At 45.1% G+C, this 54,533-nt stretch overlaps 1 protein-coding gene across 2 annotated transcripts; it reads left to right on the top strand.

Annotated features, from left to right (window-relative positions):
* The first annotated feature begins 15,852 nt into the window (after window positions 1–15,852).
* On the top strand, window positions 15,853–54,313 carry LOC116519011 (E3 ubiquitin-protein ligase ARIH1-like). 2 transcript variants are annotated; one of them, XM_032232619.1, is made up of 15 exons: window positions 15,853–16,577; window positions 28,227–28,294; window positions 31,613–31,757; window positions 34,416–34,508; window positions 35,918–35,973; window positions 38,976–39,042; window positions 41,121–41,227; window positions 41,510–41,552; window positions 42,839–42,910; window positions 44,103–44,171; window positions 45,407–45,537; window positions 46,624–46,681; window positions 47,232–47,492; window positions 48,711–48,823; window positions 50,510–54,313. In XM_032232619.1, exons 1-15 carry the CDS (start codon window positions 16,164–16,166, stop codon window positions 50,592–50,594), a joined length of 1,782 nt encoding a protein of 593 aa, XP_032088510.1. In that variant the 5' UTR covers window positions 15,853–16,163; the 3' UTR covers window positions 50,595–54,313. The 2 variants fall into 2 exon arrangements, with proteins under 2 accessions (XP_032088510.1, XP_032088511.1); XM_032232620.1 differs by lacking the exon at window positions 44,103–44,171.
* The last annotated feature ends 220 nt before the right edge of the window (window positions 54,314–54,533 follow it).

Raw genomic sequence — 54,533 nt, 5'->3', positions numbered from 1 at the left:
AGAGGTGTCAAGGAGCAGACCTCGGTGTGGGAAGCGAGGGAAATCAACCACATCTGTCTTGTTGAGGTAGAACTATATGAAGGAGAAGAGAAGACCCAGTTGACCCAATGCCCAGCGTAAATTTCTCCCAGGGATCTCGCCTTCTCCAATGAGAGAGAAAAAACCAGGCCGTGTGCTTGGAGGATTAAACAAGCTCTTCAAGAATTCAGGTCTAGGGTTTATGAGATTCCACGGGATCTTCCCTGGCCCCGTGTTAAGCCGGAAAGCCCTTTGAAGAACAAATAACAGCTAGCAAAGTGAATTGCAAATGGCAGCTTGAATTATCAAGCTTCAGACTGGGATAGAACGGGAAGGGAGGAGAGAAGGGAGAGGAGAAGAGGGAGAGGAAAGAAGGGAGCCGAGGTGGCGCAGTGGTTAAATGCAGCACTGCAGGCTACTTCAGCTGACTGCAGTTCTGCAGTTTGGCTGTTCAAATCTCACCGGCTCAGGATTGACTCAGCCTTCCATCCTTCCGAGATGGGTAAAATGAGGACCCGGATTGTTGTTGGGGGCGATATGCTGACTCTGTAAACCGCTTAGAGAGGGCTGAAAGCCCTATGAAGCGGTATATAAGTCTAACTGCTACTACTACTACTACTAAAAGGGAGAAGAGAGAAGGGAGAGGAGAGGAGAGGAGAGAGAGGATAGGAGAAAAGGGAGAGGAGAGGGGAGGGAGGAGAGAAAGGAGAAGAGAGGAGAGAAGGGAGGAGAGAAAGGAGAGGAGAGGAGAGGAGGGAGGAGAGAAAGGAGAAGAGAGGAGAGAAGGGAGGAGAGAAAGGAGAGGAGAGGAGAGAAGGGAGAGGAGAGGGTGAGAAGAAGGGAGAGAAGAGATAAAGAAGGGAGAAAAGGGAGAAGAGAGAAGGAGAGGAGAAAAGGGAGAGGAGAGGGGAGGGAGGAATGGAGAGAAGGAGAGGAGAAGAGAGGAGAGATGGAGGAGAGAAGGGAGAGAGAGAAGGGAGAAGAAGGGAGAGAAGAGAGAAAGGAGAGGAGAAAAAGGGAGAAGAGATAAAGGATAAGAGAGGAGAGAAGAGGAGGGAGGAGAGGGGGGGGAGAGGAGAGAAGGGAGAAGAGAGGAGAGGAAGGAGGAGAGGATTCTTTATAAGCTAAGGGGACACACAAGCAATTTCTCTCCAGTGCAGAAGCTCACAGTGTACATATAAGCAAGTAATCAGCCACAGATCATAAATCATAGCATCCTTCATCATTAAGTTACAAATAACAAGCCATCAGTCGTAAGATACCAAGAGCAGAAGAACAGTAAGAAAGATGAGAAGATGAGAAGGATTACAACAATGCAGCCCTACTACATGGGTAAATATCTTTAGAAACCCAAGACCCTGTGGTGGGAATTAGGTGTTCAGCAATAGCAATAGCAGTAGACTTATATACCGCTTCATAGGCCTTTCAGGCCTCTCTAAGCGGTTTACAGAGAGTCAGCATATTGCCCCCAACAATCTGGGTCCTCATTTTACCCACCTCGGAAGGATGGAAGGCTGAGTCAACCCTGAGCCGGTGAGATTTGAACCGCTGACCTGCTGATCTAGCAGTAGCCTGCAGTGCTGCATTTAACCAGTGCGCCACCTTGGCTCAGAGGGATGGTATTGGGGGGGGGGGGGATATCTTTGTGCGTGGCACGACAAAACCGCGCTCAACTAAAGCGCGCCCGATTAAACCACGTCGCTGACGTCATCAACAGGGCGACAACAGCGAGCGTGGAGAAAGAAGGGCGCTTTAAATAGCGCTTTGAAAGCAAGCCGATTCAAGTTAAGGTAAGGGTTAGGTTTAGGGTTAGGTTTAGGGTTAGGTTAAGGGTTAGGGTTAGGGTTAGGGTTAGGGGGGTTAGGTTTAGGGGTTAATTTTAGGTTTAGGGTTTACAGCGTGCTTCTGTCTCCGCGCTGTTGTCGCCCTGTGATGACGTCAGCTACGCGGTTTCGTCGAGCGCGCTTTAGTCGAACGCGGTTTTGTGGTGGAACCATCTTTGTGTCTAGTTGTTTTGGGACACAATGCCCTATAGAGGCGTCCTGAAGGGAGACCTTGAAACACTTTATGTTTGGGGGGGGGTGTCTGTAGATATTTTCTCAGCCCTCTTTCTGGTTTGGCCAGTACACAGGTCCTTCGTGGAAAGCAGGCTGGTTATGACTGTTTTTTCCCCCCCATTTCCAAGTGGAATAGATACATGGACTCATCTGGGTGTGCTTGTGAGTCATTCTTCATTGTTGGCAACAGCCTTGACTAGTCCGTGCAGTTTCCTTGACAACATTTTCAGAAATGCTTCGCTGTTGCCTTTCTCCCCAGGAAGGGTCTGGCGCAAGATCACCCAGCCGGCTTTCGTGCCTAAGGGCAAGACTCGAACTCACCATCTCCTGGTATAATCAGCCCCAGGTCACCCAGCTAGCTTTGTCCCCAAGGTGGGAGTTAGAACTTCCAGTCTCCCAGTGGCTGGCCTGTTGCCTTAACCACTGCACGACAATATCTGTCTATTCTCATAGATCGCATTCAAGGGTGTTTGCTTCAGCAAATTGGGTGAATCTAATTAGTTGGGTCTTATTTAATTGGTGGAACAGTGGCTAAGACGCCGAGCTTGTCGATCAGAAAGGTTGGCAGTTTGGCAGTTTGAATTTATAACACCGTGTAATGGAGTGAGCTCCTGTGACTTGTCCCAGCTTCTGCCAACCTAGCAATTCGAAAGCACGTAAAAAATGCAAGTGGAAAAATAGGAACCACCTTTTGGTGGGAAGGGAACAGCGTTCCATGCGCCTTTGGCGTTTAATCATGCCAGCCACATGACCACGGAGACGTCTTCGGACAGCGCTGGCTCTTCGGCTTTGAAACGGAGATGAGCACCGCCCCCTAGAGTCAGGAACAACTAGCACACATGTGCGAGGGAAACTTTTACCTTTACCTATTTTATCTTGACACGATAGCACTAATCCATGACTTTGGTTCAGTGGTGGGTTCCGGATCCCATTCCAATCGGTACGGTTGGATCCGGCCCAGCGTCGGCCACATGGACGCCCGCAGCACGCGCATGCATCGTACCTACCAGCGACGCCTTTGCAAGCCTCCACAATGCTCCAGCTGCTCGGCAGAGCATTATGCAGGCGCTGTACGCACCATGAGCGTAAGGCTTTAAAGGACAGATAAGGAGCTTGGGTGAGTGGGCCCTCCGGAGCACCGTACTGGGGTTTCACCACAAAACCGCGTTTGACTAAACCGCGCTCGACTAAACCGCGTAGCTGACGTCATCAACAGGGCGACAACAGCGCGGAGACAGAAGCACACTGTAAACGCTAAACCTAAAATTAACCCCTAAACCTAAACCTAACCCCCCTAAACCTAATCCTAATCCTAACCCTAAACCTAACCCTTAACCTAAACCTAACCCTTAACCTAACCCTAAACCTAATCCTAACCCTTAACCTAACCCTTAACCTAACCCTAAACCTAATCCTAACCCTTAACCTAACCCTAACCCTTAACCTAACCCTAACCCTTAACCTAACCCTAAACCTAACCCTTAACCTAACGCTAAACCTAACCCTTAACCTAACCCTAAACCTAACCCTAACCCTAATCCTAACCCTTAACCTAACCCTAAACCTAACCCTAACCCTTAACCTAACCCTAAACCTAACCCTAAACCTAATCCTAACCCTAAACCTAACCCTAACCCTAACCCTTAACCTAATCCTAACCCTTAACCTAACCCTAAACCTAACCCTTACCTTAAGTTGAATCGGCTTGCTTTCAAAGTGCTATTTAAAGCGCCCTTCTTTCTCCGCGCTGGCTGTTGTCGCCCTGTTGATGACGTCAGCGATGCGGTTTAATCGGGCGCGGCTTAGTCGAGCGCGGTTTTGACGGGTCACGCCGTACTGGAATGGAACCCGGTGCTCCGGGCAGGCTCCAGTACGCCCCTACTGGGGTGTACCGCCTGCAACCCACCACTGCTTTGTTTAAACATTGTTTGTTGAGTCGGCCTCACTGCTGGGGTTTGTAACCACTGTTCTGTTGACAAACCACAATTCCTGCTGTTGCTCCACACGTACAGTCACACCCAAACAAAGCAATTAACCACAGACGTTGTACACCCCTCCCGAATATCCCGTACTCACTGTTCCATCTTCGTCCCTCCAGGGAAGCTGGCTGAAGGTCTCCAGTCCTATGGAACAAGGCAGAATCACATCAGTTGGACGAGAAAAAGTCAGAGGACCCAGCCACAAAGACAGCGAGGGAAAACTGTCCCTGCCCCTCGTCTTACCTCTGAGGGCACCCCAGATATTGGTGGCTGTAAGTAGCATCAGATCCACCGAGACACTGAGTTTATCTGGAAGTTCATTTGGGGAACAAAGCAAGCAGTTGAATTAAAAACTTTAAAGCTTAGAAGTTAAAGGTAAAGGTTTCCCTCGCACATGCTAGTCGTTTCCGACTCTAGGGGGCGGTGCTCATCTCCGTTTCAAAGCCAAAGAGCCAGCGCTGTCCGAAGACATCTCCGTGGTCATGTGGTCGGCATGACTAAACACCGAAGACGCACGGAACGCTGTTCCCTTCCCACCAAAGGTGGTTCCTATTTTTCTACTTGCATTTTTTACGTGCTTTCGAACTGCTAGGTTGGCAGAAGCTGGGACAAGTCACGGGGGCTCACTCCGTTAGGGATTCGAACTGCCGAACTTTCTGATCGACAAGCTCTTAGCGTCTTGGCCACTGAGCCACCATGCTTAGAAGTTGGCATTCCTCAACGCAAACGACCGACATCGTCTTTTTATTAGGAGTGAGAATCTATAATGTCAGGGATTGTTTTGGGAATGATGGGCACGCAGAGCCATCACAGACCAAAATTGGGAAGCTCCCCTAAAATCTGGATGGCCATCTGTGGTTGTTTAGGAGAGGTCCAGTTTTGGTCACCACGTTACAAAAAGGACGTGAAGACTCCAGAAAGTTGCCATCACTGAGCTTGTGATCACCAGGGTGATCGCCATCACAGTCTTAAGGGCACCCGGCTGACCATCAGCTCAGTGACGGCAATCCTGCCATCAGCGTTGAATTAGACACCAGTTTCTTTTCTTTTGGAGAATTTTTTTTATTTTTTATTATCTTATATATCATTTTAAGTATATATTCACAGTTGTTATTCTTCTATACATTTCTCATTCTTATACATTTGTTATTTCATTTAATGGGTTATAATATACAATTTGGGTTGCTTTATTTGCATTCCCTATTTTCCTGTTGTAACACCACCTCATTTTCCCTTTCTTTTCTCCCTCCCTCCCTTCTCTACTTCCTTCCTTCTTCCTCTCCTTCCCCTTCCTTCTTCACTTCCCTTCCTTCTACTCCTCCTCTTCCCCTTCCTACCCTCTCTCCTTCTCTTCCTCTCCCTTCCTTCCTCCTCTCCTTCCCTTTCCTTCTTCCCTTCCCTTTCTTCTATTCTTCCTCTTCCCCTTCCCCTTCCTACCCTCCCTTCCTCCTCTCCTTCTCCCTTCCTTCTTCCCTTCCCTTTCTTCTACTCCTACTCTTCCCCTTCGCCTTTCTACCCTCTCTCCTTCTCTTCTTCTCCCTTCCTTCCTCCTCTCCTTCCCCTTCCTTCTTCCCTTCCCTTTCTCCCACTCCTCTTCCTCTTCCCCTTCCTACCCTCTCTCCTTCTCTTCCCCTCCCATCCTCCTCTCCTTGCCTCTTTCTTCTTTCCCCCATCTTCCTTTCACGTTCTCCTCCTTTCTCTCTTTCTTTCCTATTATTGTAGGAGACACCATTTTCTTACAGTTCTCCGGAGATCCAAGGGTAGGATAGCCGCTGCATCCTGCTTCGGTCACGGAGATGAGAAGGTTAGGACACAGATCCTTGCCGTTGCTCCCTGCAATAGACAATTGGAAATAAAGCAAGGGAATCTCTCTCCAAGTAGCAGTTACACGAAGCTTCCTTTATTTAAAATAATAATAATAATGATTGATTTTGGGGTGTTTTTTTTTTCTTTTAACAAAGCACTCTTGAAGCTTAGAATTTTAAAAAACGAAACATGAAAACAAACATCCAAGTTTCTGTGATTCCTATCTATCTTGAACGCCTGACATCTGGTTTAAGCAGGGGGAGGCTGGTTAAGGCAAGAGGGGAAAGCTGTTTTGTAAAGCTTTGCTGGCTGGAAGATTCTGGCAGTTGAAGTCCACGGGACTTCAAGTTGCCAAGGTTGAGAAACACTGGCCTAAAGGCATCTAAAATAGCTTCACACACAGACACACACACATCTTTTCGGTACCAGGAACCAGTTCCACGGAGAAAGATTTTTTCCACAGACCGCAATGTTTGGATGGGGCTTCGCTTGTTTGCACGGCCCAATTTCTGGCATATGTTAGCTCAGTGCTGGTCCATGGATGGGGGACTGGAGACCCCTGCACTAAAGTATCTGCCAGGTAACTGGGAGTTAAGGAGGTGTTCCAACCGAGGCTTCCCGAGAGCACGAAGCAAACTCCTGGTCCCGACAAAAACCCCTTTCATTAATTTGCTGTGAGTTCTGCTCCTTTTAATCCAGCAAAGTCTTTCAAGGGAGGATTTACAGTCACAGATCTTATCTGGCTTGGAGAGCTGCTAGGCCGATCTCTACAAAACTTGGCAAGGAGTCTCGGAGAGTCACGAACCAATTAAGCGAACTAATTGCCTCCTGCAAACTCCACTCCCCTTTCGCTCCTCTTATTTGCTCTGGGAGGGGCCATTCATTGTCCACCTGTGGCCTTACTCCCAAGTCGACCCTTGCGCACACCCTGGGAACAGGCTCCAGCTGTTCCTCTGCCTCACTGATGTCTGATTCTGAAGGTAGCTGATAACCGGCATACGGCTCTGGCCCCCTCTCTGCCTCTGACACAGAGCCCTCATCAGAGCCTTCCCCAGACTCCAGGACTGGCCCATGTTCCTCCCCAACTTCCTCACTGTCCGAATCTGTTGTCAGCTCTGCAGGCCCCCGGCGGGCCACAATAGAAGGGTGAAAGGAAAAACCACGAATATAAACCTAGAGAACTGTGTCTCTGCTTTTGCACTGCAGTGGGCAATTGCGGTTGTGAGAAAGGGTTCCATTCTCATATGAAATCAGTCTCTAGTTCAGCCCAGTAGGATCTGTGGCCCTCAACTTACAACTGGTCCCTTAACAACCATTCAAAGTTACAACAGACACACAAAAGTTACTTACAACCCGTTTCTGATTTTACGACAATCCCCCTTGTGGGTAAAATGATTGCATTTTGTGCAATGACCTTTATGGCCACAGTTGTGTGACTACAATGTGCGATCTTTTTTTTTTTTGCTTCTGATTTCTGGCAAAAAAACGCCCGTTGGGGAAAATGGTTTCGTTTAATGACCATTGCAAAAAATGTTCAAAAATTATATTGGGTGACATGACACCTTGATTTGTGAGAGCAATGACTTACAACTGTAATAATAGGCTCCATTGCCAGCATAAATCAAGGACAGTCTTTACTGGAAAGTCAAGCAGAGAAATTGAAAAAGCTATACTGTATTTTTCAGACTATAAGATGTGCTGGAGTATAAAACACACCAAGATTTCAAAGAGAATAACAAGAAAAAATAATAGTTTTGGCCTCTGCGCATACGGTTTTTGCTTTCTCCAGCCCCCAAAAGCACTCTGCAGGCCTCCCAAACCCCGTGTGGCCTGTATTTTGGAAAAAATGAGTGAAAAATGGGCCCAGTTTTGGTCTCCCAAGCCCTCCAGACGTGTCGTTTTTGCTCTACCGAGCCCCCAGGACAGAGGTGGGTTCCTACCAGTTCGCACCAGTTCAATAGAACTGGTTCAATAGAACTGGTTCAATAGTTCGTCATCGTTTCCAGCATGAGGCTCTTCTCCAGGGAGTCCTTCTTCCTTCTCATTAGGTGGCCAAAGTCTTTGAGTTTCATCTTAAGGAACTGGCCTTCTAAAGAGCAGTCAGGGTTGATCTCCTCTAGGACTGACTAGTTGGATCGCCTTGCGACCCAAAGGGCCTTCAACTCCCAGAATTCCCCAGCCAGCTTTGCTTTCTGAGAGTTGAAGTCCTCCAGGCTTAAAGTTGGAGACCCCTTGCTATAAAGCAACCTGAGAGCAAGATTAGAAGTGATGGATGGAAGCTTGTTCAAGAGAGCGCCAACCAGAGGTGGGTTCCTACCAGTTCGCACCTATTTGGTAGAACCGGTTCATCAAATCTACCAAACCGGTTAGAAGAGGTTCCACCAGTGGACCCGGAAAGCAGGCCACACCTACAGAAGAGGTTCCCAAAATTTTTGAAACCCACCACTGACACACACACACACACACACACACACACACACAGACTCACACAGAGAGAGAAAGAGAAAGAAAGGGAGAAAGAAATAAATAAAAAAAGAAAAAAGAAAGAAAAAGTGAGATGAAAGAAAAATGAAAAAGGGACAGAGAGACAAAAAGAAGGAAGGAGAGAGAGGGCGAGAGAGAGAGAGAGAGAGAGAGAGAGAGAGAGAGAGAGAGAGAGAGAGAGAACACATGGCCGGCAAGCCACTCCCACAAAGGAGGCCGCACCCACAGAGTAGGTTCGGAAAATTTTTGAAACCCACCACTGCCCAGGAGCACCCTGTAGACCTCCCAAACCCTCTGCGCACCCCGTTTTTGCCAAAAACGGACCTGCAGGGGGGGGTTTCAGGAGGCCAAAATTGGCCATATTCGGTGTATAAGATGCACCAACATTTCCACCCTCTTTTATGGAGGGGAAAAGTGTGTCTTATGTTTCAAAAAGTACAGCAAGTGCCTGCAGGTCAAGTTTAGGTGTGAGGTCTGACAGAAAACTCAGATCAACTTTTGAGATTGCACATTCTAGGAGAAAATGCCATAGGTGGTAGAAAATTAGGAAACGAAGGAATGAGGAACTATGATCAGCGGTAATCCCCTTGTGACAGCTCTTTTTTATTACTTCCTCCCTTTTACTATTAGGAAACTCTTTGCTTATGGAACCAGCTAAAGATAGAAATGTTTTGGGTGAGTGCAAAAATTCAGGGTAACTATTATGGGTAGCAAAGAGATCCTAAAAGCTGCCATCTTCTGGTCAGACTTCCATATTTTTCAGAGTATAAGACTTTCCGAAGTATAAGACGCATCTAGCTTTTGGGGAGGAAAACAAGGGGGGGAAAAAATCTCCCTGCCTCCCAGAAATTTGCCTCCTTGCAGCAAACAGTACAGTACGGGCTTTTGAGCACAAATAAGCCCTCCCCAGGGGTGGGTTTCTCGCCCCGTTCCAACCGGTTCGGTTGGAACGGGGCCGGCAACGTCCTCGTGCACGCGTGCAGTGCACACATGCGTACTAGCGCCTGTGCGATGCTCCAGCTGCTCCTGGAGGTTCGCGCAGGCGCTGTATGCGTTCTGCGCATGCGTGGAAGCGCAGAACTAGTCAAAACCGGGTAAGAAACGCGGGCGGGCGGGTGGATCCTTCGGCGTTCCCGGAAGTTACTTACTTCCGGGTTCGCCGACCAACCGGTTCGCGGGGACCGCCGCGAACCGCCCGAAACCCACCCCTGGCCCTCCCCCAAAAATATTGCAACAGAGCAGCAGCCATGAGGTGACCACGCTCGCTGCCTCCTGCACCTCAAAAATAATAAGACCTCCCCGAAAATAAGGCCAAGTGGTTATTTTGGGGGTCAAAAGAAAATCCTGTCTTACTTTTGGGAAAATACAGTATGCAAACCTGTTCACCTAGCCAAAAGGGGCTGAAATATTTAATGTCCAGGGCGAATGTGATAACATATGAAAGCAGCAAAGACAATCACTTCCTTAATTCACAGAAGTATAAGGGGGGGGGAGGTGCAGACCAACCAGGGTTGCAAGTTTCTATTATGAAAAGCTGGGGAAACAATGGTTTTCGCCTTCCTTGTGGATTTGTTTTCTTGATTTATCTGTCGGGACTGACAGCTTCTTCCTGGAGCAAAATGCTCACGTAATTGCGAGAGATACAGAATCTTGCATTTCTTGGGTAACTAATTTCACCATAATTGCAATGGGAATTGCTTCCAAGTCAGCAGTCACAGGACTTCTGGTTTGTTCCAGAGACGCTGCCCTGTTCTTATCCAGTATCTGGCTTATTTTAAAGCCCACCAACTTAGATCAAATGGGTTTTGGGAAAGGAGGCTTGGACAGTTATGTGTCCAGGGGGAAAAGAAGGGAAAGGTTCTGCTGGAGCCATGGTTCGAAGTCCACTTATCCTGTTTGCCTGCCCAAAAACACGTTTTCAACCCAAGCAAAGGATCGCCCAACTCGTTCAGCTGCAGGAGAAGCCCCGAGCGAAGCCCCCCCCCCCACGCCCCCCTTCAAGCGAAATTCCTAGCGAAGCTCCGCAGAGGGAAGCAGATCGTGCGAACGCGGCACCTTTGCTGCCCCGCATTACATCGCGTGCAAAAAAGAGGGGCGCAAAAGCAGGACCCCCTCCTCTCTCCCTCCCTCCCTGCCCCCTCCCCTCCCGTACTTGCTCCCTCCTGGAGCCCGAGCGGGAAAAGCAGCTGCCAGTAACGTCGGAACGCCCCGTCCAGCACATCGCAGCCCGGCTTCACCGCCGAGTCGTTGGCATAGGCGAATCGGAACTGCCGGGAGCTGAGCCGGCAGAGGCTGGAGGGGTCCTGGCGGAGCCACTGCGGCTGAGGCCACACGGCAGCGCTCGAGCCGGCGGCCAGGAGCAGGAGCAGCGCGCCCGCCGTGCTCGCCATCCCTGCAGCAGGACGGAGGCTGCCCGGCGTGGACGACGAACGGCAGGAGGAAGGAGCCTTCGCGGGTCACGTGACGCAGCCGGGTCACGTGAGAGGCGGCGGGCAGCCCCCACCCTGCGCGCGCTCGGGGGGCGCCTCCCCCCCCCCCACGGGAGAAGTTTCGCGGGTGGCCGGAGCTGGGCTGGTTCCCTGCGCTCTTTCTTTCTTTTTCTCTCTTTTCTATCTTTCTCACTCTCTTTTCTTCCTTTTTCTTTCTTTCTCACTCGCTCCTTTTCTCTCTCTCTTTCGTTCTTTCTTTTTTCTTTCTTTTTCTCTTCTTTCTTTCTCACTCTTTTTCTCTCTTTCTTTCTCTTTTCTTTCTCACTCTCAACTTTTCTCTATCTCTTTCGTTCTTTCTTTTTCTCTTTCTTCTCACTCTTTCTCTTTTCTTTCTCCCTTTTTCCCTTCCTTCTTCTCTTTTTTCTTTCTTCTTTTCTCTTTCCTTTTCTTTTTGTTTTCTTTCTTTTTCTCTCTTTTTTCTTTTTTCTCACTTTTTCCTCTCTTCCTTTTTCTCTTTCTTCTTTCTCACTTTTTCTCTTTTTCTTTCTCATTCTTTTTCTCTTCCTTTTTCTTTCTGGCACTCTTTTTCTCTTTCTCTTTCTTCTTTCTCATTCTTTTTATCTTTCTCTTTCTTTCTTTCTCACTCTTTTTCCTTCTTTTTCTTTCTTTCTCACTCGCTCCTTTTCTCTCTCTCTTTCGTTTTCTTTTTTCTTTCTTTTTCTCTTCTTTCTTTCTCACTCTTTTTCTCTCTTTCTTTCTTTTCTTTCTCACTCTTAACTTTTCTCTATCTCTTTCGTTCTTTCTTTTTCTCTTTCTTTCTCACTCTTTCTCTTTTCTTTCTCTCTTTTTCCTTCCTTTCTCTTTTTTCTCTTTCTTTTCTCTTTCCTTCTTTCTTTTTTGTTTTCTTTCTTGTTCTCTCTTTTTTCTTTTTTCTCACTTTTTCCTCTCTTCCTTTTTCTCTTTCTTTCTTCTTTCTCACTTTTTCTCTTTTTCTTTCTCATTCTTTTTCTCTTTCTTTCTGGCACTCTTTTTCTCTTTCTCTTTCTCATTTTTATCTTTCTTTTTCTTTCTTTCTCTTTCTTTCTCTTTCCTTCTTTGTTTTTCTTGTTCCTTTCTTTTCTTCACTCCCTGCCTTCCTTCCCTCTCCTCCCTCTCTCTTCCTTTTTTGTCTTCCTCTCCTTTCTTTTCCCTTTCCCCTCTCCTCTCTTTCTTCCTCTCTCACTTCTTTAATTTATGTGCCACCCCACCTCACCCTATAAAGCAAAGCTTTAAAAGGACACTGGCCCTGCAGATAGAAATCTAGCTCCATCCTGACAGCAAAAAAAACAGCATGGCAGGGCAAATCAAAGGAAGGATCTTTGAGCAACAGGTTAGGCTTGCCAGATACACCCATTGTGTTTTATTAGTAGCAGCCGATGGAAGTGGACGGTTAGACCTTTTTCCAAGTTGCTTTTTTATTACCCCACTCTAGTTTATTACCATTATCTACAAGCTTTTCTTTTGAGGGTAGGGCCACTGTCTAGAGCAGTGTTTCTCAACCTTGGTGACTTTAAGTCCTGTGGACTTCAACTCCCAGAATCCCCCAGCTATGCTGGCTGGGGGATTCTGGGAGTTGAAGTCCACAGGACTTAAAGTCACCAAGGTTGAGAAACACTGGTCTAGAGGAAGTGATACTGTGAGCTTCTTTTTGCTATACTCTGTGTATTCCGACTTTGGCCATCACTCGCTTGCCATTTTTGGATTCTTTCATTGAATTGGGAGTGGGCTTGGTGGCATTAACTAGTCTCTTCTATTCCACATCTTCTCTTATACGAATAAGATTAAGATGCAGTGAAAATGAAGGAATATGTATTAAAACACCAATGTAAAAGAAAATTCAGAAAAATGCTCCGACATTCATAGCTAAGATGCAGAATTTACAAATACAAGAAACCCTGATTCATACATGAGTCTTAAGACACAGGCATTGATGTTGATATCTTACAGGTTTAACATTTCTATTTATACCAGATTCAGTAAATAAACGTTCTATGAAAGTGCCCATTTCAATTTTTTGTACAGTATATATTGATAAATAGAAAACCCATGGAACCAAAAGCTGCGGGCGAGTCCTTTTTAAGTAGGATGAGGGACATTCCGAGTGAAAGTTTCCACTGACCTAGGCTTGGTCAGAAACCGGCCATCATGGTTTGTAATTAAAGCTTCATCCCTGACATTCTCAGCTTAGTTCTTGGCAATGTACAAGTCACCTCACCATTAGGAAATAAAAATGGGGATCCACATGGAAAAAGATCTGTAAAAACATCCAGAGTGCCCCTTAAAAGATTAATAGTTTCTATCCTTGGGCTGTCATAGTCTTAAACACAATCACTCCACAGAGACGTAGAAATGCATTCTAGTTCTTTTCCCTCTAATTACTTGCGTAGGGATTATTCCTTATACTATTTATGTTGTTTGTATTTGTTGACATGGATTGCACCAGTGAGGCTAAAACCAATTTCGTTGTATACATGATGTATAATGACAATAAAGACTATACTGTATGAAAACTGTAAAGCGACTCCAGGCATAAATGCAGCAGCAGCAGTGTGTGTGTGTGTGTGAAGCAAACCAGACTAAGATTTGTCCAGGATGCTTAACCATGGTTTATTTAGCCCCATGTTCTGGGTTCACAAGTAAAAGCCATACAGTTAGCAATAGCAGTTAGACTTATATACCGCTTCATAGGGCTTTCAACCATCTCTAAGCGGTTTACAGAGTCAGCCTCTTGCCCCCAATAACAATCCGGGTCCTCATTTTATCCACCTCGGAAGGATGGAAGGCTGAGTCAACCCTGAGCCGGTGAGATTTGAACAGCCGAACTGCAGTCAGCTGAAGTAGCCTGCAGTGCTGCATTTAACCACTGCGCCACCTCGGCTCATCTGTTGCCCAAGACTACTCCGTAACCCAGTTTGATCAGCTTGCAAGGCAGAATTAAGTCCCAAAGGTGCTTTTTCAGGAGGCAACTGGAGTTTCTTGCTTTTCCTTTTGAAAACCTTTCGCTTCGCATAGGATAGGATCCCCGCTATCCTGTCAGAGCTTGTTTTTTTCTTTCTTTGAAGAAATTTCGCTTCTCATCCAAGAAGCTTTTTCAGTTCTGCCAGATCTTCTCACCCAAGAAGCGAAACGTCTTCCGAAAGAAAGAAAACCAGAAAGTCCAGTTGCCTCCTGAAAAAAAGCACCTTTGGGACAACCATGAGCTTGAGGGACTGAGGATCTCTTGACCTTAAGGCAGAATTAAGGTCAGAAAGGCAGAGCTGAATCTGCAATATCTGCAATAACAGAAATGTTATATATAACATAACATATAAGAACATAACATATAAGGCAAAAGGGAAGCAGTATGTTCCCTCCCATATTTGGGATATAGATAGATGCATAGATAGATAGATAGATGGATGGATGGATGGATGGATGGATGGATGGATGGAGGCATAGATAGATAAATAGATAGATAGATGCATAGATAGATAGATAGAGATAGATAGATACATACATAGATAGATGGATGGATGGATGGATGGATGGAGGCATAGATAGATAAATAGATAGATAGATGCATAGATAGATAGAGATAGATACATACATAGATAGATAGATGGATGGATGGATGGATGGATGGAGGCATAGATAGATAAATAGATAGATAGATGCATAGATAGATAGATAGAGATAGATAGATACATACATACATAGATAGATGGATGGATGGATGGTTGGATGGATGGAGGCATAGATAGATAAATAGATAGATGCATAGATAGATAGATAGATAGATAGATAGATAGATAGATAGATAGATAGATAGATAGATAGAGATAGATAGATAGATGGATGGATGGATGGATGGAGGCATAGATAGATAAATAGATAGATAGATGCATAGATAGATAGATAGATAGATAGATAGATAGATAAATAGATAGATAGATAGGATGGATGGATGGATAGATAGATGCATAGATAGATAGATGCATAGATAGATAGATAGATAGATAGATAGATAGATAGATAGATAGATAGATAGATAGATAAATAGATAGATAGGATGGATGGATGGATAGATAGATAAATAGATAGATAGATATAGATAGATGCATAGATAGATAGATAGATAGATAGATAGATAGATAGATAGATAGATAGATAGATGGATGGATGGATGGAGGCATAGATAGATAAATAGATAGATAGATGCATAGATAGATATAGATAGATAGATAAGATAGATAGATAGATAAGATAGATAAGATAGATAGATGCATACATACATACATAATTTTTCCCCCAGTGTAAGCATTCCTATTTTATGGACATGGACAGTACATTGACTGGGTCAAATCTTTTTTTAGCCACTTAAACAATAGTAATATGTATGTGTGTATGTTTATGTATGCATGTTTGTGTGTGTGTGTGTGTATATATACACATACATTCAAACATACATACAAACATACATACATACATACATACACACACACATACAAATGGACAAACACAAACATATCACTATTGTTTAAGTAGCTAAAAAAAGACCTGACCCAGTCAATGTACTGTCCATGTCCATAAAATAGGAATGTTTACACTGGGGGAAACATTATTTTTTTAAAAAAAGAATCTGCCATGCCAAGCTGGCTCAGCATTTTAAGCTGCGGGCCTCGTGAGGAAACCAAACCGCCCTCCACACAAACATACACCCCCGCCTCCTCACACAAGCAGCGTTAGACACACCCAAGATGGCGACCGTCATCCCTCCCTTCCCCCCCCCCCCGCTTCCTTGTGGCGAGCAAAGGCAGGCGGGCGTGGGAACGTGCGCGCGCGCCCCCTCCCGAGATGGCTCCCGCGTGACGAAACCCCCTCCCCCAAGCCACGCTCAAGATGGACGCGGGAGCCCGCCCACTCGCCCAAGGCCTAGCGAGAGAGAAAGAGGGAGGAGGAGGAGGAAGGATGGAAAAAAAAGAAGGCGGGGGCGCGGCGTTGCCCCGCCCTCCGCCGCCGCGGCGCTCGTCGCGGCGCGTCCCGCCGTGTGCGTGCGTGCGTCGTTGCGTGCGTGCGTGCGTGGTGGCGTGCGTCGAGGTGACGGAGCGGGCCGGACGCGTCCCTTTGTTGGCTCAGCGGCGCCTGTGAGGAGCGGCGGCGGCGGCGGACGGGCGGGCGGGCTTGGTGTGGCGATCGCTCCGCCGACACGAAAGGAGGCGTGCAAGGCCCGAAGCCTTCGGATCCCGGTGGGGGGGGCAGGAGGAGGGCGCCGCCCCGCTCGCGGGCCCTTCTCCGCCCGCCTCGCGTGCTCCGGCTGCCGCCGCCCCCCCCCTCACACCCCGCGCGCGCGCCCGCCCGCCCCTCCCGCCGCCATGGACTCGGACGAAGGCTACAACTATGAGTTCGACGAGGACGAGGAGTGCAGCGAGGACAGCGGCGCCGAGGAGGAGGACGACGACGAGCCCGACGACGACGACGAGCCCGACGACGACAACCTCGACCTGGGCGAAGTGGAGCTGGTGGAGCCCGGGCTGGGCGTGGGCGGCGAGCGCGACGGGCTGCTGGGCGGCGAGACGGGCGGCCTCGGGCCCGGCGGTGGTGGTGGTGGTGGAGGAGGAGGCCTCGGCGGCAGCGGGCTAGGCGGGCCGGGCCCTGGTGGAGGCGGAGGAGGTGGAGGCGGCCTGGGCCACGAGCAGGAGGAGGATTACCGCTACGAGGTGCTGACGGCCGAGCAGATCCTGCAGCACATGGTGGAGTGCATCCGAGAGGTCAACGAGGTCATCCAGGTGCGCGTGCCCGCCGCGCGCCGCCGCCGCCGATGGAGGCAAAGGAGATAGAGAGAAAGAAGGCCGGGCGGGCTGGAGCAGAAGAAGCAGGCCCGGCGGGAGGGAAAGGAGAGGAGAGGAGGAGGAGGGGACGCTGCGAGAAGCAGCGGGAGCTGAGCCGGCCAGCCACGCCTTCAAGGGGCGATGCTGCTGGATGGAGCCGGAGCTCACTTCTCTTCTCCCCCGCCCCCCCTCCCCGCAGGAAAGGGCGAGGGGAGGCAACAGAGCCAGGCTGAGATCAGCCCCTCTCACCCCTCCACTGGCTGGAGAGATCTCCGGCCTTGCAGTCCCTGCCTGGAAAGAGAGGGGGGCGCTCTATAGAGATGGCCAGGAAAGGCTTAAGGTGCCGTTTTCCCCCTTTGTGGTCACTGAAGTCCCCCACCCCCCACTTCAGAGGAGTGAATTGGGTTCATTAGTAGAGGAGAAAGGATAACCTCCCCCCCCCCCTTGCTCTGTGGATACTTCAGAGGGGAGGGGGGAAATCTGAGTGACCACAAAGCAATTGGGGGGGAGGAGCATGGCTATCCTTTCTCTCAGCTAAGAAGGACCTCAATTCACCCCTCTGAACCATGCTTTGTGGGCACTGTGCCGCCCACCTTCAGAGGGGTTAATTAGGGTCCTTAGCAGAGAAGAAAGGATAATCATGCCCCTCCCCCAGTTGCTTTATGGGCACTAAAGTGCCGCCCACCTTCAGAGGAGTCAATCGGGGTCCTTAGGGAGGAAAGGATAACCATGCCCCCCCCAGTTGCTTTGTGGACACTGTGATTCCCCCCTTCAGAGGGGTGAATTGGGGTCCTTAGAGAAGAAAGGATAACCCTACAGCTGAATTGCACAAGAAATGCAGGAAGGAGAAGAGCTTGGGGGGGGGGGGTCGGTGGCACTACATGGTACATGCCAGGTGAGCAGTGACTGGTTGCCCCGCCAACCCGGATGGGAACATGGTAAAGGCAAGAGTCATCGCCCTCCTATTGGCATCACCCAGAGGGGAACCCCAGGCTTCGTAGGATCTGACTTCATATTCTTGGGAGGGTTTGTGTGGTAGGAAGGCTCAGCAGTCCCAGTCCTGCAGCTGAGTGATACTGGCATGAGCCCTTTTTGGGTGGCCCCCGGGCAGCTGCTCAGGATGGCAACATGACAACAGGGGTAGGGCCCAGGAATGTCTACCTATGTCTTGGCATTTTTGAGAGGCAGGACTGTGTGTACACAGTTGTTAAAAGGGATTGACTCAGGTTGGGCACAAGTGAAGTCCAATACGGAGTGGCGTTTCCATTGGTACCAAAAATATTCTAGAAATGTGATAAGAGAGACAGTGTTTCTTATTTCCTGGAACTTTTAACAAACCCTTATTGTGGGCAAGTGTATTTTGCATAGGATTGGCTGCCTATTGATTTTGCATCGCTTCCTGCTGATGTCATTGATATAAACGGGGACCAAAGCTTTTTTTTAACCTTTGTAAATACTATTTCACATTAGGGTTATAGTTACAATTACACGGTTACAGTTCACACATCCAAACGTCACATTGCTGGCTCTGAAAACAAATCTAGGAAAATCCCAGATTAAGGCTTGAGTTATTCGTAATCTGGGCATTTTATACCTCCCAGCTGAAATTGGCATCCAGAGTTGCACAAGTTATGAACAATAAAATGGTTATTAGCACAGGTGTGTAATTGCATTTCCTGTTGCTAAGTAAGCAAAGGTGTTAATTCGGCTGAAGAAGAGTCTGCTCTAAAGATCAGTCTTGCTCCTGCAATGGGTTGGAATGGTCAGGTTGACTTGTAAGGATCAAAGGTGCTCTTAGCCTTCAAGACAATTCAAATTAGATGAACGCGGTGGGGAACTGGACTGTAATTACTAAGTTTTAAGCTGCACAAAAGTTTTGCCTCTAATTTTCATGGCTAATGACAATTGCTGAGTGCTAATGACGGATAGGCTTGGTTGAATTGATTTCCTGGTTTTGTTTGAAAACCTCTGGTTTAGCATAATGGCTATTTTGAGACAGAGGTCCATATAGAAACACTGACACATTTTCCTTGTTTTAGCAGCAGAAGCTGTTCAAGAAACTGAGGTTAGAATAGGATGGGGAAGGGGGGGGGGAAATAGGTGTCCAAATCTTCCAGGAATAAATAACCATTTCCTGTGAAGAAGAAGGATGGTAATCTGTAATCCTTCCATTCCACAAATATGTCCAATTCAGGTAAGTGATCTATGCTCAGCGGATGAGGAAGCTATATTTCTGCTTCCAAGAGCTATTCAGGTAACTATTCTCAAGAATACCTGAGCAGCTAGAGTTCCTGGTCTTCTCTTGAGTGAGCATTCAAACAGCCCACAAGGGGCTCCTATCCTTGTCTATGTAAACATTGCATGGTGTACCTGTAACATTGCATACCTAAGACCTTGTTGAAGTGCTGTTGACGTGGCTTGCAATAAACCCCCCCTTTTTCTATCCCAAGTTTCTTCAGGATTGGCTTGATGGCCCCAGACATTGACGCTCATGTCCCTGAAACTCTACAAATATAGTATTTTTTTTAAAACTTCCAAGGGTCATTCGTGATGTGTTAGGCGAGAATGCCTGAGGTGGTGAACTTTAGCCTGTATTGTAAAGAACTCTCCTATGACATGAGTTCTTCCTTGTGTCTTCCTCTGTGGTTAATGGCACTCACAGCCTTGAGCTGGAGATTTGCTCTGACTTTAGGAAGGTGGAAAACAACTGAACTAAACACACAGCGGTGATTTACTTTTGCAATTGGGAACTCACAAACAAGGCGACGTTAATCCTCTAAAGATTTGCTAAAGGAAAGGGAAGAACAGCTTGACCCTCATGCCAAGAACTTCGAGTGGTAGTTAAAGCTGGGTGAGTAATCGTGGGTGTGGATGGGCCGTATTCCTTCCGCTTCCCAATTCTAATTGAACCAGGCCCAAATCCAGAGCTTACCTTGCTCTTAATCTTCGATACAGAGGCGCAATGTAAAGATTGCCAGTGAAGGATGTTTTTGTGTCTGGCAGGTTCAAGGTCAGATTTAAGAAGGCGTTATTTGTTAAGACTTATCTTGGAATCACACTGTTTCTTTATATGAACGGGTCTCTCAACTTTTGACCCTTGCTGCGGATTGCTAGGTAGTCAAATTTTATTCACGAAATAAACATTAGAATTAACGCGTCTCTCAACTCTTGACCCTAGGTTCAGATTGCTAGGTAATCAATTTTTTTTTTTCACGAAATAAACATTAGAATTAAGGCCCTTTCATGGTTTGTCTCTTTGTTTCTTTTGTTAATTTTGGGATTGAGAGAGGAGCAAGTTGCCACTCTAGTCAAGTGAGGTGGCATGTCAGAAGGACTTCAGGGTGGCATTTAGGTAAACTTGTCCTTAAATTGTAAATGTTATATATATTGCTTGAGAAGGATTCAAATATTGCCAGGAAACCCTGCAAAAAGAATATTGTCAGGTGGCTTTATCTCCTCATATGTGAATACAGGTGCGTTCCTTTTAAATAGCTGGCATTTAATGGCTTCCAGAGTACCTAATACAAAGATGCTAAGCCTCTGTTTTTGGCCCTTCTGAAATGAAATGTGGGCCAGATTGCTCTTTGCAGTCCAAAACATGTTTTAATATTTTGGAAACACGAAGCCTCTGAACATTTCATTTGCCTTAATATTATTTTTTTTAAAGGCTGCGGAGAAGGAGAAGAAAATTGAATATGAAGTGTGTTGGTTTGGGATGTACATACCATTACGACCTGGTGTCCAGCAGTGGGATTCAAAAATTATTTTACTACCGGTTCTGTGGGCGTGGCTTGGTGGGCTACTGGTTCTCCAGAATACTACCTCTGCTGGTGTCCGATTCAAACCATTGCCACGTTCTTGGCTTGTATGGTAAACTTCAAGCTTGCTCCACTGTACGTAAGAAATTCCGTTGCTTACCAAAGGATTGTACTTTTTTGGACAGTAAAAAGCACCCACCTTGTGTATTTTTCTTTGCTTTGTATGTATGAAAGCAAACCACATGCTGGCTACAGAGGGTTAATTCACAATGGCATTACAGGTACTCCTCGGCTTACAACTACAATTTCAGCCCCAGATTTTTGTTGCTAAGTGAAAACATTTCAGCGAATTTTTGCCCTGTTTTACGAACTCTCTTGCCATGGTTGTTAAGTGAATCACTGCAACAGTTAAATTAGCAACACTGTTGTTAAGTGAATCTGGCTCTTGTCATACATGGCCCCAGGGCATTGCAACCATCATAAATGTGAATCAGTTGCGAAGTATCTGAATTTTCATCTCATGACAGTTGTTAAGTGTGAAAAACGCTCACAAGTCACTTTTCTCAATGCCGTTGTAACTTTGAACTGTCACTAGATGAACCGTCGTAAGTTGAGGGCGACCCGATTTGTTGTGCATAGACTCCGTAAGTGACTTGAGGTAGGTTTTGACATTTGGAATTCTTCCAATTTTTTAAAAAAATAGTACCCAGTAACACTTAAAACTATTACTGGGAGGCTGATATGAAGCCATTTGTTGTCACTTGGGTGTTTTTAATCTACTGGAGATTTTATTTTGCAATTTTTCCCCTATCGAGCAATAAGCGTTTCTCTGCCATTCTCCTTGGAGTTGCTGGGAATTCGAGAGAGACCCAGATTCGAATTCTGCCGTAGGCAAGGAAGCCGGCTGACTCTCAGCCCTAGATTGCGAAGTTGAAAAACATCTGTCTGGACCAGGGAGGTTGGTTGTGGTCCAAAACCCTCCGTGGAAGACTATTCCATCCAGCTGTGAACTAATTCACAATGTGCGTGTGGGCCAATCTACTGTATCTAGTACAGTGTTTCTCAACCTTGGTGACTAAGTCCTGTGGACTTCAAGTCCCAGAATCCTCCAGCCAGCACAGCTGGCTGGGGGATTCTGGGAGTTGAAGTCCACAGGACTTAAAGTCACCAAGGTTGAGAAACACTGATCTAGTAGATTGTATCTATTTCTGCTCAAAGATCTGGAGGAAACCTCTCCCATGTTTTAGGAACTTTGATTTTAACCAAGTTTGTTACTCTGCCCAAATATTATCCCAAATGGGAAAATATTGATGATTTAAAAAAAACGGTTATGATTTCCATTATTGCTACGATATCCTCAGAAATCGATAATCCTGATTATTTAGGTTGAATATTTGGAAGGATTTCCTGGTCCTGCAAATTGCAACACTGAAGTTTGCCCAAATTGCAACACTGTGGCCATCTCTCTTTCAGCCTGCATTCAACTTATTTACCTTTTATATAGCTGGATTTTTTCCCCCCCTTACAGTGGAAGTGGACTAACGCTTCTCTCCTCTGATAGCATTGGCTGTGAGAATGATTAAATTTATATTTTGTAGCGAATCGGAAAAGCAATACGTTTGATGCTGGGGAATGGTGGTTTGGTTGTTGGCCTTGAACTGCAAGGCTTCTCGTTAAGCTATGATGTGAAAAAGGGGGGGGGCTTTGAGTCATCTAGCCTTTCACATATTTTGAGATTAAAGTGAACAGCTGATGTTCCTTGGGAGAGGAAGCAATGTTAGAACAGTGGAGAGAACTCTGTAGCGAAGTTGGAAAGCCACTATCTCTATGGAGATTCTCAGTTGCCCCAAAGGTGCTATTTTTCAAGGGGCAACTAGAGTTTCTGGGTTTTTCTTTGAAAATATTTTGCTTCTCATCCAAGAAGCTTCTTCAGCTCACACAGAGCTTTCCTTAGTGTCTGTGGCTGTAAAATAGAACCGGAACTAATTGTGACAGCCGTCCCAGAAATTAATACCATTACTGAAGCTATCGCTTGTAATGTTGAAATGGCCTTAAAGATCCTGGATATATTTTTAACTTCAGAAGGGCTGTCTGCAGGGGCTGGACAGCTGATCTCTCTCTCTCTCTCTCTTTTAATCACTCACAGTCTTAGAGCAACAGAGTACATAGATTATCATGCTAGCACAGATCTAACTAGAAAAGAAGTGTTATGTAACATGTTGCCTTAGAATAAAATGACTGAACTTGGATGTTGTTGTTTTTTAGGCTGCAAATATTTTCTAAATAGGTAGGACTTTGGGTTAACGATTAGAGTTAACAGATCTTTTAGCTGTATTTAGTGAAGGCCTGTGACATTTGTCCTGAATTCTGGAGATAATTTTTTAAAGGGAGGGGGGGGAATATTTATTAAAAAATGCTTCGGTTGGTAGCATCAAATGAAATTGTTTCAACATCCAATTTTATCTTTTCATGTAAACTTGATGGAAGATTGTCTGGTCAATTCATTGTTTTGAGAAGTAATAAACAAAATTCCCAAAGAAGGCATTGGCAAAACATTTCTGTATATTTGCCAAGAAAACTGAATGTGGATATGTCCACTTGTTCCCCAGAGCTGATTTTACAGACATATTTGTCTTACATATCCTAAAAATAGACTCGAATTATATTTAAATCAGACTGCATTCTATTCCTGTTCCTTTTGCATTCTCTGATGATCAAATACAGTGGCATCCTTACCCATCACATGGATGTTACATTTAATTACTTTTACATACTTACATCTCTGAATAAAGTCAAAAATTGCAGAGGTTAAACCCTTCCAAGTTGGGAAGGCTTTTTGTTATTGTATGAACAATAAATCCTTGAAAAATACTTTTTTTTTTTCTGAATAAAGGGCAATAACCCTGCTCCGGCCCTTTGGAACGAACTCCCCGCAGAGATTCGGACCCTCACCTCTCTCCAGGCTTTCCGCAAAGCTGTTAAAACCTGGCTGTGCCGGCAGGCCTGGGGTTGACGAGTTCCCTTCCCCCCTCGAATTGTGTGACTGTTGACTGTCTTTTAAATTCTCTTGGTACCTGTTTGTTGTACTCCCTTCTTGTTTACCCCCCCCCCTTGGGTTTGTTAGCCGCCCTGAGTCCCTCGGGGAATAGGGCGGCATATAAATACAATAAACCTTAAACCTTAAAACCTTAAACCATTCATCAAATACATGCAAACGAAACCCTTCCTCCCCCTGGTGGGATCTGTAGCCTTATTTGCTTGGATTCCATTTCTAGGGTTTTAGGCAGGAGTCTTCGCCAGCTCTGTTTGCAAATGTGGGTTGAACCTGGGATTTTCTCCATGGGAAGCACGCATAGCAGAGCCACAATTCCATTTTCAAGGAACATCTGTGAATGTAGTTTTAAAAAAAAAAAAGTCTGAACTCTTGAAGGAGAAAATTCACTTTTGCTTCAGAACTGCTAATTATTGTGGCCCGCCAGCAGCCAATGGAACTGGCAGCAGAGTCAGACAGCGAAGAGGTTGGGGAGGAATGTGGGCCAGTCTTGGGGGTTGAAGAAAGCTCAGATGAGGGCTCTGCGTCAGAAGCCGAGCGGGAGCTAGACAGCAGTGAGGCAGAGGAACAGCTGGAGCCTGTTCCCAGTGTGCACATGCGCAGAGCTGCCAGGAGACAAGAACAACTAAGAAAGCAGAGCCGACTTGGGAGTAAAGCCACACCTTGGAGGTGATTGGTCCCTCCCATAGGAAACAAAAGAGGAGCGAATGGGGAGGGGGCTTTTGCAGGAAACAATTCATTCCTTCAGTCGTTTCAAGAATGGAAAGTTCTGTTTGTGACTATAAGAGACTCTGTGTCAAGTGCTGCCTTGCCCTGTGTTTGGAAACTAATTATCTGGCAGCTCTCCAAACGAGATAAGGTTTGTGTGGACAAACATTCCTCTGAAAGACTGTTTGCCAAGCCTGGCTGACTGTGAATTTACAGTCGTGTAAATAAAAGGGGTTTTGCCAGGACCAAGACTTTGCTTCATGCTTGTTAAGGGAGCTTAGGTCAGAACACTAATAGACTTCCTCGGTGGAGATCATTTGATCCATCATGAGTTTTTTTCTAAGCCATTTCTGCTCATTCCCCCCCCCCCCTTCTTCCTAGCTGTAATAATGATACTGGCTTTAATGAACGGTACAAAGAGGTAAACATTAGCACTAAAATAATACAGACAGGAACCTGACCCTTCTTTGCATACAGCATATGAGACAGAATTGGAAAGAATATATGAGGCGTTCATGGAAATACTGCCAGATAATGTGTGCGTGGGATTGACAGCCAAATAAAATTTGATTTATCAGCAGTCTCACCAGTGAATAAATAGGTTATGGTGTTCTACATTTAGCAGGGACAGTATAGCCTGGATGGGGAATAAAACTTTTAGTAGTTCTTTAATAGTTTAGTAGTATATTCCATTCAAAGTTTCTTTTACATCTGACAGCAAAGGCTGCACAGTCGTGCCTTAAAAATTAATAAATTTTATCTCCTTTGTCAAATACAGGCAGTCCTCGACTTACGAGGCCAAATTTTCAGTTGCTAAGCGAGACATTGGTTAACTCACTTTTGCCCCATTTTCTTGCCATTGTTGTTAAGTGAATCACTCCAGTTGTTAACCTAGTCATGTGGCTTTTAAGTGGATCTGCCTTCCCCGCTGATCACACGACCCCCCCGGGGACACTGCAACCGTCATAAATATGAGTCGGTTGCCAAGCGCCTGATTTTTAATCATGTCACCTTGGGGGCTGCTGCAATGTTCGTAACTGTGAAAAAGATTCATAAGTCAGTTTTTTTCTGTGTCGTAACTTGGAATGGTCACTAAATGAAGTGTTGTAAGTCAAGAACTTTTGTTGTTGTTAGTTGCGAAGTTGTGTCATTGGGACCCCATAGACAATGTTCCTCCAGGCCTTACTGTCCTCTACCATCCTCTGGAGTCCATTGAAGCTCATGCCAACTGCTTCGGTGACTCCATCCAGCCACCTCCTTCTCTGACGTCCCCTTCTTCTTTTGCCCTCAATCTTTCCCAGAATCCGGCTCTTCTCCGGTGAGTCCTTCCTTTTCCTTAGGTGGCCAAAGCCTTTGAGTTTCCTCTTCAGGATTTGACCTTCTAAAGAGCAGTCAGGACTACCTGTACTCATATTGTAAATGCTACTTAATGTGAAATAAAGCCAAATATCAGAAAAACCAAAGCCACACTGTTTATATCTCAATGCAATAGCAGAGTTGGGAGGGACCTTGGAGGTCTTCTAATCCAACCTCCTGCCTAGGCAGGAAACCCTATACCATTTCAGACAAATGGCTATCCAACATCTTCTTAAAGACTTCCAGTGTTGGGGCATTCACAACTTCTGGAGGCAAGCTGTTCCACTGATTAATTGCTCTCACTGTCAGGAAGTTTCTCCTTAGTTCTAAGTTGCTTCTCTCCTTGATTAGTTTCCACCCCTTGCTTCTTGTTCTGCCCTCAGGTGCCTTGGATAATAGCTAGACTCCCTCTTCTTTGTGGCAACCCCTGAGATACTGGAAGGCTGCTATCATGTCTCCCCTCGTCCTTCTTTTCATTAAACTACACATCCCCAGTTCCTGCAACTGTTCCTCATATGTTTTAGCCTCCAGTCCCCTAATCATCTTTGTTGCTCTTCTCTGCACAAACCTCAATCTTCTAAATATTGAGCCTTCTTTGCAAGTCATGATAGGGTGGAATCTCCCAAAAATTCTGGTTTTCTGGTGCGTCCTCCTTTGATCCGTTTGGTTTCTTCTGCCAGAGATTACCATGGTGGATAGGTAAACTAGAGAAGGCATTTCTGGTTAGTTCTGCAGCTCCCTCCTCCAGGAGGAGCGAAGTGGGAGCTACCTTACTGCATGCAGGAGCTTGCTTTGCTTGCATTAAGCCTTGATTTCCCAGATATTTTGTTTATGATGAGATGTGAATGTTCCTGGTATGTGTCAGCTGGGCTGAGCTATTTGTTGTGCCTGGAGAATGGTCCTTCACTTATGCAACAGCAAGTCAAGTTGCACAATGAAACATTAAACTGACATTTAATAGCTAAGAGGATTATACTTATATGTCTTACCTGCCTTTCTATTTGTGGAAATCTGTACTAGTAATCCTTTTTCGTTTCATTGGGATCTGTGGAGTATGTAAATAGCATGGAACATTCAGAATAACTTAAAATCTGGATTTTTTTTTTAAGGCTGTTTCCCCAGACCTCCTCGGATAAGAAGCCCAATCGGGCTTTTGAGCACTTGCTCTAAAATAAGCCCTCCCCAAAAATATTGCAAAGCAGCAGCAGCTATGAGGTGACCACACTCGCCACCTCCTGCACCTCAAAAATAATAAGACTCCCCGAAAATAAGGCCAAGTGCTTATTTCCGGGGGGGGGGTGTCAAAAGAAAATAAGACCCTTATTATGTAATCTCCTGTTGGGAGAGCGAGTATGTTTAGAGAAGCGTTGTGAAAGTTGTGTTGGAGAACACACAAACCAGCATACAGAGACACTGCATTTTAAATAGGCTTTTACTTTCGTGGAAATAGAGGTATCCGAGTCCATCAAACAGTCCAAGTCATACACGGATAAGACAGTCAGTCATCAACGTCTTTCAGTTAAGGGATAATCCAAATAACATAGTCCAGTAATCATATAATCAGTCTGGTACACAAAGTTTGCTACCAATTGCAAAACCTACAATAGCTCACGGCACTTTCTAACAGGCAGCTTCCAAAAACACTCAGATCAGATCAGCCCAGCATCTAACAAACAGAGAGCTAACAGTCATTCTGGCTCCTTCTTATGGCCGATTGAGTAAAACAGCAACCATTTACATTTTACAGTATGATTTAAAGAAACAGCTGTAGCATTGTTTCGTGATTTATATATTGCCAACCCAACTGTTAGATTATATTCCTAACAACCCTGTCTTATTTTCGGGGAAACACAGTAGTCGGACTCTTGAGTTAGCCTGTTGGGAGTCTGGTCTTAACATTGCCTGAATGTATTAAGAAAGAAAATGAATTAAAGCCAAGCATTCTAGATCTAGTGTACATTATTGTACAGGCTCCATGTTCTCATCTAACGTACCAATAAAGGAGAATTATTTGTAGCTCAGGGTTGAAACGAGGGGTCCTTGGTGCTCTCTGAGCTGGGTGGTTTTCCTGCAGACTGTTTCATTAGCACTGATAATGTTACCTGGTCTGAATGATGAAACATCTGCAAGAATAAAAACCAAGCTACCCCACAACCCTCCTTCTCCACAGACCCCCCCCCACTCCCTTCTAGCCCTAGTTTGGGAAATGAAACATCTGCAAGGCAACACCCAGGAACACCACGGACCCCACAATCCTCCTCCCCCCCATCCCCCTTCTAACACTGATGATATTACCTAGTTGGTAATCTGCAAGGAAAACAAGCTCAGAGAGCACCAAGGACCCCACAGCAGTCCTCTTCCTCCACCCTGCAAATCCCACTTCCTTTTGACACTGATGATGTTACCTAGTTGGGTCATGAAACATCTGGAGGAAAACAACCAAGTTCAGAAAGCCCACCAGTATCCTTAGTCTCTGGTGTGTTTTAGCGGACTGGGGACTTCTGTGAGACGTATTCCACAGCCAAAAGTGCCATAAGGAAAAATTTAGGTTCCACAATTTTAGATTTCGCTCATTATTGACCAGGCAAGTGGTTTCAACTTGGATTTTTGCCTTTGAAATAATTATGCCGGTTATATCAGATATAATTGGGAGAGGTGGGGATAAAGTTTTGGGAGAAAGGGCAGAGCTGCTGCTCCCATTTCTTAAAATGACTTTCCTTCTTCCTCTTCTAGAATCCGGCCACCATCACCAGGATACTCCTCAGCCATTTCAACTGGGATAAAGAAAAACTGATGGAGAGGTAAGTGTGTGTGTGGGGGGGGGGGGGTTTCTCTGTGTGTACACGGACCGGAAGTTGGTCTTGGTCAAGGGATCTCCAAACTCTTTGAAGACCTGTGGACTTCAACTCCCGGGATTATTGTATTTTTCAGACTATAAGACGCACCGGAATATAAGACGCACCATGATTTTGAAGAGATACATTTTTTAAAAAGGTTTTTGCACTCTTCAGGCCTCCCAAACCCTCTGCACACCTTGTTTTTTGCATAAAAAGGGGGTGTGTGATGCAGAGCTTTGGGAGGCTTGTAGAGTGCTCCTGCATGCTGGGGGGCAGAAGAGGCCCGTTTTATTGCTCGATTTTGCCCTCCCCAGCCCCCAGGAGCACTTTGCAAGCCTCCCAAACCTTCTGCACATCCATTTTTGCAGAGCAGGCAGGGTTTCAGGGGGCCAAAAATGCTATATTCAGTGTATAAGACGCACCCTCTTTTTTAAATTTTTTTAGGGGGGGAGGTGCATCTCCAAAAAATACGTTACTCAACCAGCATAGCTGGCAGAGGAATTCTGGGAATTGAAGTCCATAGGTCTTAAAGTTGCCAAGTTTTGCAGTCCTGTAGTCGATGACTGGATGGGTGGAAATGGCAAGAGGTTGGCTAGGAGAAGTTCGTTGTTCTCAAGTGATTATATGTAAGGGGTTTATTTATTTTCCTCCTTCGGAGGCAGCCATCAAGAAAGCTTCACAATAAATATTGAAACGTTTGCATTATTGATTAGAAACGTATTCCTAAAATTGGTTCTCCATCCTGCAACAGTGAGGCAATGGCTCAACTGACTAATGATATAGTTAAAGAAACTCAATCAGAAAAAAAAACAACTCTCTGATAATTACTTGGTTTTTCTCCTGGGTAGACAGAATAGCAAGAACTCAACTCTTGTGATTCTTACATTCTTTAAACAAATAAGGAGTAGAAAATGGGTTATGTTTGTGAGCCAGGCCCTTGACATTTGAGGCTACTTAGAAATCAAAGACGCCCATTGAGGTCCCTTGGGAGGAGAGGAGGAAAAATGTGTCTTGGGCCAGTTATTGGAAAATTAATGGTTTGGTTCTTTTGAAAAATTCCTTACCCAATTCATAAATTCAGCCTGGGTGGTATAATTCCATATCTCTCACCACATACTTTAAAAAATGTGTGGCGCCATTATGCCGCCCATCCTTAACCAAAGATGCTAACAGTTTGGAATTTGTTGTGGAATAAAGTTAAGGTATTTGTAACATGAGATAAAAGGGATTTTTTTAAAAAAAATTAATAGAAACAATTGGCATAGAGACATAAGCTGCGTCAGTGCTAGCTGCCCTGGTATCGGAACTAGCTTAGTAAAATTTATGTCACGAGATATAATGTGGCTTTGGCCTTATCTGTTGGGCCAAAATATGGTTGTTTAGTTAACAGACTGCTGAGTGTGATAAAGAAATCCAAACTTGGAAAGGTGCCCAAAATGGCCTTACGAGTTAAAATGCTTAACTCACAACTATAGTCAGGAGCCTTATCAGTATAATTAACTGACTGGCTTTATCTAGTTGCAAAAGGGACGTAGTGGCTCAGTGGGTAAGACGCTGAGCTTGTCGATGAGAAAGGTCGGCAGTTTGGAGGTTTGAATCCCTGGCGCCGCGTAACGGAGTGAGCTCCCGTGACTTGTCCCAGCTTCTGTCAACCTAGCAGTTCGAAAGCATGTAAAAATTGCAAGTAGAAAAATAGGAACCACCTTTAATGGGAAGGTAACAGTGTTCCGTGCACCTTTGGCGTTGAGTCATGCTGGCCACATGACCACGGAGATGTCTTCGGACAGCGCTGGCTCTTCAGCTTTGAAACTGAGATGAGCACCGCCCCCTAGAGTCAGGAACAACTAGCACATATGTGCGAGGAGAACCTTTACCTTATCTAGTTGCAATTAATCATACTGGCATTTTCCACAACCTTCCCTAGAAATTTTGGAGTTGCACCCAGCCTTGATAGTATGGCCTGTTCAGCATCTCTTGAAATCTTAGGGCTTTGCAGGCATTTGGAATATTTTTCGTGTTGGAGAGTTTATCTACAAGCATTAATCTGTGGAAGCAATGATTTTTCACTCTTAGTTTTTGATATCTAATTTCAAATCACTTTTAAGGCAACCTGGTAGGCTAGAAAATGTTTCTTCATCACTAGGGAGAATGCATCCAGTATGAAATTTTTTTTCTAGAAGCATAACTTGAGCTCCTGAACCAACAGAAGGAAGGAAAATGTTGTGTTGTCTATTAACAGTTCTAATTTAATGTTTAATTGCTGAAGACAACGTTATTTTGAAAGCTTTTGTACACGGGGCTGCATTCCTGTGGCTGAATATTTTTTAATGTGTTTATTGATTGGTGGTGGGTCATCAAATTGATGTTGAGTCTTTGTGATGATAAAGATGACATTGAAGTTGACTCTCTGCGATCCTCTTTCTCCAGGACGGTCTGTTCCTACCCTGACCCTTCAGTTTTCCCCACTGGCATAGATTGTATCAAGAGTTGCGTTTGGCGAGATGGAAGGCAACTCTTTAGTTACAGCTTGTATTTATTTGTAAATTTAATGTGATTGTATATGTGTGTGTGAGAGAGAGAGAAAGTGAGGGAGAGATAGACAAAGCAAGAGAGACAGACACACAGACGGAGAGAGACAAAAAGAGACACAAACACACACAGAGAAAGACAGAGAGAGACATAGAGAGAGAGAGAAAGACAGACAGAGAGAAAGACACATAGAGAAAGAGAGACAGAGAGAGAGAAAGACAGAGAGGGAGAGACACACAGAGAGAAAGACAGAGAGAGAAAGACAGAGAAAGACACAGAGAAAGACAGAGATAGACAAGAGAGAGAAAAACAGACAGAGAGAGAGAAAGACAGACAGAGAGAAACAGAGAGAGAGAGAAAGACAGAGAGAGACAGAGAAAGACACAGAGAGAGAGAGAAAGAGAGAGAAAATATATCCATAAACCCATTAGATGCTTACACAGCAACAGGGATTTGTGCCCTGAAGTGACCCTTTGTAGCAGGGTGGCCTACCACTATTTTCACAGTGCATTTTGTCGTTTTAAAAACAGAAACACGAGCAATAGTTTTGTGGATTTAGATAAGCAAGCCCATCTGCCTCTTCTAGCTAACAGATGAATTAAAACACAGAAAACTTTGAGTTTGTATACAGGCCCCAGAGCTCCTGCATTGCCGGCTGGAATTGTTTTCAGCATTATTATTTTTTAAGGTGGATTTTTCAGAGGGATTTTTTTTATTATCATTATTCATTAAGCTTCATTCTTCTTTGGGTAGGTACTTTGACGGCAACCTGGAGAAGCTCTTTGCGGAATGTCACGTCATTAATCCTAGTAAAAAGTCTCGAACACGTCAGATGAACACCAGATCATCTGCCCAGGACATGCCGTGTCAGATCTGCTATCTCAACTATCCGAATTCGGTGAGTGCCTTCCAAATTGTGCAACCTATAACTTGAATATATACATACATACATACATACATACATACATACATACATACATACATACATACACATACATATATATATACATATATATATATACATATACATATATACATACACACACACACACACATATATATATATATCCTTAACTACCATATTTTTCAGAGTATAAGACGCACCAAGATTTTGAAGAGGCAATTTTTTAAAAAAAGTTTTAGCACTCTGCAGATTTCCCAAAAGCGGCCCATTTTTTTGCCCAAAAAATAGAGGCTGCATAGCCTTTAGGAGGCTTTCAGAGTGCTCTTGGGGGCGGGGCGGGGGGGCAAAATTGAGCGAGAAACGGGCTGTTTTTCGCTCATTTCTGCCCTCCCCAGCCCCCAGGAACACTCTGAAAGCCTCCTAAAGACTATGCACGGCCATTTTGGTGAAGGGGGCGGGGTTTCAGGAGGCCAAAAAATGCTGCATTCAGTGTATAAGCCGCACCCAGATTTTCAGCCTCTTTTTTTGAGGGGAAAAGGTGCGTCTTATACTTTGAAAAATACGATATCTGTGTGTAATTTGCAGGCCTGCTTATAGGTAAAAGGTAAGACCTAAGATTGCACAAATAGACCAATAAATGCCAGATAAATAATCTCTAAAATCTTGGGAGAAAGAAGAAATATTCAAACACCTTTTTCTTCTGCAGCAGAAGAGACCTGATTACATACCAATGATTCTGGTTTCTCCCCCCACTCCTCGTTAAATACCTCCCTAATTTAATTTCCCTTTCCTATCTCTCTCTGCTTATCATGCCTGTCTTGTGATCCGATTTCTGCTTCTTAAAGACCTTTGGATATGCTCCACCTACGGGGCTTTAGAGACACATGTAGATCTGCACGCGTAAGATGGTTGAAATTTGCCATCCTCAAAATGATTGCACAGCTTCTGGAGCAGCAGAGTCGGAAAGTATCATGCTGGTTTTACCATTAAAGCGGGAGAATTGTAAACATTCGGAATCGGTGTCTCCCAGAGTTACGTATTTTGATCGCAAAAATATTTAAAGGGATCTTTGTGAATCAGATCTAGGTTCCTCTGTACAGGTAGTCCTCACCTAATGACTAGTCGTTTTACAAGTATTCAAAGTTACAATGGCCACGGAATCAGTGCTTTATATCCTGGGATATTACTTACTTGTTTCTTAATGACTGTGAAAAAACGCAGAAAATTACTTCTGGTCACATGTGTGCCTCAACTTACGACTGCAAAAACTTGCAGCTGTAATGCTGGGCTCAATTGCAGTCGTAAGTCGAGGACAACCTATCCTTGTACCCCCAGAATATTAGAGGTGCTTGATTGCCCAATAGGTTTGGCAGATGCTGTAGATAGGGATAAAGTATCCTGGAATCCTAGTGGGCAACTATTTAAATAGGAGCCAGCTGTGCGGAGCAGCTGCCCAAAAAGCCAACACAGTTCTAGGCTGCATAAACAGGGATTGAATCAAGATCACATGAAGTGTTAATACCACTTTATAAGGAGTTGGTAAGGCCACACTTGGAATATGGCATCCGGTTTTGGTCACCACAATGTAAAAAAAAATGTGGAGAGTCTAGAAAGAGTGCAGAGAAGAGCAACAAAGAGGATTGTGGTACTGGAGGCTAAAACGGATGAAGAACGGTTGCAGGAACTGGGTATGTCTAGTTTAATGAAAAGAAGGACGAGGGGAGACATGATATCAGTCTTCCAATATCTCAGGGTCTGCCCCAAAGAAGAGGGAGTCAAGCTATTCCCCAAAGCACCTGAAGGCAGGAGAAGAAGCAATGGGTGGCAACTAATCAAGGAGAGAAGCAACTTAGAACTATGGAGACATTTCCTGACAGTTAGAACAATTAATCAGCCTCCAGAAGTTGTGAATGCTCGAACACTGGAAGTTTTAAAGAAGAGATTAGACAACCATTGGTCTGAAGCGGTGTAGGGTTTCTTGCCTAAGTAGGGAGTTGGACTAGAAGACCTCCAAGGTCCCTTCCAACTCTTGTTATTCTATTCTAAGTATACAAAGCCGGGCTTAAAAATTCCAACATCTGGACATGTTCTAAATATGTTGCCTTAATGGGAGATTTTGGCAAATACGCCAGCTTGTTCATTAGCCATCTTAAATTACATTGTTTGAGTGCGAAAAGCTCAGGAAGGGTGGCAGCCTTGATTGGGATACTGGGGGGGGGGGGGTGCCAGGGATTCTGCGTGCATTTCCTGGTCAGTGGCTGCTGAGATGAATGTTTGGGGCAGACCCTTGGCAATAGCAATAGCAATAGCAGTAGACTTATATACCGCTTCATAGGCCTTCCAGGCCTCTCTAAGCGGTTTACAGAGAGTCAGCATATTGCCCCCAACAATCTGGGTCCTCATTTTACCCACCTCGGAAGGATGGAAGGCTGAGTCAACCCTGAGCCGGTGAGATTTGAACCGCTGACCTGCTGATCTAGCAGTAGCCTGCAGTGCTGCATTTAACCACTGCGCCACCTTGGCTCTAGACCTCCCCCGAAGCCCACGAGGTTCAATGGTTGTGCTGTGTTATTCTGGACCTGAGAAAGATGCTACCGTTACAGTTTCAGAGCTGTGAAAACGAATAACGCTAACCACGATTTGTCTTTGCAGTATTTCACTGGCTTGGAGTGTGGACATAAGTTTTGCATGCAGTGCTGGAGTGAATATTTAACTACCAAAATAATGGAGGAGGGCATGGGACAGGTAAAAGTCTCCCATCTTGTCTTTATACGGAAATGAAGATTTTTAAAGGAAGGGCGGCATCATGCTCCCAACTGTTCCTTTGATGAAACACACACCCCCAAATAAAAAAATATTGGGAAGCAGCTGAGAATTTGTATTGTTGGCACTTTTCAGAACCACCAGCAGTAGAAACCGAGAAGTTGCTGAGAAAAACCGGGTGGGGTCTTGCTGTCTTGGGCCTTTCCTTTTAAGATCTATGGGGAGAAGGGAAGCATGGAACCGAAGCCCACCTCAGATAGCCTCTGGAAGCCGGGTGAAGGAAAGACAGTTTAGACTAGTGGTTAAATCTCTATAGAGACACTTTGAAAGGAAGCACTGTGAGGCTAGTGGTCAAGGCACCAGGCTAGAAACCAGGGGAAAGTGAGTTCTAGTCCTGTCTTAGGTGTGAAAGTCAACTTGGTGACTTTTGGCCAATCACCAGGAGATTGTGAGTTCTAGTTCTTCCCTAGGCGTGAAAGCCAACTTGGTGACTTTGGGCCAATCACCAGGAGATTGTGAGTTCTAGTTCTTCCCTCGGCGTGAAAGCCAACTTGGTGACTTTGGGCCAATCACCAGGAGATTGTGAGTTCTAGTTCTTCCCTCGGCGTGAAAGCCAACTTGGTGACTTTGGGCCAATCACCAGGAGATTGTGAGTTCTAGTTCTTCCCTAGGCGTGAAAGCCAACTTGGTGACTTTGGGCCAATCACCAGGAGATTGTGAGTTCTAGTTCTTCCCTAGGCATGAAAGCCAGTTGGGTGACTTTGGGCCAATCACCAGGAGATTGTGAGCTCTAGTTCTTCCCTAGGCGTGAAAGCCAGCTGGGTGACTTTGGGCCAATCACCAGGAGGTTGTGAGTTCTAGTCCTGGCTTAAGTAGAGAAGTCAGTTGCATGATTTTGGACCAGCCTCTCTCAACCTAACTCCCTTCCCAGGGTTGTTGTGGGGAAACACTGGAGGGATATAAGTAAAATGAATAAGACACTTGTACTTGTACTTGACGCCTCTTCACCCATCGTGGGTATAGGCGACTTCCATGGAAATTTGACGCCACTACGGCGATCCATGGAAGCTGTTTCGGCTGGATATACCCAAGGGGACGCCAGTCCCAAGGGTCAACAGAGCCCGATTGGTGGGAACGGGGGGCACCACGTGAAGCCCGGGTTGTCGTTTGATAGTTGAGAGGCTTTGCAATAAGCGTTGCAATGTATATTTTGCGCATCAACTATCCTTGCCCGCCCGAATAAGACTGCACTGATCTGGAATTGGGGCGGGGGGAGGGAAAGCTTCTCTAGAGGTTTTGTTTTTAGAGACATCAATAAATACCTAAACTAATCAGATGTGTTCTTCCCTGTCTTCTCTTTCTTCCCTTCCCTTCTCGGATGTCCTTGCTAGACAATCTCATGCCCGGCTCACGGCTGTGATATCTTGGTTGATGACAATACAGTTATGTAAGTATTGCGCTTGGCGCCATTTCAGTAACACTTGCATTTCCTGAGCTTTTGCACCGGTTGCTTGGCTCCACCGTCTGTGGAGGGGGATGGGTCAACGGCGTTGTTAACATCACAGGACTCTTGTCCCCCAGGGGGTGGGGGGAGGTTCTCAGGAACAGGGAACTTTTCCCACCAAAGTGGGCTTTTGCGGCTCACTCCTTCCTCTCTTGCCATGGGCCGTGGTGACGCAGTGGTTAGAAAGCAGTATCGCAGGCTGACTCTGCCCACTGCCCGCAGTTCAATCCTGACAGGCTCAAGGTTGACTCAGCCTTCCGTCCTTCCGAGGTGGGTAAAATGAGGACCCAGATTGTTGGGGAGCAAGAGGTTGACTCTGTAAACCACTTAGAGAGGCCTGGAAAGTATTGTGAAGTGGTATATAAGTCTAACTGCTAGTGTTAAGTGGGAAGGAAGGAAGGAAGTAAAGGAAGGAATGGAGGGAGGGAGGGCTGTGATGTCGCAGTGGTTAGAATGTAGTATTTCAGGATGACTCTGCCCACTGTCAGGAGTTCGATCCTGACAGGATCAAGATTGACTCAGCCTCCCGTCCTTCCCAGGTGGGTAAAATGAGGACCCAGATTGTTGTGGGGCAAGAGGCTGACTCTGTAAACCGCTTAGAGAGGGCTGTAAAGCACTGCGAAGCGGTATATAAATCTTAAGTGCTCCTGATAGGTACCAAGTGCTACTTACTCCATTGTTTGATCAAGAATGAAGGTGCAGCATCAGGCCCCTCTTTTCCTGTACAAATAGTCCTCGACATACGACCACAGTTCAGTCCAAAATTTCCATGGCTAAGCAAGACAGTTGTTAAGTGAGTTTATGAGACAAGACAGTTGCTAAGTGAGTTTATGTTAAGTGAGTCCCATTTTGCGACCTTCCTGGGCCTCGTTGTTAAGGGAATCGCCGCAGTGGTTGAGTTAGTTGTTAGTCGGTTGTTAAGTGAATCCGGCTTCCCCATTGACTTGGCTTGTCAGAAGGTCACCCAAGGGGAAATCACATGACCCCTGGGATCCTGCAACCGTCATAAATACGAGTCTGTTGCCAAGCATCTGAATTTTGACCGCCTGACCAAGGAGATGCTTCAATGATCCAGTGAAAAAATGGTCATGTCACATTTTTCAGTGCCGTTGTAACTTGGAATGGTCACTAAACGGTTCTAGGATTACTTGTACTTTTGTTAGAGGGTCATAATGAGAAGGGAGCGGGGTGGAAGCAGATAAAGGGACAGAGGGATGAAGAACGGTGGTGTAAAACTCGGGCTTTGAACTGTATTGATTGAGGTTGTTAAGCATTGTTTCTCTTCTTAAGCCACCCAAAATTGGGACCGAACTTCTCAGGGCTTTGAAGCAAAGCAGAGGGACTCTGAAGCCCAAATTAGGTCATCTCATAAATCCAATTCATGGCCTCACAGCCTTGCTTGACACAGTTGGGCTCGTGTAATCCTTTCCAGGAATAAAATATGTCGGGTTTGAATGTATCCATTTGGCCCTTTTGAGGTGGCTGTCGTAACCCTTTCAAAGTGACTTCAGAGGTCCTTTCTCAATAGTCTCTTAGAGAATAGAATAGAATAGAATAGGAAAAGAGTATGGAAATAATAGAATGGAATTAGAATAAAATAAAATAGAATGAAATAAAATAGAATATGGATATAATAGAATGGAAAGAATAGAATATGGAAAGAATAGAATAGAATAGAATATGGAAAGAATAGAATAGAATATGGAAAGAATATGATAGAATAGAATATGGAAAGAATAGAATAGAATATGGAAAGAATAGAATATGGAAAGAGTAGGATAGAATAGAATATGGAAAGAATAGAATATGGAAAGAGTAGGATAGAATAGAATATGGAAAGAATAGAATGGAATTAGAATAGAGTATGGAAAGAATAGAATAAAATATGGAAAGAATAGAATGGAATTAGAATAGAATAAAATATGGAAAGAATAGAATAGAATATGGAAAGAGTAGGATAGAATAGAATATGGAAAGAATAGAATGGAATTAGAATAGAATAGAATAAAATATGGAAAGAATAGAATAGCATATGGAAAGAGTAGGATAGAAGAGATTATGGAAAGAATAGAATGGAATTAGAATAGAATAGAATATGGAGAGAATGGAATAGAATATGGAGAGAATAGAAAATAATATGGAAAGAATAGAATGGAATTAGAATAGAATAGAATATGGAGAGAATAGAATATGGAAAGAATAGGATAGAATAGAATATGGAAAGAATAGAATGGAATTAGAATAGAATAGAAAGAATATAATATAATATGGAAATAATAAAATAAAATATAATATGGAAGGAATAGAATGGAATTCTTTATTGGTCAAATGTGATTGGACACACAAGGACTTTGATGTATATGCTCTCATAAAAGAAAAAATAAATTCATCATGAATCATAAGGTACAACACTTAATGATAGTCATAGGATACAAATAAGCAATCAAATCATACTAGGAAACAATATAAATTGTAAGGACATAAGCAACAAAGTTACAGTCTGCAGTCCTAAGAGGGAGGAGATGGGTGATATGAACAATGATTCTAGCATTTGCATGTTAAACGGGGGGCGGGGGGGGGGCAGAGGAGATTACATTACTGCAGGGGAGTTTGGTGTTCCCATGTCTAACTCCTATATAAACAGTCGAGCCATTCGTTTCCTGATTCGTAAATTTGAAATAGTCCGATTAAAACCCTGTGAGTTTAAACTGCCTCAGTCGAACCCATTCCTTTTTGGCCTGGCATTTGACCGAGTTCATTGCTGGCACTTCTCAGGGAGGGGGGGCAATGCACGGGCAAGATAGTTTGGGGAGAGCCACTCCTTAAAATATTGCGGTTTGATTGCTAAGTGAAACTGTTTGTTTTCCTTGAAAGCTTTAAAAGGTTGGGCTTTAAAGGGAACAAGGTTTTCTGAATGGAATATTATCTTTCTCTTCTCTTTGTAGGCGCCTGATCACAGATTCAAAAGTTAAATTAAAGTACCAGCATTTAATAACTAATAGTTTTGTAGAGGTGAGTGTTCGGTTTTAAAACTCTATGCTATGGTGACTTAGTATAGGGGATTTTTTTTCCCCATGTGTTTTAGGAATCCTTGGTATGTTAAAAGCCTAGATATGTTTAAATATGTGTTGTTGATTGATCAATGGTGTTCGCTTTTTGGTTCCCCGCTTAGCGTTTCATGGCCAAGTAGTCATCATGGATGCGAGTGTCTTTAGTTAATTGGCTCTAATGAGAGAGCATTTTGAAAGCTACAATACTGCTTTGGCTCCCAATCTAAAATCCCTGTCCATGTGAAGGCCACAGTTTTACAGAAGTATTTTAGCCACTTGGTTTGGTTGACTGTTGGAGGAAAAAAACCACTTACTAGCTTCTCATATCCTTTTAATGAGGCAAAAGGACTGTTAAATTCATCATTAGATTTAGATGGAGGCTAATAAGATCTGCTAAAAGTAGGCTGCTTCAAAACTCTAGGACAGGGATCGGCAACCTTAAACACTCAAAGACCCACAAAAGTCCTAACCGGAAGCCCCTGTTCAATTCTGGAGCTGACTGGAGGTCTGGTTCCTCGACTATAGAGTCTTCTCCTAGTGTGGCGTCCTTTTTCCTCTGTCGACCGGAAGGTCGGTTCCCCCACCATAGAGTCTCCTCCTAAGGTGGCATCCTTTTTCCTCTGCCAACTGGAAGTCCAGTCCCCCCCCCCCCCCAACCATAGTGTGGCATCCTTTTTCCTCTGCCAACTGGAAGTCCGGTCCCATTCTCCCCCCCCCTCAACCATAGAGTCTCTTCCTAGCGTGGCATCTTTTTTCCTATGCCAACTGGAAGTCTGGTCCCGTTCTCCCCACCCCCAACCATAGAGTCTCCTCCTACCATGGCATCCTTTTGCCTCTGCCAACTGGAAGTCCGGTCCCGTTCTCCCACCCCCCAACCATAGAGTCTCCTCCTAGCATGGCATCCTTTTTCCTCTGCCAACTGAAAGTCCGGTCCCGTTCTCTCCCCCCCTCCAACCATAGAGTCTCCTAGTGTGGCATCCTTTCTCCTCTGCTGACTGGAAGTCCGGTCCCGTTCTCCCCCCCTCCCCCAGCTATAGAGTCTCCTCCTAGTGCAGCATCCTTTTTCCTCTACCTGTCCTAACCGAAAGCCCTATCAATTGTGGAGCTGACTGGCGACAGGGAGCTGCACTTGTGGCTCCAGAGCTGCAGGTTGCTGACCCCCTCCTTTCGGAGGTGTGCAAGAGACCATGCAGGACTAGAAGACCTCCGAGGTCCCTTCCAGCTCTATTTTGATTGATTGATTGATTATAGCAATTCTTCTCCAACCCACCTTGCTTGCAGTTCTGAATTCGTTTATTTAAATCCTAAGTAAGGAAGGAAGCATGAAGAAGGCTGGAAGTCATTTTTTCCCCCCACTGTGCATGCATTCGTTCTGGCTTCCAGTTTGTTCCAACAAAGAGTAAACTGATAAATTGTTTACTTGTGAGTTAATCAGGTGGAAGTTGGGAAGCTTCTGGAGAAATGAAATGATTGGTTCAACCTTTCTAAACTGGGTGCCATCCAAATGTAACCATTCCAGAATTTTAAGACTTGTCTATGGAAAATCACAATCATCCAAGGACATGGTTGGTCCAACGATGCTTTTCCAAAAGGCAACTGAACTTACTTTCTTTTCTTTTTTTTAACTTGAAGGCAACTGGACTTTCTTTCTCTTTTTCCCCCTCTCCCTCCTTTGCTTTTTATCCACGAAGCTTCATCCAAGTAGAACTGAAGAAGCTACTTGGATGAAAACTGAAACGTTTTCAAAGGGGGGGGGGGGAAACCCCAAGAAAGTCCAGTTGCCATTTGGAAAAGCACCTTTTGGGACAAGTTATGGCTTGCTTCTAACTAAATCTGTGCAATTGTCATTGAATACGAAGAGAAAATAACAGCAAGGTAGTTTCCACTGCGATGGAGCTTTGCATAAAGGAATTTCTAGCAAAAGAAGAATGTACTCTTAACAAGACATCTTTCAGTGCAATCTGTCCCTGCCTTTTCTGCAATACCCTCCCCCCCCATTTGAAAGCAGTGAGGCCGTGCTAACGGGTGTGTTTCTTGCAGTGCAATCGACTGTTAAAATGGTGTCCTGCTCCAGATTGCCACCATGTTGTCAAAGTACAATATCCTGATGCTAAGCCTGTTCGCTGTAAATGTGGCCGGCAGTTTTGGTAAGCAAGGTTGGATGATGACAAGAGCACCAAGGTTAGATTTGGGTACCTTGGCGTGTGTTGGTGGGGGAAATCAGCCTTGGCTTCCTCTGATAGCCAACCCAAGTGAACACGGGCTGCTGAATATTTTCGGGGGGGGATAGGCAGACTGTTTGCTGACTGCCGGTCATAAATCAAGTTTGAGGGTTAGGGCAAAGCTCTGTATCTTAAACGTTCTGCTGTTTTTAAGTATTGCTTAACTGGAAAACTGTCTAAAAAACCCATTTTAAACATTTGTTGCAGTTTTAACTGTGGCGAAAACTGGCATGATCCTGTTAAATGCAAGGTGAGCTTTTTCAGCTTTTTGGGGTGCATCTCGCCTGTGGCAGTATAGAAAAATAATATAGCTTCAGGGCAGTGGTTCTGTGGGTATGGTGTGGTGTGGCTTGGTGGGCGTGGCAGGGGAAGGGTACTGCAAAATCTCCATTCCCACCCCACTCCGAGGGACCAGCCAGAGGTGGCATTTGCCGGTTCTTCGAACTACTCAAAATTTCCACTACCGGTTCTCCAAACTACTCAAAATTTCCGCTACCGGTTCTCCAAACTACTCAAAATTTCCGCTACCGGTTCTCCAAACTACTCAAAATTTCCGCTACTGGTTCTCCAGAACCTGCTGGATTTCACCCCTGCTTCAGGGGGTCAGCATAGCAGCAGCTGTACATGAAAGGGGATAATATAGGATAACTGGGAAATATGGCTTTCGAAAGATAGGCCAAGAGCCAGAGGGTTTCACTTCAGATCGCCCCACCCATGTCATAGTGTGTATGGCCCACCCTTAGCTCTTTTCCAAGGAAGTTGGAATGGACCATTCAAAAACAGGGTGAGCAAACAAACACACAGTTCTCTGCTTAGAGAACCCTTTGTATAAACTGAAGAAAATGTGTGATCAACTCTGATTTGAAACTCACTCCTAACTATTTCATACTTTCATTCATTTTTTGGCGAAGTTTTGGACCTGAATTGGTTTGAATAAGTACCGTGTTTCCCCAAAAATAAGACAGAGTCTTATTTTCTTTTGACAACCCCCCGCCCCATAAGCGCTTGGCCTTATTTTCAGGGAGGTCTTGCTATTTTTGAGGTGCAGGGGGAGGCGAGCGTGGTCACCTCATGGCTGTTGCCATGTTGCAATATTTTCAGGGGAGGGATTATTTTAGCACATGCGCTCAAAAGCCCAATTGGACTTATCCGGGAAGGTCTTGTTTTGGGTGAAACAGGGTAACTAATTTTTTTTTCAATTATTTCTCAAGATGATACGAGTCTTATTTGTATACATTCAGCTAGCGGTTTCATCCACGAGGCCGGGAATTTTGAATTTTGGGACAGCTGTAATCTTTACATTCATTGATGTTTTATTTTAAACTCTGCCATGCCCTCTCTTGCCTGCTTCCTTTTGCTTTTAAATGGTCATGTACAGAACTTGAAGGGCATGTGTCCCATATTTCTGTAGGCAGTTCCCTTCCATCTGATAAACTCTTAATTTAGGAATGGTGCCCTTAGAAGTATTGTAATTTCTCTCTCTCTCTCTCTCTCTCTCTCTCTCTCTCTCTCTCTCTCTCTCTTTTTCCCGGATAGTGGTTAAAGAAATGGATTAAGAAGTGTGATGATGACAGTGAAACTTCGAATTGGATTGCAGCAAACACAAAGGTTTGGTGGTTTGTTTCTCTGGCTTGACACCCTCACAAAAACAGAGTCTCTTGTCTCCCTTACAAGAACGTTCTGTGAAGTCTGACCCTTCCTTTTGCGTATAGGGAGTGATAATTTTTTTCCCTGTAAACAATAGCTCTTTGGTTTTCCTCTCTTTCCAACTCAAAGAACTGAAGAGCCAAAAAGAAAGAAAGAAAGAAAAAAAAGGAACAATGTCTGTTACGCCTGGTTTGGGGGTTGTTGTTGTTTTTGTTTTTAATTGCTTAAAAAAATCAGGCATTATTGTCTCAACTCAGTGATGGCAAACCTTTTTTGGCTCGCATGCCAAAAGCGGGGGGGCGCGGGGGGACCCCAGCGCGCATGACCAGCGCTCCCCCTCCAATTTTGGCATGCTTTTTTCGCCCTCCCCAGGCACCAGAGGCTTTACAGCAGCCTGGGGAGGGCGAAATCAGCTCTCCCCCCCCCCCCCGGAGTTCCTCCAGAGGCTTCAAGAGCTTCCCTGAAGCCTCCAGAGCGTGAAAAACCGGTCCTATGGGCAAACCAGAAGTTCAGGAACGGTCATGCATGCATGACCAGCACTCCCCTCCCATTTTTGGCCTTCTTTTTTTGCCCTCCCCAGGCTCCAGAGACTTTATAAGAGCCTAGGGAGGGCGAAAACAGCCTCCCTCACCCTTCCATAGGCTTCTCTGATGACTCCGGAGGACTAAAAACGGTCCTACGGACAAACCAGAAACAAACTCACCTGGGAAGCTCCTGAAGCTTCCGTAGGGTCTCCGGAGAGGGCGGGGGAGGCTGTTTTCGCCCTCCCCAAGCTCCTATAAAACCTCCGGAGCCTGGGGAGGGCGAAAAATGGCCTCCAAAGAAGGCCGAAGTCAGCCAATCCCGGGTCTAACGGAAGAGAATGAACCAACCTGCAATGATTAAAGGCAACTCAGATCAGGAATGGGTCCTGTTTTTGCCACTTGTAGAAACGCAGGAAGGCGTCTTCTGCTCTAGTCTGGCTATTGATCCATTGCCGTATTGATCTACGGTGCCTTTCCCAGGGTTCAGGCAACCCTGGCTTACGGAGGAATCCTGTGCCAGTTGCAGAACGTCACTTGTGGTCTCTCTAGAGATACGCAGCCTTTTCTAACCTCAGATTTCTGGAAATGGGTCCCATCTCAAAACGGGTGGCCCGTTTCATGCCTTCTAGGTAACAGTCTCTTCAGCAAACTCTGTCCAGTCTTTCGCTGTCGGTGGCGGAGAAGAGGAACTGGTTAAGGTGTGTGGGGGGAAAAAAATAATACATGACATGAAGAAAGTAGACAGGTTAGAGATCGGTGCCAACTGGTATACCTGAGTCAAACCATTGTTTACTTAACCCCATCAGTAACCTCTGGACTTTATGACCTCAAGACAGGGCGATGGCCACTAATGTGGTTAGTTTTGAGAGGGATTTGGATAAATTCAGGAAGGGTTGGAGAATCCTTCAGGCTTATGATCCACATACAGTAGTAGGAGAAACAAGGGTGAGGGATGAGTTTGTTTCCTTCTGAGGAGCATCCTGGCAGAATTTTGTTAGCCAGAAACAAAAATGTTGGACAACAGTGGTCCTTGCCTTGATGGGCAAGTGCTAAGTGTCTTCACCATCCTTCTCCCAGGGCTTGTCAATGCGTCCAGAATTTATTTAATATTACAAGCCAGTGTTTCTCAATCTGCATCGTTTTAAGTTGTGTTTGGCTTCAGCTCCCAGAATGCCCCAGCCAGCATGGGAGTGCCCACATCTTAAAATGGCCCAGACTAAGAAACATTTTTGCAAGGCCTAGCTATAAATGAAAGAAAATTAGTAGTAGATTAATCTACTGGTACACAGAAGTAGGAACACGTTGGCTAAGACGCTGAGTTTGCCAATCAGAGGTTCGGCGGTTCGGATCCCTAGTGCCGCATAACGGAGAGAGCTCCCGTGACTTGTCCCAGCTTCTGCCAACCTAACAGTTTGAAAGATGCAAGTAGAAAAAATAGGGACCACCTTTGGGGGGAAGGGAACAGCGTTCCGTGTGCCTTTGGTCACATGACCACGGAGACGTCTTCAGACAGCGCTGGCTCTTGGGCTTTGAAATGGAGATGAGCACCGCCCCCTAGAGTCGGGAACGACTAGCACATCTGTGCGAGGGGAACCTTTACTAAGCGACACGGCGATTACCACATGAAGATTTTTCTATAAAAGTTGAGCTGGAAGCAGTGGAATTCTTACTGGTTGGGTTCTCATTACGCGAGAGCAACTTTTTGGGCTGTTTAAGGCAGCGGCGGGAAGCCATTTGACAGCTTAAATGTGCAATCCAAAGACTCTCTTAATTTCATCCGCCCTCCACTGACTTATCTCCCTTAAGTCTTATTCCCCCGCTCTCCCCACCACTAATAATAGGGGTGATTAATAGTAATAATAATGGGTTTTTTAAATAAGAAAAATAACGCCCTGCTGGTTTTTGATTCCGCCGCTCTTCCTGTTGTCTGCAGGAGTGTCCCAAATGCCACGTGACCATCGAAAAAGATGGCGGCTGCAACCACATGGTCTGTCGGAACCAGAATTGTAAAGCAGAGTTTTGCTGGGTGTGTCTCGGCCCGTGGGAGCCGCATGGATCTGCCTGGTACATTTAAATAAACGCTTACGGGGGTTTGAGAGCTGTTGGGTCAGTGGTGGTACGGTTGGAACGGGCCCGGCGTTGCCCACATGGGACACGTGCAGCGCGGGGTGCATGCATGCGTTATACTTGCCAGCAACGCCTCCCCAAGCCTCCGCTGGCTGGGGAATTCTGGGAGTTGAAGTCCTTCAGGCTTAAGGTTGCCAAGGTTGGGAACCACTGCTTTAAAGGACAGGTAAGGAACTCGGGTGGGTGGGTGGTTATCCAGTGCTCCGGGCAGGCTTTGATACGCCCATACCAGTGCGTACCGCTTTCAACCCACCATTGTGTTGGATGGTTAGCAACGTTTTTCTGTCTGAGGGGTGAGCCTCAACAGATAATTGCTGCCTAATTGATGGAAAGCAATATTTTTTTAAAACTCTGTGATGAGACGATAGGATCTTCAGAAAAGTCCCACTCTGGTTTGTCTCAGCCTTTTAGCAATTTTAAGCTGCATGGGCTTCAGCTCCCAGAATTCCCCAGCCAGCATGTGCAAGAAATTGTGGAGTGAATAATTCAAAAGTCCTCCGCGGAGAAAGCCTTCCATAGAAGCTGAAGAAATGCTGAACAATCAACTCAGCATGGTGTGATTTGAAATTCACCTCTGTTTCCTGCCTTGTTTTGGCATCCTGAGAAGGATGCTTTGGACCTGAAGTGGTCCTTCTTGCTGGCTGGGGGATTCTGGGAATTGAAGTCCACGTGTCTAGATTAGGGGTCGGCAACCTTAAACACTAGAGCCATTTGGACCCGTTTCCCACAGAAAAGAAAACACGGGGAGCCCCAAAATCTTTCCCGTGCCTGACTATTTCCTGAGCGGCCACAGAACTAGCATATGCAGTTGAACTAATTGTTCTGTTTTGCTGACCCCCCTGGTCTAGGTTGAGAAACACTTGTCTAGTCAGCTGTTAGGCCCTGAAGCCTAGCAAAGACAACCCAAGAGATATTTGTCTTGTTTACAATAATATGCCACTGAACGAACCCAGAACTTGGCCTGACCGATAACAAACGAGAAGGATCCTTTTAGAAATCTACATATTCACAAACCTCTTTCAGGTACAACTGCAACCGCTACAACGAAGATGATGCCAAGGCAGCAAGAGATGCCCAAGAGGTGAGTTCATCACTCTTGGCAACCCTCTGCATCCAGAAGCTGTTGACCGCTGGCTCGATCTCTCTGGTTGACCAGATGAAGAATGTGGAGTAGGGTTTAGCTTCCAGCCCGAAAGTGGTCCGATTTACTGTATTTTTTGGAGTATAAGACGCACCTTTTTCCCTCAAAAAAAGAGGCTGAAAATCTGGGTGCGTCTTATACACTGAATACAGCATTTTTGGCCTCCCTAAACCCCTCTCCCTTTGCAAAAACGGCCGTGCACGGGCTTTAGGAGGCTTCCAGAGTGGTCCTGGGGGCCGGGGAGGGCAAACATTAGTGAAAAATGGGCTGTTTTTTGCTCATTTTTTGCTCCCAGGAGCACTCTATAAGCCTCCTAAAGGCAATGCATCAGGTTCAGAGCTTCACCTGGAGAACTCGCTGAACGAGGTCAAGGCTTGCCTCGTTCAGGCATTCAAGGGAATCCCTGCCCGTCCCCCCCGGGAGGATCCCCTTGGGATTGCTCTGCTTTAATTCTCGCTTTTCCATTTCGCTAATGGGGAATCAAATGCAGCGCTCCAGAGCCGCCCTTCAGAGGTACCTCTTCTACTGCAACCGTTACATGAACCACATGCAGAGCCTGCGCTTTGAGCACAAACTCTACGCCCAAGTCAAGCAGAAGATGGAGGAGATGCAGCAGCACAACATGTCCTGGATCGAAGTCCAGTTCCTGAAGAAAGCGGTCGACGTCCTCTGCCAATGCCGTGCCACGCTCATGTACACCTACGTCTTTGCCTTCTACCTCAAAAAGAATAACCAATCCATTATCTTTGAGGTAAGAGGACCCTTCGGCGCCCTTGAAATCTCCCAGGCAGTAGACCCGGGATTTGGTTGGGAGAACAAATCTCCCGGGCAGTAGACCCGGGAGATTTGGTTGGGAGAATGAATCTCCCGGGCAGTAGACCCAGTATTTGGTTGGGAGAATAAATTTCCCAGGCAGTAAACCAGGGAGATTTGGTTGGGAGAATAAATCTCCCAGGCAATAGACCCGGGAGATTTGGTTGGGAGAATAAATCTCCCAGGCAGTAGACCCGGGAGATTTGGTTGGGAGAATAAAAATTGGCAACAGCACTTCGACTTATATACCGCTTCGCAGTGCTTTACAGCCATAAGTCAGTCTCTCTTGCCCCCCCCCCCCAAACACAATCTGAGTCCTCATTGACGTAGGAAGGATGGAAGGCTGAGTCAACTGTGAGCCAGTAAGAATCAAACTCCTGGCAGTGGGCAGAGTAAGCCTGCAGTACTGCATTCTAAACACTGCGCCACCACAGAAGGAAGGAAGGAAGGGGAAAAAAACAGCAATAGCACTTATATAGCTTGTCGATCAGAAGTTCGGCGGTTCAAATCCCTAGCACCACATAATGGAGTGAGCTCCCGTGACTTCTCCCAGCTTCTGCCAACCTAACAGTTCAAAAGCACGTAAAAAATGCAAGTAGAAAAATAGGAACCACCTTTGGTGGGATGGAAATAGCGTTCCATGCGCCTTGAGCCAAGGTGGCGCAGTGGTTAAATGCAGCACTGCAGGCTACTGCTAGATCAGCAGGTCAGCGGTTCAAATCTCACCGGCTCAGGGTTGACTCAGCCTTCCATCCTTCCGAGGTGGGTAAAATGAGGACCCAGATTGTTGGGGGCAATATGCTGACTCTCTGTAAACCGCTTAGAGAGGCCTGAAAGGCCTATGAAGCGGTATATAAGTCTACTGCTATTGCTATTGCTATTGCTATTGCTTCAGCATTTAGTGTTGCCGGCCACATGACCACGCAGACGTCTTTGGACAGCGCTGGCTCTTCGGTTCAGCTTTGAAACGGAGATGAGCACTGCCCCCTGAGCCGGGAACGGCTAGCATATATGTGTGCAATGGGAACCTTTACCTTTACCTAAAGGAAATACTAAACTGAGGGGTTTTTTGAATTGCTATTCTGATGTGCGTGTGTGTTATTTTAAACCCAAAGAGTTACTTCAATTTTAATCAGAGTGTTTTTTGCATTTTTAGAATAATCAAGCAGACTTGGAAAATGCTACCGAAGTCCTTTCTGGGTATCTGGAACGAGATATATCTCAAGACTCACTGCAGGATATAAAGCAGAAAGTGCAAGATAAATACAGGTACCCCTTTGTTTCGGACAGCACGGCTCAAAATATTTACCATTGATCTTGAATTCACCTGTAGAACATTTGAATTGGCAGGAAACATATTCCCTCTGTGTCCAACTTCTGATTCAAGCAAATCTTCAAGACCGTTGAAATGAGAAAAAAAAACCGTGCAATATAGGAATTAAATTAACAGTTAAAAATTGGGTGAAAGAAGTGCTTTGTTCCTCTATTGAGAGATTGAAGGGGCAGTTTGGCTCCTGAAGGATTATATTCTGTAAGTCTGGAAGCTGACCATGAAAATGGCTTCTCTGTTGGGCTGAATATAATACATCGTGGGGGCATCTGCATGTCTTAATAGAACAGAATGGAATAGAATAGAATTCAAAATGAATAGAATAGAATAGAATTCAGAATGAATAGAATAGAATTCTTTATTGGCTAAGTGTGATTGGACACACAAGGAATTTGTCTTTGGTGCAGATGCTCTCAGTGGACATAAAAGAAAAGATACATTCATCATAAATCATGGTACAACCCTTAATGATAGTCATGGGGCACAAATAAACAATCAAATGATACTAAGAAATAATCAGTATAAATTGTAAGGATACAAGCAACAAAGTTACAGTCATACAATCATAAGAGGGAAGGAGTTGGGTCATAGGAACAATGAGAAGATTAATAGTAAAATAGATTTGTAAAGCAGGGTCAGCGCCTCTTAAATCCGTACTTCTCAACCTTGGCTACTTCTAAGATCTAGGAACTGCAATTTCCAGAATTCCCCAGCCAGCCATGCTGACTGGGGGATTCTGGGAGTTGAAGTTCATAAATCTTAAAAGTTGCCAAATTTAGAGACTCCAGCCCTGGAGCCAAACAGGGCTGACTGGAGGATTGTGGAAGTTGAAGTCCATAAGTATTAAAAGATGCCAAATTTAGAGACCCCACAGCTGGAGCCAAACAGGGCTGACTGGAGGGTTGTGGGAGTTGAAGTCCAAAAGTATTAAAAGTTGCCAAATTTAGAGACCCCACAGCTGGAGCCAAACAGGACTGACTGGAGGGTTGTGGGAGTTGAAGTCCAAAAGTATTAAAAGTTGCCAAATTTAGAGACCCCACAGCTGGAGCCAAACAGGGCTGACTGGAGGGTTGTGGGAGTTGAAGTCCAAAAGTATTAAAAGTTGCCAAATTTAGAGACCCCACAGCTGGAGCCAAACAGGGCTGACTGGAGGGTTGTGGGAGTTGAAGTCCAAAAGTATTAAAAGTTGCCAAATTTAGAGACCCCACAGCTGGAGCCAAACAGGGCTGACTGGAGGGTTGTGGGAGTTGAAGTCCAAAAGTATTAAAAGTTGCCAAATTTAGAGACCCCACAGCTGGAGCCAAACAGGACTGACTGGAGGATTGTGGAAGTTGAAGTCCATAAGTATTAAAAGTTGCCAAATTTAGAGACCCCACAGCTGGAGCCAAACAGGGCTGACTGGAGGATTGTGGGAGTTGAAGTCCATAAGTATTAAAGGTTGAGATATACTGTTTTCACTGCACGGGGAGAGGAATTACTTGCACATGACTGGCAATGCATGTGCCCAGTTCCTCAACCCCACCTCGTTGCTTTTAAATATATTGTTTCCAGGAAATGTTTTGGCCTTGGCATCTAAAGGCTCTCGACTCACTCTCTCTCTCTCTCTCTCTCTTTTTCCCTTGCAGATACTGCGAGAGTCGGCGAAGGGTGTTATTGCAACACGTGCACGAAGGCTATGAAAAGGACCTGTGGGAATATATCGAGGACTGAAAAGTGGCCTGCATAAAACGAACTCTTGACAAAACCTTTTTTCCCCCCATCTAGAATGCTCATACCATTAAAACGAAACCCGCATACACACACACACAGAGACACAACATAAGAAAAGGGGCGCCACGCCTATTACACACCCGCTGGTCTGTAGTTAACCGGAATTCTGTTTCGTTTTTTTTTTTCTTCTTTTTCTCTTTTTTTTTTGTTAATGGAAAAAAAAAATTAAGTAAATTATATTGTAATAAAAAAAAAGGTAGATAAACCATTGTGCAACAGTATTCTAGGTGGCCAGTAACGTGTGACAGACGCACTAAAAACAAAAGCAAGCCCCCCCCCTCCGACTTTTAACTCTGTAGCTTCCTTCCCTGAGCTCACTTTTTTTTTCTTCTCTCTCTCTCTCTCTCTCTCTCCTCCTCTGCATACGACCGATGAAATTTAAAACGGTTTTTTTTGACGCTGCTGTTCATGTCCAACCAGCCGTTTTGATGTACTTTGATATGAGATTTCCCGCCCCCTTCCCTCTCCCCCTTCCCTCTCCCCACCCTTCCGTAACAAATACACACCAGTTCATGGGTGGTGAATGTTGTTTGGCTTATTGTAAAGATGATTTTTTGGGGGGTGGGAGGGGAGGGAGGGGAGGGGAGGGGGGAGGAAGGGGCACCAAACAAGGAAAAACAAAACAAAAAAAAGACACTTTGTATATGACTTTTAAAAAAAAAATACGAAAATGAAAAACAAAAGAGGACAACACAGTATTTTTCAAAATTGTAAATAGCGTATATGCATGGATAAAAAAAAAAAGGAGCAAGCGTGGCACGTGTTTGCATAATGTTTAATTACAAAAAAAAAATATTTATTCTTTAAAAACCTTCAAGATGTCTATTTGCCGTGCATTTCTTCTTTCTTTTTTCTTTTTCTTTTTGTCCAATTTGCTTTTGATTCGGGGAAGGGATGGGTCGGGAGGGGGCAGTGTGCGCTTCTGTAAACAACTCTAGCTCAAACAAGATAAAAATAGAGAAAATAGATAAGGGGAAGGGGGTTTATTTTGTGGGGAGGGGGTTTCCTCTTCCTTCCTTCCACTCCTTGCAACCGATCCCTGCTTCGGGTGTGTTCCTTGCTGGCAACGAACACCGTCCCTTCGGCACTTCCAGATTTCTTGGTGTGCGCTTCCCCCGTTTTGGGAATCAAAAGTGTTGTAATTCCAAGCTGCCTTTTCTTTTCGGCTTCGAACGGGCCCCGTTTCCTCTCTAACCTCGGCCGTTTTCCCCGTGCGAAAATCCAATTCTCTTCTTCCACGGCTGGCTCTTCATTCATTCATGGGATGGTTTGGGCATGTGGGTTTAAAAATGTCTGCGCGGAACATTCCTTGTGGATGTGTCGGATCTTGGCAACCGCTGGGAAAAACCGTGAGAGTTGTTGGTTGAGGAAAAAGTGCTCGGTGCAGCAAACACTCCACCTAGTTGCAAGAACCTATAGCTGTGTTTTTCAACTTTTGTAACGTTAAGAGAGGTGGACTTCAGTTCCCAGAATTCCCTAGCCAGCTTTGCTGGCTGGGGAATTCTAGGAGTTGGAAGTCTGCACCTCAACATTGCTGAGGTTGAAAAACTGATTTATAGTTTCTGGAGCCATTGAATCTTATTTTTTCCCCAAATGAGGAGGAAATCATGAATCTCAAACTATACAAGACATTTTATAGTCTCTATTTTTTTTTCTTTCTTTCTTTCTTTCTTTCTTTCTTTCTTTCTTTCTTTCTTTCTTTCTTTCTTTTTTTTTTTGTAATAAAAGTTACCTTCAAGCACGGTTTGCAAGCTGTTTATTACTGTGTGGGAGCTTCTTGTGAGTTTTCCCAGCCAGCTTATATGGCAGTATTTCTTAAACTTTCAAATTCAGAGGGAGAACAAGCTGGACGTACCCCCCAAAATTCTAGCTGCTTTCCCAAAGGGCTGCTTTTTCTGATACTTTTTCCCACCCTCTTTTTAAAAGAAACTATTGTTAAGTTTCCAATTCAGCTAATTCCATCCATGTGTTCTAGTGACATTTGTGGTTTGTGCATTAGGGACGGCTGGCTCGCCCAAATAGTGCAGGAATTGTAGGGTTTTGCACAATCCCGCTATCGGATTTTTAAGGGGGTTTCCTGCAAATGTGTAGGAGAGATTCGATTCCCCTGTTTTCGGGCAGCTCAGCTTTGCATTGGATGAGACTTAAGTTCTGGTTTTGGCTAAACTTGTGGATTCCCAAAAACAACCCCAAATAATCGTTTTCGGTGTAAGGGAGGGAGAGAGAGAGAAAGAAGGTTGTTTTTTGCTTTGTGACTTCCTACCTGGAATGAAAGTTCGGAATGTCCACGGTTTTGGAAAGGTGCAACGGTTTCTTCCAAAAAAATGTCTTCATTCAAGCACAATGCCCTTGTTGCTTGAATGATTTTTTCCCTACAGTGCTTTGCATGCTCCCGATAAGACATGGCAAAGGGCTTTCAATCTAGTTAAGATGAGAATGTGTGTGTGTGTGTGTGTGTGTCTGTGTATCGATCTTTTTATCATCATCCCTACTTGGAACTAGCTTGACGGGACAAGTGGTCCATTCCTTTGTGGCCTCCATCATGGAATAAACCCATTGGGTCTTCCCCACGTGGCGTCTTGCCATTGCCCCCCACCCACCCCATATTATTATAACAGTATGGTTGTTTTTAACGAAATGTTTATAAAAGCATTTGTTGCACTGTATCTTATACTTCAGGAGCTCATATAACCCCGTGTGTCCATCTGGGGTCAGGACGGGAGGAGTTTCCTAAAATTGGGATTTGCAAATCGTTTTCAACCCAGTGATTCTTGGACCCTAGCAACTTGGGGGAGATGTGTGGACTTCAACTCCCAGAATTCCCCCATGCTGGCTGGGGAATTCTGGGAGTTGAAGCACACGCATCTCTCCCAAGTTGCTGAGAAACACTGTTCTGTAGGGTTATTCCTAAAACCTAATACTCTTCTCCTTCCTTGCTTCCCAATCCTTTAGAAAACAGCAAAATTTTCTTTGTTAAAGGACATTCTCAGCTACTTTTAACCTCGGTTGGTGCAATCGGTTGAAGATACGGTCGTGTGCTGCCTCCCTAAGGGCAGATGGAGGGAGAGTCCTCTTAAGCCAGGGGTCTCCAACCTTGGCAACTTTTAAGACTTGGACTTCAACTCCCAGAAGTCCACAAAGTCTTAAAGTTGCCAAGCTTGGAGACCCCCTCCTCTAAGCCACCCCAGACAGGGGAAATCCTGGCCTTTTATCTCATTAGCTCATTCTCTTCTACCCCATTGAAGTGACTGCATTTGGGTTTTTATCACTAATGTATCAAAACCGTCTTTTTTTTAACGTTTTCAGAACCATTTAAACTCAACAAGTGTTGTAGTGCAATTGCTGTATTAGAAATCAGTTATTGTGTGAGACCAGAGTGGTGGTCTTTGGCAAACTTTTCCATTGTATAGAAAGCTCCTGTAATCCAGCCTGTAAGAAAAGTTGATAAGATGAATGGACTGGGCTATGACTGAAGGCTTGTAAGTTTTTTTTATTTCTTCCCCCCCCCCCACCCTCCCTCCATCTTAAAAGACCTCCCATCTCATGCTGTGGAATTAACTGTTCTTAGACGTCATTGTAACTGGCGGACTGTTCCATGTTAAGGCTAATCAGAGGGAGAAACTGCGTTCTAATTCTAATAAACTTTTATTTTGTTATTTCATTTGTATTTTTTTTTTTTAAAGAGTGTTCGCTTGCAGTGATTTTGCATCTTCCTTACGCCTTAAGGAAAAACATCTTGGGCAGGTCAACATCTGGAAAACAAACAGATGCTAGACCTCATTGGGATGTATTGCTTTTCACATGCGGCCTAATCTGCCTTTTGCCTTGCTGTAGACCCATAGCCACATCACCTTCCTATCTATTTTTTTTTAATAGTTT

The sequence above is a fragment of the Thamnophis elegans genome, chromosome 16, assembly GCF_009769535.1.
Source record: "Thamnophis elegans isolate rThaEle1 chromosome 16, rThaEle1.pri, whole genome shotgun sequence".
Lineage (NCBI taxonomy): Eukaryota > Metazoa > Chordata > Lepidosauria > Squamata > Colubridae > Thamnophis > Thamnophis elegans.
The sequence above is the reverse complement of the archived record's forward strand: the minus strand, read 5'-3'. Positions and strand labels throughout refer to the sequence as shown.

What these genes read in the sequence shown, in the direction of transcription:
- LOC116519011 (XM_032232619.1), top strand. Translation starts at nt 16,164, where the DNA reads ATGGACTCGGACGAAGGCTACAACTATGAGTTCGACGAGGACGAGGAG. An exon ending in AGGTCAACGAGGTCATCCAG is followed by an intron (nt 16,578 to 28,226) that starts GTGCGCGTGCCC and finishes TTCCTCTTCTAG; the next exon opens with AATCCGGCCACCATCACCAG. An exon ending in ACCAATCCATTATCTTTGAG is followed by an intron (nt 47,493 to 48,710) that starts GTAAGAGGACCC and finishes TTGCATTTTTAG; the next exon opens with AATAATCAAGCAGACTTGGA.